Consider the following 60948-nt stretch of genomic DNA (forward strand, 5'->3'; position numbering starts at 1 on the left):
CTACATGTGAGTAACTTTATACAAGGGCACAAGTGGTTGAAGATCAGAGCCCATGTTTTCTGCAAGCAGCCACTTTCCTGCTTCTTTAGGATGGAGTGGCGTGGGTCAGGGGGTAGGAGTGTGGCAGGCAAATAAAAAGGGGAGACAGGAGAATTGCAATGTCCTTTTATGAATTCAGTCTGAATAGTGCTTGGGCCAAATTCTGTCCTCTGTTACTCCTGGGCAACTTCAATGGGTAGATTAGGGATACAGTTACAGCAATTCATGTAAAAATCACAGTGCTGAGACGTTAATCTCATTGTTATAGGTCCCTGTTTACATGCTGCAGCCGAAAGGGGAAAAATACCAGAGTGGGGTGTCATTGTGCGAGGCACTGTACAAACATATATAAGACAGTCACTGTGCTGAAGAGTTTAGCGTCTAAACAAAGGGTGGGAGAAAAGAAATGCTGTTAGCCCCTGTCTACGGACGGGACATGGCAGCACAAAGGGACTGATTTGCCTGAGATCATACAGGAAGTCAGTGACCCGGAACTGAACCTAGATCTTCAGTCCAGTGTTTTTACATGTCTGGACAGTACTGGGCAAATTGCCTCAGTGACATTCTGTGATGGATTGAATAAATCTTCATTACACCATTTTTATTGGGAAAGCTGTTAGTTTGCCAGCGACCTTATGTACTGACTCGTAAGACTTATAAAATAGTTTAGTTGACTATGGATCAAAGAGCTCCCATCCCAAGGCTGTTTGACTTAGAGAAAATCTAGCAAAACCAAGCTTATTGGCATGCATTTTTCATTCACTATGTGACTTGGCCATAACTTTTCTTTCCTCTGTCATTTTGTCCTAAGTCTATAGCATGTTATGACTGTTCCACATTACTGCACCAATGTCATTTTCTGACCATTTCATTTTCTGATTCTAAGGAAAGAAATTAGATTTGGTTTTGTTGCCAGAAGCTCAATCATTGGAGGAGATGGCATGTTGGCATTCACACACTTTGTTTTAGGCTTACAGTATACTCCCGATTATCTGAATAGCACAGGGGACACAGATTTTATTTGGGTAATTGGGAGTTTGGATTATTGAGAGGGCAGGATCCATTCATCAATGGGGTGGCTTCCTCTGCAGATAGGGTCTCCTCCTCGCAGTCTTGGCCAAGGGTCTCTGCTCTACCCTGCCAGGACTGCATCCCTACTACCACCACTGCACCTTGCAGAGATCTGGTATCACTGGCCCTGTGGGAGCCCTCTGCAGATATGTCACAGCCCTGCTCGCTCACTCCTGTAACAGTGGGGCTGCACAAGGATCCCTGAGGTGCTGCAAGAGCCATTGAGCAGCAGGGTGGCCTCCCCCATAGCCGTGGGTGAGGGCTCATCCTCCTTCTTCTCCTACCAGTCCTGGCCGGGAGGTCTCTGCTCTATTATCCAAACCTCCTCATTATCTGAACCTCTTCCCTTGTCCCCCAGCATGAGATACCTGCCCTCTGAAGTATGTATCTCATGCTGGAGGACAAGGGAAGAGGTTCAGATAATGTGGGGGTTCTGATAACAGGATTTTGGATAAATGGGAGTATATTGCATATGAAATCGTTTTTTGAGAGGAGTAACAATGTGGGCTCCGCATTTTCATTATAAACCTTCCTTTTCAGAGCTTTATCTCTTGATTGTAATAAATCAGTCTAGCACAAGAATAGATGATTTTTATTGATTGACACGATTTTTGAATTAGGAAAGTGTAAAGAAAATAACTTATTGGGGGTTTCATGTTATGCACATGAATAGCACAGAAACGGAGGAGCAGCCAGATTTCCAAAGGCATTTGAGCACCTAAAAATACAGCTAGGTACTCCTCATGATTTACAAAAGTGCCTGAGCAGGTTAGGCGCCTAACTCCCATTGACTTTCCTGAGGGCTTTCAAAATTAATTTTGCAGGTAATTAGTTCATTTGGAGCCATTATCAGACACTCATTTTGTGACATCAAATACAGTGACTCCATTATATAAGATGTCACTGACTGGCCAAAGGGATGACACCACAGAGCTTGGGTATATTGCTATCTACCTACTTACTGCTGCCCTCTGTTTTATTCCCTCCCATATAGTATTTTCATTTAAAAAGAAATTAAGTCAAGAATCCTGTAGAAATTAAAAGCAAGGGACAATGAATAAAAGTGACTGAAAGGTTGTAAGATATCACATGACTTTGTTACGTTGTGTCCACAGCACACTTCAGAATTTTAAGCATTTAGCATAAAAAGCTACATGAAGAAGTTACACACAAAAAATGTGTGACCTCAGTTTCTGTGGCATCATTTCATTGAAGAGCAGAGTGACAGCCTTGGAGGTGCAGCTTGTAGGCACGACCACAAAATATTGCAGTGTAGAGATCAGCAGCTAAATCTGTCTGTCAGTTTACACATATCCCTCCCTTTCTCTCTCTGCAAAATGAGGATGATGATAATACTTAGCACTTGTAGGGTGCTTCTCGTCCATAGATTACAAAGCCTTTTACAAGGGATGGCAAATAGCATTTGCCTGTTTTATAGAGATGAAAACTGGGACACAGAGAGGTTGGAAGGCCGGATCAGCACAGAAGAAGGAATTGGGCAGGACACCACGGGAATGGGCAGGCCCAGACTGAGTGGAGGCAGGGCCAACAGAGAAGAATTGTCGTCCTTCCTTTGGGCTCAGCAAACATTTCTGACAAAAGGTAATAGCTCCAGACTGTATTGCCTTTCCTGCTCCTTCTCCCCCTCCCTGCCCCAGGGAACCTCTTGGGCAATCAGCGACAGCCAGGCGTATCATTGATACTTTTGTTGAATTTGAGCCATATTTACAGGAAGTGGGATGGGCTTGCTGGAAGCATAGAGCTGTCACTGTGGTGCAGAGCCTCCATGTGGACAGCCCCAGCGTCCTGCGTATTCCTTGGGATCTAGGGATTTGTGGGTGAGCCTTACAGACTATGCCGGGGGGCCACCCCACCAATGGAACAATGAGCGAAGTCATCCTCATGGAGATTTCACCCTTGGAGCCACCTCCCAAGGCTAGAAGGGGGATGATACAACCTGTAGTGATTGAGTCTAATTCTCATGCTTATAGAATTTGTGATGAGCCAGGAAATGCACTTTAGGGCTCCTTTGTACCATTTTTCCTTATCAGATTTCAATCTGGTTCTTTGCCATCAGTGAGACCAAAAGAGCTCCCTCTAGTGTCTAATTCAGAGCCTGGCATATTCTACCTACTTCTATTATTATTTCACCAAGGAGCCTGCACTCATCACAGTGCTGAGCACTTACATCAGACAGACACCTGGAATGCTATAAAATATACCTTAATGTCCCATTTCCCCCCTATACAAATGCTGTGCATGCAACTTAAGACACATACCAAAAAGGTCCCCTCTACCAACATATGGCATGTGCACCAAGGATTCTCTCTGGAAGAGCCCACTGCCTCCATGTGCTGCCCCTACCCCGAGCACTGGCTCTGAAGATCCCATTGGCCAGGATCCACAGCCAATAGGGGCTGCAGGGGTGGTGCCTGTGGGCACGGGTAGTGTGCAAAGCACCTGGCTGCGCCTACGCCTAGGAGCTTGAGGGACATACCAGCCACTTCCCGGGTGCAGCCTGAGGTAACCACTGCCTGGAGCCTGCACTCCAAACCCTCTCCTGCACCCCAACTCCCTGCCCTACCCCTGAATCCCCTCCCACACCCCTCATCCCCAGCCCCACTCCAGAGCCTGCACCTCCAGCTGGAACCTTTACACACCCCTGCACCCCAGCCCCCTTCCCCAGCCCAGATCCTGCACCCCTCATTTCTGGCACAACCCCAGAGCCCATATCCCCAGCTGGAGCCCTCATCCCCTGCCCCAGCCCCAGCCCAGTGAAAATGAGTCAGTGAGTGAGGGTGTGCAACAGAGGGAGGACGGGATGGAGTGAGTGTAGGGATGGGGCCTCAGAGAAGACTCAGGGCAGTGGTGGGGAAAGGGTGTTCAGTTTTGTGCAGTTAGAAAGTTGGCAACCTTACCTGGTACCAATTTAAAGATCTACTAGTAAACATTAAAAACAAATCTCCCTTTCTCTCATTCCTTCTCCCATCTGTTTAGACTGTAAGGTCTTTGGCACAAGGACTTACTGTGTTTATACAGTGCCTAGAAAAATGGAGCCTCCATTTCTGTTAGGGTCTCTAGACACTACTGTAATACAGTAATAATAAATAACGTGCTAGCAGAGCATTATTTGGCATCAGAGTGTGAGTTTCTTAGACATGCATCAAGCTTATTTATAAAGAGATCAAAACCCATATACCATTTTTTCAGTATGTCTACACAAAAGAGAAAAATAATTGTTATTTTCAATTACAAACTAGACTAAGAGAACACCAAACATAGAGGTTACAGTCTCTTTGTTGATCCAACCCCTTTGTAATTCTTTGGACCGCAAAGGGCTGGAAAGCCCACAGATTTCCCTAGCTGGGCATTCTTCTGACATGGGGGGTTCACAAGTGACACAGGGCTGTTTAATTAGCTCCTATGCCACCCACACTATGGCTCCTGCCTTATGAGGCTTGGAGTTGTGCCTCAAGTGCTACAGCACTCTGGCTATTCTCAGCCGGCATAGAGGCCCCTGCAGGATACACACAACCAACATATTTTAAGAGAGTCCTGAGGTTGCTCTAAATTATGCTAGCGCCAGGACTGGTTTAGAACCACCTTCAGGGGGAGGGAGCCTCAAGTCAGTGGGCTCCCCGCCCCTTCAACTGTGCCCATAGATGCAGCTGAAATATAGGCCAGTGACTGAAATTACTTAGATTCATTCTCTTGTAAGCTATACACTGAGCAACGGACTAATGAGCCCAAACCACACGGAGCTTCATTCACCATGCTGAGGAGAACAAAAGGAAACAACAATGGTCTAGTTCATACCCCTACATGGAAACATCCAGATGGGGCCAGGAAACTCATTGATGTTCACCTCACAGAGAGTCCTCAGAAATCTTCCCTAGGAGTCCAGCACCCCAAACTGGAGATCCACAGAGATCTCAAGGATCTGCTGGGGAATTATGGGGTGTTTGTGCTTCAGTACCAGCTGTGGGCCCCAGGCAACCTGGCAGTTGCACTGCTACAGACTCAAATCTTAAGTGTCTCATGGGGTTAGTAGGTACCAGTGTGCTTCCCTCACCAAACCCATCCCATTTATCCCACCACAAGCCTCCTCATGCTTTATCTGGGGCCTTGGAAACAGCTGGTCCCCACCTTTTATGCAGGGAGGTGGAATTCCACTCCTGGGTCCTACAGGTGCAATCTGGCCTAGCATTATCTTCAATTACAAATTGTAACTGGATTATACAATCGTAGTCTACAAAGTGCCTGATGATTAAAATGGTCTGCTTCAGTCTTTTCTCCAGAGGAAACTATTGCCTCAGCTTTCTCATCTTCAATACATTTCACAGCAGCCTCACGAGAAATGAGCACAAACATACTCCCTCAGTGAGGAAATGCCCCGTATTGGAGATGTCTTTTAGCATCAGCAGGAAGCCAGGGCATGTTTGCATTTCTAGCAACCTCCAATCCCTAAAAAACTCCCTCTTCTCTGAGGATCTTTCTATTTAAAAGGGAAAGGCACATTCTAAATCACTAGGTAGGAGAAGGAGATAAAGGGATAAGTTTCAGCTGGTGTAAATCAGTATAGCTCAATAGCAGTAGTTGAATTTAGCCCTAAGCCCTCCACCTGGTATTAACTAGCTACAATGAGCTAAAACTACGTGTCCCTTGTTGCTGCTAGGGTTTTACATCAAGACAGCTGGCTATCTCACTATAATAAAAACACCCTCTTTTTACAATGAAGACATAATCTAATAGTTCCACAGTCAGGCTTTTAAGCCTCTACTAAACAAACAGCTCATTTACAAACAGCTCTTTTGGGAAAGGAAAAAGTCAGCCATGAGGCAAGGAATGACTCCTGTAAAAGAGCTACCTTGAAACAGGCTTGCAGGTTTCTTTCTCTCACAAGGTAAGAGTTGAATTCTCAAAGCAAGAGACGGGAAACCCAGGGAAGAACACACTTGTTATGCTTGTTTTCTTCTGGCTTTTTATGTCAATTTCTGTTGCTCTAGTTCTTAATTCCTCCCCATACCATTCAGAAGTGGAGCAGCTCAGTTAGTGTGACCAGATTCCTGATTTTATAGGGACAGTCCCGATTTTTGGGTCTTTTTCTTTTATAGGCTTCTATTACCTCCCCACCCTTGTCCCAATTTTTCACACTTCTTGTCTGATCACACTAAGCTCAGTAACCAGTTGGATTCACTCTATCTCTGGAATGGACTGCACCGTAATTTCAGTGTCCACCTCCAGATCAGACAGATGTTTGATAAAGAGCCAGAGAACAGTGAACACTCCTGAAGTAGAGTGATTTATGGAGAGCTTTTTCATCATGTCACCATCTTGGATTTTAAAACAAGAAGCAATGAAAGCTTTGAATGAGGTCACTTGAAATGCCCCCCCCTAAATAACAAACAATTAATGAAAGAACAGGAGTACTTGTGGCACCTTAGAGACTAATAAATTTATTTGAGCATAAACTTTCGTGGGCTACAGCCCACTTCTTCAGATGCATAGACTGGAACATATAGCAAGAAGATATTCATACATACAGAGAACATGAAAAGGTGGAAGTAACCATACCAACTGTAGGAGGCCAATCAATTGAGATAAGCTATCATCAGCAGGAGAAAAAAAATTTTTTGAAGTGTTAATCGAGATGACCCATAGAAGATGTGAGGATACTTAACATGGAGAAATAGATTCAATTAGTGTAACTAGGCCTGTTTCAAGGTAGCTCTTTTACAGGAGTCTATTTCCCCTGTTAAGTATCCTCACACCTTCTATGGGTTATCTCAATTACCACTTCAAACGTTTTTTTTCTCCTGCTGATGATAGCTCATCTCAATTGATTGGCCTCTTACAGTTGGTATGGCTACTTCCACCTTTTTATGTTCTCTGTATGTGTAAATATCTCCTGTCTGTGTGTTCACTTCTATGCATCTGATGAAGTGGGCTGTAGCCCATGAAAGCTTATGCTCAAATAAATTTGTTAGTCTCTAAGGTGCCACAAGTACTCCTGTTCTTTTTGTGGATACAGACTAACATGGCTGCTACTCTGAAACAATTAATGCTAGTCTGACCTCTCTCCAAACTCTCATTCCTGTATACTCTAATATGGAGGTGCTAATCTTGTGGTGAGGGAAAGGGAGAGATTAGCATTAATTAGGTCTTGTTTAACAAGGCTGTTTAAATAGCTAACCCTTTCCTTTCCTAGCTTGGTTATTACCCTGAGTATTGTGTCTTGGATGGGTGTATGGCTGACCTTTCCTTTTCATAACTTGTCCCTTTCAGGGTCAGGAGGAGGGGTTAGCACATTTTAAAGTTGTTTTTTTTTTATCGGATCTATAACTCCAGCCTTCCAGTTATGCTGAATAGAAAGTGCTGGCTCTGTAGGGAATACCCAACATAGTATCTGTCCCTTGAGTTTCAGATCCAGTGCAGAGTTATGATTTATGTTCTTGCCCTGCAGGAAGCCCAGTGGGACATATTCTATAAATCAAATACATTGAATAAAATCCATGGCTCCTGTCCCTGTTTCCCTTTGACCCATCTCTCTCTCTCCCTCTCTGTAAAAAAGTTAACCGTCTAATGTTTAACGTTTGAAGCAATATAAGAATAACTGCATGTCACTGCCACAACTGCTATGTGGGCTGTTTGGAGGAACTGCTGTTCAGCATTTGGTTGATCGGAGACTGTGCAAGAGGGCAGGAAAATAGTAATGGGTGGCAGCAGCCACTAACAAAGAAGAAAAATATGAGCAAAGATGGAGCAGTTGTGGATGTCCTTGTGCATGTGTGTATAGATGCCTATCAGAGTGCACAAGCGTGTGTGTGTGTGTGTGTGTGAGCATCATGAAACAACACTGTGATAAAATTCCCACTGTCGTAAGCAGAAAAGCACCAAACATGCTGGACCAGATTCTCTGCTGCATCTAGCTAACACTGGACATAGCAGAGTGGGGGCAGGGGGCTGGCAGGGAGCCAGTTTCTGCACCCTCATTCTGCCCTGGCCCTGGAGCAGTTTTGCATAGCCAGCTATATACCATGACACCTGGCAATGGTCACGTAGGTACCATGGGCTAGATGGGGCTTGCCAGAGTGCTTAGTGGTCCAACCGCTCACTCTGCCTGCACCTCCCAGACACACACCTCCACATCCTCAATACACACTGGGCCAGAGGAGGATAGTTATGGGAGCTGGCTCCGGGCCTGTCAGGGACTCCCCTTTGCTGGAAGTATTCCCATCTGGGGACTTAGGGGAGGTTTCTGCTCCCTCTGTGCCACCTGAGAATCTGGACCACTCCTGTATCTAACTATTTATTATTTTATTCTATTCAAAAGTTTGGTAGGTGTTTCCAGAAGACATAGTCTCTGCCCTGCCCTGAAGAACTTACAGTTTAAGGCATTGGTCCTGCAAGTTGGGGACCAACTGGCTAGGCAGCAGTTCTGCAGAAAAAGACCTGGGGATTACAGTGGATGAGAAGCTGGATGTCAGCAGTGTGCTCTTGTTGCCAAGAAGCCCAACGGCATGTTGGGCTTTATTAGTAGGAGCATTGCCAGCAGATCAAGGGAAGTGATTATTCCCCTCTATTCGGCACTGGTGAGGCCACACCTGGAGTACTGTGTCCAGTTTTGGTCCCCCTACTACAGAAAGGATGTGGACAAATTGGAGAGAGTCCAGTGAAAATGGAAACAAAAATTATTAGGGGGCTGGGACACATGAATTAGTAGGAGAGGCTGAGGGAACTGGGGTCTGCAGAAGAGAAGAGTGAGGGGGGATCTGATAGCAGCCTTCAACTACCTTAAGGGGGTTCCAAAGAGGATGGAGCTAGGCTGTTCTCAGTGGTGGCAGATGACAGAACAAGAAGCAATGGTCTCCAGTTGCAGGGTGGGAGGTCTAGGTTGGATATTAAGAAACGCTATTTCAATAGCAGGGTGGTGAAGCACTGGAATGGGGTTACCTAGGGAGGTGGTGGCATCTCCATCCTTAGAGGTTTTTAAGGCCTGGCTTGACAAAGCCCTGGCTCGGATGATTTAGTTGGTATTGATCCTGCTTTCAGCAGGGGATTGGACTAGATGACCTCCTGAGGGCTCTTCCAACCCTAATATTCTATGATTCTATGGTAAGCTGAACTGTCTGGGCCAAACCCTGAAAACTATTGACTTCAATGGTGCTCACAGCTGTGAACCAGCTTGCAGGATCAGGGCCTACATTGTAGATGTGACACAGCAAGCAAGAGTGACATGCAGCAAAGCTAGAGTGGGGTGAGGAAAGATGGAGGGTTACAGCAATACAGCAGGGTGGATATTCAGGACAGTTATGTGCACATCATGGGCTACTCTGTTTAGTTATTGCTAGATCTAGACAGAAGTAGAGGTGGAAATTAGTGACTATTATTGACTCATTTTTTTCATAGGAATCACATGTTTTCAGGAGGGAGATGAGTGAAGAGAAAGGTAGAGTTTTGACAAACCAGCAGGGGCAGGGCAGTGTGAAAAAGGCAATGAGACACTTATGGGAGAAACAGATGAACAAGGCATCAAGATTGTGTCACTGGCAGAGCTAATGGGGTAGAAGTTGATGCAATGGGAGACCTGGCAACAAATCCTCTGCTGGCGTAAACTACTAATACACCAGTCATGACAATTTACACCAGCTGAAGATCTGCCCGCAGATTGGGTAAATGGGAAGGAAGCAAGTGATGTAGGGTCTATAAGGCAAGAACATTAAGTTAAATGTGATGGGAGGATCAGGAACCAGGGGAGATAGTAAATGATGGGGATGTTGTGATCAGATTGATAGGCCAGAACAATAATTTTAGCAGCAGCTTTGTGGATAGGAGCAAAATTAGTAGGGGAAGTTTGTTACTATTCTTCATTTATTACCAGGGTGTCTGAGCTCTTACTCCCAGTAATAAAAATCTTCTATTTATGGAGAATAGGGCCAAGGAAAGAAAACAAAAAGACCATATGGACTAATCTCACTCTTTCCTGGACAATTTTGTGGATTACCTTCCCAATTCAAACTAATTAAGCATAAAAATGTGGCTATGATTATTATTAAGGGGTATTGCAGTAGCAACTAGAGGCCCCAGTCAGGGTCTGTGTCCCATTGTACTGACTGGCAAATACTACAGGCTGTGAATCCGACTAGTGTGATTACTTATAAGCCACTTGTAATCCATCTGCAGTACATGTCACGTGGCAGTTTCTTTATATAGGGTGAGGATGGAGGAAAGGGAGTCAGCAAATAAAGATTTCACTTTAAAATTTAGAAGCATTTACTTTCTTCCCACTGCTTTTCATCCATCTCCTTTCTTCCCTGGGTGTAATTTTCTTCTCTGCTAGACGTGGTGCAGAATATTAATGAAACAATACTTGGTTCAAGCCCAAAGGAAGCTTTTCATATTTACTGGGGAGGATGTGAAGGAAGGGGACTGATAATTTTGGCAGATCCAATAACCCTACTAACTAAGGGATGTTTTTATGTTTCTTGCAGCAGATAGCTGATTCCAGCCATTGTCTAGTGTTATCTGATAATGTCCCTGCTTAAAGAACAAAGATATCCTGCATCTTCTCCCTGTTTATACACTGAACAGGTGACTAGGCTATGCTGTTTATATGGTTTCAATAGGGTACCCAGTATTTTTAATTCCCTTCTGCTAATGGTACAGCAGAACCTAATTCAATTTGACAATTGCCTACATATCGGTATTATCTTTATGTGTTAGTAGGATTAGATGCTTAACTACCATGATGTTGCTCACATGAGCAAAGCTAAACTAATTTTCAAATATAAAATCAGGAAGGAATTTTCTGCAGGGCATATGGGAAAGAATGTCAGGGTTTCTACTGAATTTTCTTTATTAATATAATTATTATTAGCAGGGAATTTTTCACTAGGATAGAGGGGTGGAAGCATTTCCCACATGATCAATTTCCTGCCTTTATAAGGGGAGGGGTATTGAAGGAATTCTCTTCACTCTGTTGGCTTTGATAATAGATATTTTGCTTTCTCCTATTATAAACACAGCTGAAGTTCTAGTGCCCTCTGTTGTCCCACTTCATCAAAAATATGAGCAGGCTGGCTGCAAAGAAAATACACTGCATATATAGGAGAGTTACGTGAAACCCCCGAAACAAGTGTTGCTGCAACTTGCCCAAACTTTCAAAAAACCCTCGCCATTTCTGAAAGGCAGAACAGTACATGTGAAAACATAGTTCAAGTTTAATAGAAAGCCTGTATGAATTATTCTATATCCGTGTATTAGCTTCATAATCCCAGGAAGCAAGGTGGGGAGGTACATAGAGCAGTAGGTTAACATGGCTTGACAAAGCCCTGGCTGGGATGATTTAGTTGGCGGTCCTGCTTTGACTAGATGACCTCCTGAGTTCTCTTCCAATCCTAATCTTCTACAATTCTATGAGTTTTTCATCTATCCCCTCTTCGACCATCATTGGAAACCTTTACTTAATATGCAAAGGCCTGATCTTCACACACATCTTGCAATGGTACACCTCTACCCTGTTATAATACCACCCAATATAACACAAATTCGGATATAATGCGGTAAAGCGGCACTCCGGGGGGCTGGGCTGCACACTCCAGTGGATCAAATCTAGTTCGATATAACATGGTTTCACCTTAATGCGGTACGATTTTTGGCTCCTGAGGACAGCTTTATATCGAGGTAGAGGTGTATAACTATTTCAGTTAGGGGCAAGTTTTTTAGCAATATAGTTATTCAGAGAGTTTAAGGCCAGGAGGATCTGCTAGATCATCTAATCTCACCTCATGTATATTCCAGGCCATTAAATCTCACCTAGCTATCCTGGTTTAAAGCCCAACAAATTGTGTTTGACTACAGCATAACTTATGTACGTCACAAGTCTTACTCCATCTCCTGGGCAGCATAGCTCTCATGGTGGAACCACCAGCGTGGACACAGTTATACCGGTATAAAGGTGCTTTATAATACTTATTCCCCTTTCCATACAGATGTAGCTATACAGGAAAAAGTACCTTTATAGCAGTAGAAGTGTGTCTACACTTGGGGCAGAGGGTTGTACTGCTTTAACTATGAAACTAGTTAAGGTCATGCAACTTTTTTGTGTAGAGAATCCCTGAGGCTGAGTATTAAAAATGACCTGCAATGATTTTTTTTAAACATGGGCATGTGACTTTCTGTGCTTTTTTATAAAGGGACCTGGAGGGCAGGGCCGTCTCTAGTGTTTTTGCAGCCCCACATGGCCAAAAAAAAAAAGCCATGATCAGTGGCAGCTCTACCGCCGCCGCATCATTCTTCGGCGGCAAGTCCTTCCCTCTGAGAGGGACTAAGGGACCTGTCACCGAATTGCTGCCAAAGAGCCAGACGTGCCACCCCCTTCCATGGGCTGCCCCAAGCAATAGCTTGCTGCGCTGGTGCCTGGAGCCGGCCCTGCTGGAGGGTTGGTTACTGCTGCTTTATGTCTTTGAAATATCATGAATATAAAGGCTTCCTTTTTCCAAAACGTTAATTAGATATTGGAATTAAGTGGGTGCTAACAGAAATACATAACCATCTGACTGAAACTCCTTTCCCTTTCTAGTGCATAGCTTTCAGTCTCAGGGCTCTTGTGATGTCATCATTTCACTAGTGCTCCATTTATCATAGACTCTTCCAGCCTAGAAAGACCTGAATTTCTAATGTAAAAGACAGACAGACAAAAAAAAAAAAAAGCTCAGTCCTTCTTTATACATCCTAAAGAAGCCAAAAAACATCACAAGCCCAATATTTAAAGTAAAGAACTAACATTTTACTTTTATTTGATACCTCCCTCCTGGGTGTTTGCATAGAACTGACTAAATATTCAAATCTGATTGCAATGGAAATGATGTTGACGGTCTCACTCTAGTTCCCACAATGCACCTTAAAGCTTGTGGGACTAAGAAGCAGCTGAGTAAGTACACTAATATACGTATAAGGAGATATACCAGCTCTATGAGATAGGAAGTGACCCTGAAAGGTCATTGAGTCCAGCCCCCTACCTTCACTAGCAGAACCAAGTACTGATTTTGCCTAGGATCACTAAATGGCCCTCAAGGATTGAACTCACAATACTGGGTTTAGCAAGCCGATGCTCAAACCACTGGGCTGTCCCTCCCCCATAGGATGAGAGCCATTGATGGAAAGGACTATCCATATGCTGATCCCAGGGGGCATAATCATGTCCAGGCTGTAACATCTTTTCTTCTCTTTAAAAATAAAATTGTAAGAATCATTTGCACTTATACAGCACTTTGCAGGAGAGGACCTCATAGTGCTTTACATACATTAATGAAACGAGCCTCCCGGAGCTCCTGTGAGGTAGATAGAATAAGCTTCCCACATTTACAGATGGAGGATTAGAGGTACAGAAAGGTTAAGTGATTTGCCCAAGGTCACACAACAGATCAGTGTCAGAGCTCGAAATAGCACCCTGAGCTCTTTGCTCTCCCCTATGTTGCGATCATTAAAATATACTGACATCTCCAAAATACAACCACAGTTGTGATATACCACATTACTCTGTCAGGTGACCTAGCGATGACACTGATTCCACCAAATATACATTTGTCCTACTGTGATTCTTCCATTAGACTAATACTCTATCAAATTAAAAATAAAAACTATATTGACTATTAGAAGGAAAAAAGTAGCAGCTAGAGGCCCTAGCTCCTGAGATTGGGGCTCAGTTGTGCTAGGTACTGTACAAGCACACAATAAGGGTCAGTCACTGCCCATCAGCGTACATTCCAAATAGACATGCTAGACAAAGTAAATGGACAAAGGGCGTGTGTGTGTCCCAAGCATGGTTGGTGTTTGGACAGTGACCTGTGCCCCACCTGAAACCTGGCTGGTTCCAGAGGCAGCTCAGAAGCTCAAAGTCAGGTAGTCTTTCTACTGGTCTGGTGACATGGGAGTTTTTGGTAGTGGCAGAGACCCTCTCCCATTCGGTCTAGCACAGTGGGCTGCTGTTTTATCTGCTGGATGGAGAATGTGCAGCACTGTCCAGATAGGATTTCTGCTATGCAGCCAGTGGTAGGGTGCCTTTCACCTACTCCTGAACAGTGGCAAGTGTGGCATTTGCTGGACCTTAGTGATGAGTTTGTTGGCTGTTTCTGTGGTCAGATCTTAGGTGGAGGAATATTGGGCAGGACTGGAAACAAGGTAAGTTTTGTTATGGGAGGAAATATGCTTATCTCCATTTTAACAGTTGGGAGCAGTTGCATAGAGAGAATAAGTGACATGCCCAAGATCACACAGGACATCTGGCAGAGCTGGGAATTTGGCACCAAACAAAAGGACATTTGACCTACTCCATTGAGTCACATCTGAAAAGTAGGAGGGGGTGGAGTCACCACGTCCCTTTGTGCCTGTTCTTAAATTGACATTTTACATTTTATTTTTTTAGTGGGTGTCATGGGGCCTTGGCCCTTGCAGAGGAGTTAGGGACCAGCCTACCTTAGACAGTCTTCTCTAAGAGAGCACAAGACAACTCAGACACAACTGGATCCTGGAAGTAATTAAATCCTGAGGTGGCTGGTTGGCAGTTAATTAATCTGATAAACCATTACCAGTCCTCAGCTGAGGTGGTTCCTAGAAGCTCTAGAGGGAAGGAGCCTGTAGTGTGCTCTGCGTGCCCCCGCCCCCATATGCTATAAAAATTCTTCAGCCTGGCTGTGCCACAACAACTGTTTTTCTGCATGTAAAACCCAGAGTCGGCATTAGGGGGTAGCAAGCAGGGCAACTGCCTGTGGCTGGCCCCATGCCACAGGGGGCCCTGTTAAGCTAAGTTGCTTGGGCTGAGGCTTCAACCACACAGGGCTGGGGCTTTGGCTTTCTGCTCTGAGCCCCAGTGAGTCTAAAACCAGCCCTGCTTGGTGAACCCCTCACTGAGAACCTCTGCTCTGAGTGACAGGGAACTCCCAAACAGGGAAGGAAGGCTTGCCTGTCAGAAACTAGATGCTGCCCCACAGAAGAGCAGCAGCAGCTGACAGATCTATGCCCAGCCCTGGCTCCAGGGAAGGATTTTTTTAATGGTAAGAGACCCTATTCCAGGGAAAGGACCTGAGTTGAGAAAACCTTGCTGAAGGGGAACGGTGGACCTAGATGAGAATGGATAAAGTGAGATTGACTCAGTCTCCCAGCTAAGGTGCTATTGTGAAAGCTTGTTTTTCACTGGGCTTTTAGTTAATAAGATAGACCCTTCAGAAGGGGTATTGTTCCTTATGTAAAATATTTTAATTTATTGATGACATTAGGGGGAACTGAGGAAGCAAGCATCTATAGCATCACACTTGGCCGGGACTGCTATAGGACAGATACACCATGCGATGGGGGATGTTAAGGAACAAAGCTTTCTATCTTATCTTACTGCCTGGAGGGTCTCTGGCCCTTCTTTCCCCAGAGATTAAAATGTTCAACCAGAGAGCAAAGCTGGCAAGCTAGGAAGTTTAGCATAATAAAATGATACTGCTTAATACCTCAGGCCATATTTCTGAGCAGGTATTCATCCTCAGCCGGCGAGGCCAGGGTGCTGTCAGCTCACAGCACAATAGACAACAGAACTAGGACATGGCAAATGATACTTTTAAAGCCTCCAGCAGAATGGTAACTTGGTGGATGCTTTGCATTCAAATCAGGGAGTCATGTGCTATGTTCTTAGAGCAAGGCATAATGCAGGGCAGATCCTTAGTAATATCTTGGAAACCATTTCTCTTAACTAGTTTTTTCCCCAGCTAACTAAAGTTTTCTCCTCCTCAGAAGTCTGCTTTCAAAGCTGAGTTCTCTTCTCATGTTATTTCTGCTAACAGTGAAAAGGGTTTTGGTAACTCGAAGACATAATCTTTTAATTTATTGGAATTCAGGGAAAACATCAGCTGCTACACTTAGTGGTGTTGCTAAGTCAGTAGGTAGCCCTCTCCTTCCCAAATCAGTGCTTTGTACCTCACTATGGCAGCAGTGGTCTTTACTGCTAGAGGCACTACCTTTAGGATAAAACCTAAGGTTCTGAACACTTATGCTTATTAAAGATCTCCCTCCCAGCCCTCCCCCATCACTTTCTCCCCCAGAGTAATGGTTTTTTTTAATCCTGGAATCATTGCCAGATTCTAACTCATTAGATCCTGGTGACCTAAATCCACCTTGGGTACAGCATGCTTAGTTTTTTTTGCTTAAAATCACTGCACGTGGTTGCCTTGTACCATTAAACAGGTGCTCAGTTCCACCCAAGAAGTGGCTGCACTTTGTTACTGGGTGAAGGGATACTGGTACTTGTAAAACACTTTACTATAATGCTGACCTGAAATATTCTAATTATGATATTTAAGATGTTAAACTGTAGGACTGTACTAGACCAACCCTATCTTCCACAGTTGTATTACAGTTGAAGCCATAAACTGCACACAAAGCAGAAGTATGTTAATGATTACAAAATAAAGTCATACTTGTGTCCATTAACTGAAGAGATGCTATAAACGTTCAAGGACTGTTAGAAACTAAAGGGCGAGTATGGAAGACCAGAACTACAGAACATATTTTATATTCAGCATAGAATATGCAAGTGATTGTGTATTTTAGGCTGACTTCAACAGTTCAAATACTCTTGCATAAATCTTGCTGAAATTATCCACAATAGAGGTTTCTTCTTTAAAGAGTCTTTAATGCAGTATTAACACAATGTACACACTTAATTCTGTCTTCTTCCCCTCCATTTAAGAGCTGTCTTTCTTTACATGATCAAAGACTGCATATGGAGAACAGTACACAGAAAAGATTTCCTTAAGAAAACAAAAGGTAGGCCACAGGAAGGGCACAAACCAGCCCCAATCCAGACTTGCCCAATAAAGGAAATAGTTTATTAGTTTTGCAATATAAGTTCTGATTTTTATACTATCTCCTTTAAATGGCATTTTGCTCACCATAATTTTGCAATTAAATATTCAGCTGGTGTTAGACACATTCTTACAGCCAAACCGCAGTCAGGTAAAGCATTCTGATAGTTTGCATGCAGAGTAACTATATATATTTGTGTTGTATTTGACCAAGTACTCCTGTTGGCCCACAGTGGGAATTTTCTTTATCATGATGTTAGGCACCAGTTCCCTCTCTCCCTCATATGTTGTCCATACTTTTTTTTTTTGGGACTGCTCAAAATGGGAGTGGTTAATGAAAGATGTATTAGGAAAAATTTAAATTAACACTAACCCAACTTCTCGGAACAAAGTACAGATAAATATTGACTGATGAAACAAAATGATATTTTGTATACTTAACACTCATCCATCCCATCAATTTCCCCCAATCTTTAAAAAAAAAAAAAAAAAAAAAAAGTTATTTTAATGTAAGAACAGTTGTGTACTCTCTGAACATTCAGGCAGCTGCATTTTCAGGCTTCCTATTGACACGTTAAGTCACATGATCTTCACAGTTATGGACCATGGGGCTTTTCAATCATCTTCAGTCCAAGTCTCCCAACCATTAACAGACTGTTTAAAGGAAAACATTGTAAGTTCACTGAATTTAAAAACATGCAGAGCAAACTTCCAAATACTCCCCCATAAAACATAAGCAAGCAGAAAATTGAAATTATCTGTTTTTAAAAAGATACATGGAGTTTTATTTAAATATTTTATAATCTTAGAATACAGTAATTTAACCCCAATGTAATTAAATAGGACCGACTCGAGCATATGGAGTAAGATTAGAAACAGCATGTGGTGTAGTACCTGGCACCAGCAATTAAACCTGCAGGCATGACTTTTCCTGAGTTGTAAAATCTCATTCCCATAACTCCAGTCAGTGTTCCAGATGCAACTAAATGAAAGATCAGATGACCAGTGAGAATTATTTCAGAGGTACGTGCGCAAGAGAGACATGCTAACTCAGAGCGAGCAAAGAAAGGAGTAATAAATAAGATCATCAAGTGTGAAACGTGATTAATGTCATATAACAGAAAAATCAAGACTTTTTTTTTTTTAAAACCCACATTGTTCTGTCAGGGGTAATACTTTAGACTCAGGTTTTACACATTGCACATGCTGTATATCCCTAATAATAATAGGGATAGTGAATTGCAGAGGAATTTAAACAGCACATAGAACTCCCTCCCGGTCTCCTCTCTCCTCTAGGCTACTGGCAGCATCTGATGGGGGTTTCTCTTTCACTATTTGTGTTACCCCACCTTCATTAAACTTGCAGTATGTACTGCTTTTGGGCATCAGTTGGAGATGGGAGTGAAAGTCTTATGGAGCCCTGGAGCGCACATCAACAGTGCTATATGCAATATGAAGGTGAAAAGGAATACACAAGTCTTTCCCCATAACTTATTTCCATAGTTCTAAAGTCTGAGTGGGTGGAGTGCCACAACTTTAACTGTCATTAAATTAGTTTTTGTTAACTTCCTGTTTTTTTTGTTTGTTTGTTTTTTGGTTTTGTTTTTTTACAGAACAGCTTGGGTGTATAATTCCCAAGAGTCAGCGAGAAAGGAAGCTGCATCTGCCTGGGAACCAGAGGAATAAATTGCACTGTTGAAATTGCATCTATATTGACCCTTCTGAAGAGTGAGAGAGACTGTGATGTTCCTCAGTAAATCGGGTGCCTATACCATTTTCTCCCCATTTATAAATTATTAAAAAGTAAACAAAGAGCAACCCTCCAGGTTTAGCAGTGAAAACATAACCTGTCAGCTGGAGAGAACCTCTGTGAAGGAGCAGTTGCAGCAGCAGGGTGTCATCCCTGCATTACAGCAGATATGCCTATTGTGCTCCCTCCTCCCAGCCAGTATAAAGCACATGGCTCAATGTGAGATACCAGCACGTGTGACAACTATCAATTTAGCCCAGCCCAGGGACTGAACAAATGGCCTCTAGGCCATTTTTACAGCTTGTTCTGAAGAGGTATGCCCTCAAGCTGAGAGTTGTCACAGAGGGACATCCTCTGTGGATCAGATACAGAGGGTTACGCTTAACACTGCCTGCCTCCATTGGGTTACACAAACAAAATGTGAGACAAGTGCTACAATATGAAACACGTATTTTGGTGATTCACACCATATTACAGATTGTAGTTTTTAAAACCAAAAAACCCTGACCAAAAGTTTTCTCACTATGTGAATTGCATGCAACCATACACCCCCACCTTCCAGCAGCAGCAGAATTTGAACTCCTCGACCTTCTGGTCCCTTAACTTAGGAGCTTATTATTTGAGCTACAGGAGCACTTTCTTTCTAGACCAGCCACTGGAGGAGGACTTGACACACACTTCTAAGCAAGTTCAGTGTTCTATTGCTGACTAGTAACAATGTATGATCAGAACCCCCAGCTCTGGGAAAAGAATGTGGTTTACAGCTGTTAAGACAAGATAACCCAAAACCGTTTAAGTCTCTCTGAAAGACAGTATGGTGCAGTGGAGAAGATTAGGGTTTATCATCTTAGACCTGGGGTCTGGACCTGCAGTGAACAGCATCAACTATTAACTTATTTTAAAAAGAAAGAGGGCTGGGGGGAAAAGGGTGGTTTTAACAGCTCTGTCCTAACTGTCTTGTAGGTAAGGGTTCGTGGGTGTAGTCAATAGTAGGGATAGTGAATTGCAGAGGAATTTAAAGAGCACGTAGAAGAGGTGAAAGTTGAACTCCCTCCCGGTCTCCTCTTTCCTCTAGGCTACTGGCAGCATTTGATAGGGGTTTCTCTTTCACTATTTCTGGAAATGATGACCATTCATACCCACAGGAGATTTTTCTTCAAACTGAGATTTGGCAAGTTTGGCTTGGCATGTTTTCCATTAAGGCTAAAATGTTAGACAATGCTCTACAGACAAACACACCTGATGTACAGTATAACTGATATTCTAGGAATCAGTACATGAAAATACCAATGTGGCTAAAAGCCAGCGTCTGGAGTGATTTAGATTTATTGCAAAAGGAGAACAAAGAAAAGTGAGACAGTCTAGCAGGGAGGGAGTTGGGGAGACACACCAAAGGGAATAATTTTTAAAAACTCTCATTCTCTCTATCAATTCATTTTTCATGAAACCATCATGAAAAATTCAAATAGTGCTCTAAGTTTATATTTTATGCATTGCTTTTTGCCATTTCAGTGAGTTTTACATAATAAAGGTTTTAAATGCCCTGTTAAAACTGAACTTTGGAGCACAATCTTAACTATGGTGCACACTACTGCTGCACCATAATATACACCCTTGAAGTGTTATTAACATAACAGTAAGTTTTTTTTTTTTACATAAATATTTTCAAGTATACTCACTCAGAGAAAGCCACACATTTTTTGGATTCTGAGACAACTGATAAGCACCCAGTCCAGCTAAGCTCCCGAAAAGAAGACCAGCAGCCAGAGATGGGACACTACCTTGAATAAATCAAACATACTGCACTTATTAGAAGATCAGACAAACATGGTCCATAAACCAAGCAGTCAAACAAAACAATCATATCTGTTCACTGTTATAAGGTAGACTAGAATTCAGATCAAATGTGAGAGGATGTTAATATTCCAATAGGCTGGCTTTTATAAAGGAAGTCATTATACAGATCCTAACAAAGTACCAAATAACTCTAGATTAGTTGCAGGTAACATTACAGCATTTAGTTCTTTAACATGCAAATAAGTCATTGATAAATTACAAACACAAAAAGAGTCACTAGAATAAAAGCATCAGACATGACCTTTTATGGGTAAAAGAACTTGTTCCCCCGCCCTCCCCGCCCATAAAATGTTTCCAGAAGCTCTTGAGAGGTACTAGCATGAAATAAAGGGATTAACTAAGTTGAGTGGTACAGATCGCACATAGTAATGGCCCGAGATTAGAAAAAGGAAGTTTAAACTAGCCAGGCAAGACAATTAGACAATTTACCAAGAAGGGCTAGAAGGCACCAACAATAGAAGTATTCAAGGTTAAACACACATAAGGCCCAAACCCAAAGCCACTGGAGACAATGGAAAAAACTCATGGACTTGAGTGGGCTTTAGATCTGGTTCTTAGTGGAAAAGATAACCCTGCACTATTGACAGAAGATGGATGCTATTTCCAGTCCTATCCTCAGTGATTTGTAGACAACCTGTAAATGGAACAGACAGAATGCTATCTCCTTTAATAAGTGCTGAATGCCCTCATCAACCATGCTAAGAGGAGCATTCCACACCTAATGCTAATGGTGATAGCATTCTGTCTGTTCCATTTGCAGGTCACCATTAAAAATTATCTGAAATCGTCAGGCCAGTATGATAAAAGTCTTTACTCCAAGTGTACCAGAATGATGAGCATTCAGTGCTGTAGGAAGCTGATCATTCTTTAGTCATCAATACATCAGCTGCACTATTGGTTCAGATCCCACATTTGGGATAAAGCAGGGGATGGAGACAGAAGGTGCAGGATATACTCATCTGTGTAAGGAAAAGACATGAACATTAGCAAGTGGCTACTCTATTCCCATCCAGCTCAGCAGCCTCAGCAGCGTAACTACAGTTTCTCCTGCAAATGTAGCATAACTGATTTTCCACAGAACGGCTACTGCATACCTGAATTTTGCCTCAATGATCTACAGTATTGACATGCCCATGCCCATGCCCACAACTACTCTCACATAGTACCTGCTTCCCCCTGCCCCATTCCATGACACAACTGGGCAGGGAGTTGGAGATGGGGAGTGGGTTAGGTGGCATGATGCCAAGATTTCCCTGGCATGCCTGCAGATTGGTGTTGGAGCACCCCATTGAATATAACATAGGCAAGATATGTTTCAGTACTTGTGATGAAGCCAGACAAAACCTTAAGTTACTACATACACATTTGGACATTCTGAATATATGAAGTCAGGCGGGGTGCCGTGTATAAGAGATGAAGAAAGAGAATGCTCCCTAGATTTGCACAACAGTAATAGATTTGACATATGAATGTAATATTGCAAGATCATAAGGATCTCCACACAGGAATATACAGTAAAGGTAATTTACACAGAACATTTTTTTAAAAAGAAAAAAAATGGTTATAGAGCCCACTCTGTCAACGGTGACATCATTATAGAAGGCATAATTTTTTTGCAAGGATATCAGAACAGTCAGTGATCTGACTGGTTGAACATTTTCAGGTTTAAGTTAGAAATAGATGGCTATAGAATAAAGTGAATATAATGATGGACAGGGCTATTTATTCAGCTACACTCCCTTTATTTTTAACATACTGTCCTGTACTTTTATTGGCACAGACAGGTCTCAGTTATTAGCAGTCTCTCATTCCCCTGTCAAGTCACTTCACTTGCTTTTACTCCTCCCCTCCAAAAAGAGATTTCTTCTTTCCTCTCAGACTGGGAGTCAGGAGACCTGGGTTCCATTCCTGGCTTTGGCACTGAATTACCACACGACCTCAGACATGTCACTTACATTTTGGGTCTCAGTTTCCCCATCTGGAAACAGAGGACAATAATGCTCTGAGAAATACTGATCAAAAGGTCAGTGTAAGTTCCAAATGTTGTTTATTACCTCCATCCTGACCAGTCAGGATGAAACAAGCTAGTGGAAGCACATTAACAAGCTCTCTGGGAGTGCCAATTTATTCATGTTTGTGGGCAAATTCCTACTGAATTCAGGTAACGCAAACTCCTCAGTCCACATTAAACATGAGTCTATCCTAAAAATTGAATGAGGGTTTCCACATGAATTGAGGCCTCTCATTGCAAGCATTTTAGAGCTGATGGTCCATAGTTCTGTATGAAGGAATGAAAACCAAGAAAAGCAGAACGGGAAGCAGCAGATCAAGGAATAAAGTTCCAAATGCAAGTATATTCAATGCAGCTCAGCAAAGAAATGTTGCTAAATAATTGTGACACAGCACAAACAAGTCACATTACTTACAGAAAGGTTAAAATGGAAAGCTGAGCTCTCTAAATACTTGCAGTTACTCTTCTAAATGTACCATTTGTAGAAGTGATAAGGGGACCATCTGTAGTGTACAAGATGGTGCTAGTATCAATTATAAAAAACAAAATTAAAAACTACTAACAGTTAACCTTTTTATATGTTCTCTGAAAATATATAATTAGGTCATTGATATTCAATACATCAGCAATAAAGCCTTTCTGAAGTAAGCTTACTGCAATTCATCCAAAGAACATAAAGGCCACCAGTAGACGACTGGTATGTCTGATTGTGAGCTTATCACGAAAGAATACCAACTCAAGTAATACAGCTGTCCACTCCCAATTACAGTGAAAGATTTGCACAAACCTTAAACTGTCAAAGTTAAGAACATTTAGATAGTCTGTTTTTATAAGAAGTTACACTGTGCAGAAAACTTGATATTTTGCTTTTTATAGGCAGGGCTGGTTCCATTTTCCAACATCTGATCCAACATCAGAAAGTTTGAGGATTTATCAATACTATACCTGCTTTTGCGTAGCCAATTATTCCACCTGATGTAACCAATGCTGCATAGCCAAAGCCTATCCAGTCCAAACCCATTCTGGGAACACAACAAGGAAATCAGAGTTATATTAATTCTTTTCATTCCCTCTTTCCTTTACACAGTTTTTATACAATTTATATTTATTTTTAACTTACCTTTGTGAGCATTAAAGTATTAGCTTGATAACACTTGAAAGGGAAGTCCTCTATGTATAATGACTAAAGGTTGGGCAACAGTAATGCAAACCTCCCTATACGGCTCTGTTTTTAGAAAATTATTGGCAATCATTGAGAAGCATGAACAAACATACACCACAAACTTAAAATCCTAAGAACATGAAAGCATATATCATATTATCAGTGTATCTGCAAGTGTAAAGGAGAAACATGTCATATGAACGAACAGTTCCGGACTAAGTGAAAGGATATCACACACATTAAGTATAGAATATAAAAATAGATTTTAAATGGGTTTGATGAACATTGAACCTAAAGCCCAAGGAGAAGCAATGTGTTAGAAAGGTGGTTCAGTGTCTAATGGTTTGAGACAGATGCACTGAAGCTGCTCCTTAACAGAGGCCATTGGTAATGTTTCCATGTCAAACATCTTAAGCAATTCCCTATAATGACAACGTAAGGGGTAAAAAACCTCATCATCCTGCAATAGCTCTAGCCCAGAACTTCCCTGAAAAGCCAGAGACTGGGCCATGTTGCCATGATCAGATCTGGATTTGAACTTTTTCCAGGCTCAGGGATGTCTGGATCTAGGTTTGGGTTCAGCCCAGTACACACACAGGCGCCACCCACAAATCTGGCTCCAAACCTCCCTCCAGTCTGGGGAAACTCAGAGGTGGGCGCCAGTTCAGGCTCAGTTTTGTAAGATGGGTTGGCAGACTCCTGCGATCACCCCAGAGGGATGCAGAGTGAAGCAAATTCAGAACAGTCCTGCCGTGGCCGGGCGATGAACCAGGCGTGACCAGAGGGGAACGTCACCATCTCCACACTCTGGAGTCCTCAGCCGCAACACACAAGAAACCTCACTCCTGAATACTGGCACCTCCTCCCCCTCCAAACACCCCCTCGTAGCACAGCCTTGCTCAACACCCACCCCACTGCCCCCATACGGAGCCTCGCTCAGCCCCCCGCACAGCTCGGCTCAGCGCCAAGCGAGAGGTACGAAGCCAGGTACTTGCTCCCTCTCTTCCCCGCACCCAGGGAGGCCGGGAGCCCCAGGGCCGGGCGTGTGCCCTGCAGACCCGCGGCCACAAGGCGCCCTGTCCCCCGCTGCACTGACCTGCCGTCCCGGCCCGGAGCCGCGCTGCAGCGGAAACCCAGGCACCGGGGCGTCCCGACCTTCCACCCCCGAACTTCCCGGGGCAGGGCAGCCAATCAGGGCCGCGCCCGGCGCAGCAGGGAGGGGAGGAGAAGGGCAGCTAAGCAGCCCATAGCTCCGGGGTTGCCGTCCCTCCAGCAGCTGAGCGCCGCACTGGCCTCCATGTAGCTCCCCCGCGGGAGGCGAGGTCGACCCCGGGCACGTCTGTGTCTAGCGGGGCGATTGCCTCTTATGCCCAGGCTCCTGTCCCCCAGCCTCCCTGGGACAGCTCAGAGACGGGGTAGCCCTGACCCCTCATTCAGGGGCAGCGAGTTGTACAGGTCCCGGCTCCAGCAATGTTGGGGGCTGGGTCTCTCCCCCAGCCCCACTTGCTACCCCGCTTGCCCCCCCCGCCCGAGTGTCCCTTCCCCCACACACCTCCCTGGGGTCCCTCTCCCCTGCAGCGCACGCTGACGCTGCTCTCTGGCCCCTGGCATGAACTGCCGCCACAGGGTCTTAGTGCTCCCCAGTCAGCCTGCCCTGCCCTTCTCCTCAGACTCTCCTTTTCCAGCAGCACCCTCCACCAGCATAGGGCCCCCCGCCCTGCCACAGTCACTGCTCATGCCCTGCACTGGACAAGGGGCAGCCTATCCCCCACCCCATGAGGGCAGCAGCAGGGAGGATACCCACATGTGATGGCATCCCCCAGCATCCACCACAGGGAGGCAAGGGAGCTTCCTGGACCTGAGAGGGGCCCTAGGAACATATGCAGTGACAGTGCTGTGGGTGAGTGTGGTGTGGTGGGGTGGTGAGGAGGGCCTCCCCCAGAGCTCACTGCTGCCAGCATGGAGAGGCTGGGGAGGGGAGTCCTCTCTCTGGCCCAACCCAGGCAGCCTTCTACACCCAAAGTTACCCCAGCCCTGCCCCTCCCCCAGACCCTGCACCCTCACCCTTGCACCCTCTGCCCCAGCCCTGAGCCCTCCAGCATCATCAACCCCTCATCCCAGCACACCCACAACCCCAACCCTGCACCCCCCCTCCCCAACCTCTTCCATCCCAAACTCCATCTCAGAGCTTGCACCCCACCACCCCATCTCACACACTTCCTGCCCCAAATCCCTCCCAGAGCCTGCACCCCTCACCCTCTGCTGCACCCCAACCTGCTGAGCCAGCAACCAAACTCCATTCCAGACCCTGCACCCCTGCCGCAGCCCATGGCCTGCAACCAGACCTCCCTCCACCCAAATTCCCTCCCAGAGCCATAGGGAGGTGGGGGCAGAGTTTGGGGGGCAGGTTCTGGCACCACAAAATTCTACACCCTGCCACCCCTGCCCTCATTCTCGCACAGCCTAAGCACCACTGTCACGGAGTCCCGGGCAATGCTCTGGAACTGCTCCACAAAAGCCAGTCAGGACTTTGGGGAGCCTCCTCTTCCCATGGAGCAGACTATCTTCAGGGCAAGAAGCCTCACACCTTAACCTCCTGGTCTGACCTGGAGCATTCAGCATATGCCCTCCATGTGCTTCCCACAGTGAGTCCGCCAGGTGGGGTCCTGGGAGGTCAGAGGGACCTGCATGCACCCCAGCTTTGCAGACATGACTCTCAGCCAGCCAGTAAAACAGAGATTTATTAGATACAGGAATACGGTCTAAAACAGAGCTTGTAGGTACAGAGAATGGGATCCCTCAGCTGGATCCATTCTGGGGCCCAGAGAGCCAGACAATCTGGTCTGCCCTCAACTTCCCGCCCCCAGCTAGCTCCAAACTGAAACCTCCTCCAGCCTCCTTCTGGCCTTTGTCCTTCCTGGGCCAGGAGGTCACCTGATCTCTTGTTCACTTTAGCCATCCCCTTGCAAGGGGGAAGGGCCCTGGCCATTTGTTGCTAGGAGACAGATTGTTGGCCATTTATGCACACTGGAGACTTAAGAAATGCATGGGGGAAACTGAGGCACATACAGTATTCCGAGGATCATTAAGAACAGTCCCACTTTGTCACACCACTGCTGTCAAGCACAGGATTCCCAGCAACCAGCGCTTGAGCCCTTAGAAATAAGACTCCCAGCAGCAGCATGCAGCTTGAGGTCTTCAAACCACAATTTGAGGACTTCAATAACTCAGACATAGGTTAGGGGTTTGTTATAGAAGTGGATGGGTGAGATTCTGTGGCCTGCATTGTGCAGGAGGTCAGACTAGATGATCATAATGGTCCCTTCTGACCTTAAAGTCTATGAGTCTATGTGCGGATGGAGTAAGCATATCATTAATTAGGGCTGCTTATTTAGATATCTGAGTGTGTGTGTCTCGTATTTTGTTAACAGCTACCCTTTAAACCACACCAGCAAGTTACACATTACATGTCTAGTCTCCTGGCATGTCCCTGCTCCGGTTACAAGTTAACATCTAATTCCTACAGAGATGAAAGGGGAAAAAAAAAGTTGCCTCTCTCATTTGTATTTTTTACAGCACTGTTTCATTGTTCCTTTAGTCAGTCAGTTGCTCAGTTTCCCCTGTTGTCTCCTGAGACTACTTCTCCGTGGCAGGGATCTCCCTTAATAGTGTGACAAGGGGCAACTGTGACTAGGGAAAAGAGCAACAGCGTCCTGTGGCACCTTTAAGACTAACAGATGTATTGGACAAAGTGGGTATTCACCCACGAAAGCTTATGCTCCAATACATCCGTTAGTCGTAAAGGTGCCACAGGACTCTCTGTTGCTTTTTACAGATCCAAACTAACACAGCTATCCATCTGATACTGTGACTAGGGGTTATTCCTGGTAGGGCAGCTCCATTACAACCATGCTACCAAGAAGCCAGGGATGGGGAGGAATGGCCAGGGCAGACAGCTTACATGGAGGCACAGAGTCTCCTGTGATCCTTGGAATCTACAGATCCCTGGAGATCCAGCTGTTTTGAAGACCTGCGAAGAACAGGGATACCAACTCTCCTCATCCTTCCAAGAGGACATTGTGAGAGAAACTGTTCAAGGGGAACCTCATACATTTCCTTCTTCACCAGCTCCCACAAGTTTTACAAAGAAAGAGAGACAGCATACATCAAGAATCTTTCTGACTGGGTATGTCTATTTTTTACATGTTTTAGCTCCGTCACAAACCAACCAGCCACAATGGGTGCAGTTGTGATAAACAGATCATGAGCCATTGTGCCTGGTGCTTCTGATCTCTTCTCAGCATGTCTGTCTTATCAGAGGCTTCTCTCTTGGATTTGCCCAGTAAGACAGCAAAAGGTCTTCACTATAGGTTTCATATAGACTGTACGTATTGTGATAAGAACATGCTATCAATGTACAGTGTGGGACATATGTTTCAGCTAAGAAGTGTTGTTTACCTTGCAGAGCTTTTTTTTTTTAAATTAACACACAAATATTTTCAGCCCCCACACTGGTTATTGCTGAATTACACTTGCTAAAAATATCTGACAGGAGCACCTGGAAGAAAATGGTTGGTCTGTCACTGCATACACCTCTCAAAAAACAAACAAAAAAAGCTTAATAGATTTTGTTTTTTGTTGTTGTTTTTTAAACATCACCTCTGACCTAAAAAAACCCATGAAAAACATTTCTTTTCAGCCCAAAAGGAGTTTGAGAATGTTATCAGTAACTATTTAATAGTAAAAAAATAAAAAGAGAGACTGCAGTTGACAATAGGAGATGCATTTCAGACTTAACTAGGATAACTGCTACTGTAATAACTGAATCCTGACTTACGGAAATTTTGTCCAATATCCAACTTTGAGCCTATAGTTAGCATAAAATGATTTTTAGTTTATATACTCCTCTACAATTAGAGTGGTAAAAGCTAGACATGGGCCCAAGAAGAAACACCAGATCCAAACCTCACCCACAAATTCTTAGGAAATTCAGATCCAGACAATAAGTTGATTACTGGGATCATATCTAGTAAACAGTATTATTCCATTGCAGCTCAGTTCTTATCAAAGTGTAACATATACATTTCAGATGTTTTTGATTAGTAGTTTTTTCCAGTATGTTTCTTCTGTCTAGAAATTAGCTGAAAGTCCAGTTACAGAGGATCCTTCTGGCCCTCATCAAATACATTCACAACTGTAGTAAATGCAATAGCTTCTTCCATTATAGTAAGTATTCAACACTGGCCAAATGGACACATTTGGTGAAGGAAGTGTTTTGCACTAACGTTTCCTGCCAACACCTTGTGTACTGTGAGGTAAAATATATCCCCACAGTCATACAAAGAATATAGAAATTTTTTTCTTACAAACAACTAAGATTTAAACAAAACCACCTGAACAAGTGCTTAAACTAGCTTCTCAGTTTCTTCAATTCAATGGTACTACAAGGTTCAAAGAACCTTAGAGGTGTTGAATAGGAATTCAGAGTGCACACCACATTTCAGGTTTCAAACGAAAAAGGTGAGCAGTCCCAAACCAACACTGTACAGCACTGACTAATATTAGAGTCAGAAACTAATTTTTTAACTAATAGTTTAACTAATATTAGAGTCAGAAACAGAAGCAGGTTATAGTCAGCATGAGTATACTTGCACCTGGGGCCACAGAATTGGCTGTGGAGACATTTATGGAAGGTGGCTAACATCATGTACACCTCTACTCCGATATAACACGGGTTTGCATATAACACAGTAAAGCTCTGACACATTGCACTGAGCAGCGTTAAGGGTACTGCACCAGGCTGGGGCCCAGGGGTTTGATAAGGGCGGAGGGTCTTGGGGGCAGTCAGGGGCTTCCCCCACAAGCGTCTGGGGGACAGGAGCTGTGGGAGGGCACTTTTGGGGACCCCGCAGTCCCAGAGTGGCCCAGGGGATTAGCGGGGGGGGGGGTTGGGAGCCGCCCGTTCTGCTTCCCTCGCTCTGGCCCCTGCCGCGTCGCTCAGGGGAGGGGGCTTGGGGGAAGGGATCCCCTCGCACTCACGGCAGAAGCGGAGCAGCCTGGCCCCAGCTCGCTCCACTCCACCAGCTCCCAGCCACAGTGCTCTACTTCCTGCTGCAGGTGAGTGCAGGGGGCATCCTTTCCCCAACCTCCCTGCACTCACCTGCAGCGGGAAGCGGAGTGGAGCGGGATGGGGCCGTGTCGCTCCACTTCCTGCTGTTGGTGAGTGGGGAGAGTGTCCTTTCCCCAACCTCCCCCATCACCCCGGCGGAAGCGGGCAGCCCGTCCCAGCTCGTCCACTCCACCAGCTCCCAGCATGGCGCTCCGCTTCTCCCTTGCGGTGAGCGGACCTTTCCCTTGCAGCCCCCCAATGACACGCTTTCCTTGCCCCAGCCCCAGCTGAGTGGGCTGGGCTTATCGCTTCGCTTCCCCTGCAGTGCGTGCCTAGGGTTGGGAGGGCATCCTCGTCCCCCCCTCCTCGCACTCCTGACGTTGGGAGTGGCGCGCGACTGGAGCTGGCGCGAATGGATGGACTGGGGGCTGGCCTGCTCATTTCCCGCCACTGCCTTGAGTGCCTGTCAGGGGGGGTGGTGAGATAGAGGTCGTGTAGTCGGGACAGGGGTGGGTAGGGTCCGGGGCGTGATTACAGATGGGGGTCTCCGGAGGGGTGGTCAGGGAACAGGAGGTGGGGGCAAAGCCAGTTTTGAATAATGCGGTCTCACCTATAACGTGGTGTGTTTTTTGTCCCCAAGGACTGCGTTATTTCAGGGTAGAGGTGTCATTCTTTAGGTCTACATCCTGCAAAGATTTACATGCGAGCAATTCCACTGAAGCATCAGGGTCTACTCTGTGCAGAAAGCAAGTGCAAAGTCTTGGCTGATTGGTATTAGCCAAGAAATGCTTAAGTTTTGATCCACATTCTTAAAATGTATATGCTTTATTTTTTGGATAGAGTTAATTGACTATTTGCATATATTGCTTAAATGTGTAGTGTTTGTGAAAATCATCCTACTAATCTAACATCTACACTCTAACCTACTGTCTACATGTATAAATGGCATCATGCACCTCGCCATAGACATATAATAGAAAATAATACATTGGAAATACTACAGAATACATTCTAAAGACCAGTTAAACTCGTCATCTGCACTTAAAAGTCTAGCATCAGTTAAAGTTGATTGGGTATATCTCATCAATATACTCAAAATGGATCAGGCTTATTTTAGTAGGTAGAAGCTGTGTATAAACCAGAAGCTCTCTAAAAACTATTTAGGCCTTAACTGTAATCCAAGAATTGGTGTCACATTTATAATAAGTTTGATTTAAACCGGGTCGGCCACTTTCAGAAGTGGCTTGGCCAAGTCTTTCATGTATTACTTAATTTAAGGTTTACTCCCAGCTAATGTTTAACATTCTGAAGGCTGCTTTCTGTAAGTTCTTATATATAACTAAACTATTGTTGTATGTAAAGTAAATAAGGTTTTTAAAATGTTTAAGAAGCTTCATTTAAAATTAAATTAAAATGCAGAGCCCCCCAGACCAGTGGCTAGGACTCCGGCAGTGTGAGTGCCACTGAAAATCAGCTCTTATGCCATAGGTTGCCTACCTCTGCTTTAGACTGTCCCTGTGAAGCTAAGCTAAATCAATATAACCAGGTTTAAAAATCAAATTAAGATAGACAGGGTTTAGTTCAACTAAATAAGGGAAAAAATTACAAAAGATTAACATAGATACCTACTCCAAGAGCACACAGCCACCATAAAGTGAATGATCCTAGCAGAGTCCAGAAGATGTTTGTTTTGTTTTTGTGTCAGAGGACCCTTTAGTGCTCAGCCAGAATTGGCTGTTGTGCTAAAATACTTTACAGGTTTTATTTTGTCTCTCCCCCACCCCACCAAGACACACTGCTTTCCTTTTCCAGTATGGCCCCAATTCATTTTGTTGAGTTTTCCTATCCTTTCAATACTAATCTGGTCCTCTATATTCAAGTTAATCAAATTTTTATATAGAGTAGAACAGGGGTTCTCAACCTTTTTCTTTCTGAGGCCCCCACCAACATGCTATAAAAACTTCACAGCCCAGCTGTGCCACAATAACGGGTTTTCTGCATATAAAAGCCAGGGCCAGTGTTAGGGGGAAGCAAGCAGGACAATTGCCAGGGCCCCACGCCACAGGGGCCCCGCAAAGCTACATTGCTCAAGCTTTGGCTTCAGGTGGTGGGACTCAGAGTCCCAGGCTTCAGTCCCATGCGACAGGACTTCAGCTTTCTGCCCTGGACCCCAGCAAGACTAACACTGGCCTGCTTGGTGGTGCCCCTGAAACCTGCTCGTGGCCCACAGGGATCCCTGGTTGAGAACCGCTGGAGTAGAGAACATTTCTGCTTTAGAGCCTATTGTCAGCCATGATTCTTATTTTGACTACAGAACATTCTCTGCTCACTTTCCTTTGAAGATAGGTGGAATTATGCCCAGTATAAATACTTAGCACAATGGTATAATGGTTCATCAGGGAGTCAACTTTATGTACATAATAAATACTACTCTTTCTGTTTTACACAATAAATCTCAGAGCACAGACTTGATAAACATTTTTAGGGGGGAGAAATGGAGAAGGACAGAAATGAATATAAGCTTTTCCAACTTAACTAATTTATATTAGATTTCTTTGGACATAAACATTTAAAATATATAGAACCTCTTAAAGTTGTTCTAGCCCACTTAACACTGGCATTTCAACAGCTGGAGAGTAAATGTAAATACTTGTAAAATGCCTGCATAAAGGTTATCAAAGTGTTTGTTTCAATCAAGTAAACCAACTCCTGGAAAAAGAGGACATAAACAGAATTGAATTTATGGACACAGACAGGTCTTTTTAAAATTAAAGACTTGAAATATGAGAAGTCAAAAAATATACTGTTTGCTTTTACACCCTCTTTTCATTGCTGTCTCAAGGGTTAATCACAAGTTTTCTTTTTGTGAATATATGAAGGATATTTTTGGTAGTTTTATTTTTCTGACATCATGGAGTATATATTAAGATTGTCTAAAAATAACCCTTAAAGTGATAAATGCAGGCATATATTTTTTACTAAAAAAATCCAGCCTAGTAAGTATATTTAAAACACAGTTTACTCTGAATTATATAAAAAACTGGCCCCCTCCAAAATTAAGTCCTCCTAGATACAAGTGCCCAAACACTGTGGAAGATCTTTATGGGCTGTCAGTCCTCTTGCAAACAATTGAACATTGTAGAAATGGTTAACTGCAGACATTTTCATTGTATATTTCACTGAAACCTATTTCCAAGTTTTAATGATTAAAACCAGAAAATCCAAGTATATTAACACAGAACTGCGGCAATTTTTGTAGTTTTAAACTGAATTTCAGAACTGCTTAAAGATAATTTTTATAATAAACTTGATATCATTAAAATCTATATTAGATATACTACATTATGTGTTTACTTCTGAATGGTATATTTCAAGAGAAGTTAGTACCATCAGATTTGCCACCTTCCAAAATTCTGAATGGTCATTTATCAATGTAGAAAACTTTTCTACTCTCAAAATTAAGATAGTTTCAGAGATACGTGCCCTGCTGAGAAGACAAAAAAATGCCTTGAGTACAAGTGAGAGGTGTAAAAAAATAGTTACAGTGATACCAAAATTTACTAATATCAGCTTATTATTTGAATGGTAGAGAAGTTACATTCATTTTGAGTTCTGTAGTTTCGTTTTCTTCTTTTGCTGTGCACCTTCTGATTTTTTTTTCTTGGGCATCACTTGCCTATCTTCCTTTGCTGATGTATCACTACTATCAGTCCAACAAACTTTCTTTTTCCTAGTTATCAATGGCTGTTCATCTTCATTTACTGAAACAAAGGAGAAAGTTATTTATCACGAGTGTTTAAGTTCAATATTTGGAATCTCTGCTAGCATGAAGTACAAATTTATTTCCACCCATTTTAAAAAGAAATTGAAACAGTATGAGCTCTATAATATATTTTAGCAGAAGAGATGAGAGTGCCATGGTATGCAGTGTCCAAACATCAAGCGGACAAGTAAATGTATTTTAGATGGTCATGCATGACTGCCAAGTAAAAAAAAATACTGGGCTAGATTTTCTAAGTTAGGCCCATGCAATGGGTAAATACATCTGCCCATACCTACTTAATGCATACTTACCTGACATGCAAGTGACCTATTAGGTACGCAAAACTGCATACGTTTAATTTTGAAAATCTGACCCAACAGGTTTAAGGAGTCATGCACAGCATACTGCCAGTCAAAAACAGTATCCTAAAAGCCTGAGCATTTTATTTACTTAAATATTACCACACTAATTCTTACTTAAAGGTGCATAGAGAAGACTGCAGAGAATTAAGATTTTGGTCACACTAGCTGTGACCATCTGAGCACCCCAATGCCAGATGGCCATGGCCTCCCTGGTATATAACAGTAAATCTCAGCTGGCCTGAAAAGTTCAATGAACTTCACACACTTGTTATAATATTCATTTAAAAGGTTTCCTGTAATATATCATTGAAAAACCAATAACCCGCTGGTCATTAATATCACTCTGAAATGTGTGTAATAATGCTGTATGTGAAATTATGGATATTCCAATATTATGGAGTCTGTAAAACAGACAAAAGAGAAAGGCCAACACCTCTTTGGCTCAACTGCAGATTGAACCAGGTGTGACAAGAGACAAGGACAATAAGCCATTCCTTTGCATCGGATATTGCAGGAATATCATCTGCACTGTAAATCTCAGGAGACTGCAAAATTAACATGGCATCTGGTCCCTGGCGGAGACAGAACGTTGAGCCTCCAGGAAGGCTTCTTGGCTTTGAAGACAAAGATAAACTTTGAAGATATAAGGAGCTGCTACAGGACTTTGGGATATTAATCACCTGAGACAACAAAGCAGTCAGCGCTTTGTATCTGTGAAAGGTGGGTCCTCCTGTTACAACAGGTTGCAGAATGCTGACAATATGATGTAAAAAACTACGGTATGTTAGGCAAAAGCTGTATCTTGCTAGAATTAAGTTGTCGAGACTAGAAAGCATGTTCTTTTTGTTTTGTTTGTAGCCCTTTCATATCTCTTTCACTTTTGCTTGAAATCATTTAAATCTAGGTTCGTTGTTAATAAAATTATTCTTCATTTTACTACAAACCATCTGTGCTGTGTATTATGGGGGAGTGTGATCACCCCAGCTGAGCTGACAAGCTGTTTTGTGTACTGGCTTTTTGGATGCAGCGAACTTGGTGTTATCTCTTTGAGTGTCCAATAAGAGGGATTGGACACTGCAGGGAAGATGGTTTTGGGGAGACTTGGGATTGGAAGGACTGTTGAGTCATCCTACAAGGAGCAACTGGACTAGTGAAAGCCAGGGTGAGACCATTATGCTATGTGCATGCTGCTGGTGTCAGAGCTCTGAACCAAAGCTGCACTCCAGAGGCACCCAGGGTTACAGGGAAGGCAGTGACAGAACCCATTAGTGGTCTGGGTGAAGACCCAAAGTGTCAGACTGGCATGTTTCAATAATACAGTCAGTAAGTAAGGTCATGTGTATTTGAGAAAATTGTATATTTTTAGCTGGAAAACTTAATCCTTCAAGTGCAGTTCCATTTGAAAAGGGATTCTGCAAAATGCCATTTTATGGTTGCTTATTTATTGAGTCTCCAGTAGTTGTGGCATTACTGCTCCAGACTGAGACAGTATTATGCCAGAAAGTTTGCACCATCTATCAGTATGATATCCTAAATAAGAAGTGCTCTCACCTCCCTTAGTTTTGAGAGCCCCACATTCAGCCACAAAACGTGCAATAAAAACTCCCACCTGCTCTCGTATTTTCTATTTTCTCACTATATTAAAAGCACTTAAATAGGAATTATTTTCAACATAAAATAATCACGATCGACCTCTGTTACCATAAGAAGAGGTTGTAGCATTGTCCGGGTTCTCTCTGGTTTCTGAAGTTCTGTCTAGCCATACCGCTAGACATGTAAGCCTGGCTTTGGTATTGACTTCACATAGCAAAGATGGTCTATCCTGGATCTGAGGAAAATATAGAAACATTCATTAAAAGGTTATTTCAATATAGTTTAAGTCACTTAACCAGTACATCTACTTTTAAGGCCGTATATCACCATGCCACAACTGTTAACTGTGGTTTTGTAATGCTGTCAGAGCCATAGCTGCCTTAAGGGTACATCCTGAGGGGCAAGATGGGTGTGTTTTTTAATCACGTTGGTTCAACTGAGAGAGCTCAACACAACTGAAACCATTAGTTGGCTGGCTGTAGCCTGGGTGAATCCTGACTACAACAAAGGTAGCTAGTCTGCAACTTAATGGGGCTCAGTGGTGTTAAGCTAACTTGATTGATATATATCCCCCCCCGTTTATTTCCTCAAATACAGTGTTACAACTGGTTACAAATAACGTGGTTCGGTTTATGTACACACAGCAGTTTTTCTGCAATCACAATCATATTTGTGTATCTACATCTACCATATTGCTTAACTGTGTCTGTATCAGTGTGCTTTGGGAAAATCTGGGCAAACATTCCATTATACCTCATCAAAACAAAGTGTGTCCTGAGGGGACACAGACTAGCAATAGCAGCCCACGAAGCATTGCACTTTGGAATATCCTACCACACAGAGAGCTGGGAGAGGAAGAAGCAGGCACACCAGTTACATAAACACGTTTAGGACAGCTGCAGTTTGGGGGGAAAGCATGCTGAACCAGTAACAGTAAAACAACCACGTGCCAGCCTAGGTCTTTGGCTGAAGCCAAACAAACACTGTTAGCTGCCAGGATTGCTGAGCTTTAACAATATTGTTTAAATCTTGGAATGTGAACTTCTTGGATCAGGGACTGTCTTTATGTCATTTCCACAGTGCCTAACACAATGAGGCCCTCTTTGAGGTGCTTCTGTAATAACAACAATAAAAAAAATGAGGACACAACCTTCAGTTAGAGCCAACCAAGGAAGTAATTGGCTACAAACGTGGTTAAAAATTATAGTGAGGACTAGGCCTATCACATTTCAATGAAGAATGAATAATTTATAAATCTTGGCTAACTATAGTTACTAAAACTGTTCACCTTTTGCATCATGGAAAAAGGCACTGGGATAAAAATGCAAAAGATACATTCTGAAGTGATTTTTTTTTCTGCTTTGTTAAAAAATAAAATGTTTGGGATAAAAGTGCTCAATATAAAATTGAAATGCCTAGTGTATCACCCTCTTTGATTTTTTTTCACTCAAGACAGTATTTTTCCCCTCTTGAACACAAATAAATAATACATTTTGTGTTTTTAAACAGTGGTGTTAGTCACCAACATTACAAACATTATAGTAACCACCAAAACATAAGAGATTGATTAGGAAGCTGTAAGTGTGACCACTTAGATATCAGGGAGAGCATAACCTTGCACAAGATGGAGGAGTGAAGTTACTTGAGAATTTCAAAGATTTTTTTTTTTAAATCACCACTAAAAATTAAAAGTTTTTAAAGTTATAGTAAGAGGCATTGATAGCCAAAAGATCTAAGTGCATATATATAAAACATTTCTGATAAACATGGTGTGGAGGAAGTTCAGGATTTCTAGATTGCAAACAGGTTTACTCAATATTTTAAAAAAATTTGTAAATGCATGTGTGACATTGCACCCCATATTCTTCACACTGATATTATTATGATATGATTATGACATCATCATGATTTTATGCAAGATAAGTCGTGAGGTATCATTGGAAAGGTTACAGTTTGCTGAATATGATTATCCTATTTGTATGCATGTATCGTTTTTGGTATCTGAAGTTATGAATATTGACTATGTATCTGTTTCATATGTAGCTATTCCTGGGCAATGCCTACTAGGCAAAATGCTCTCGGTTTAGATGGCTGGCTGGGAAGGGCCCATTCAAGTTAATGAGCCACTAGGAAGAAACAATAGGCTTTAGGGGAAGCTTATCTCCATCTGGGGAGCTTTCCTGAGGACGCTACAGACAGCATCCGAGTAATGGCTGCTATGACAGGGACATGTGACCAGATCACCTGGTGCTGGTTTCCACCTTGGGATATCAGCATTTTTCCACTGACTGGCCTGGGAACCAAATTGTGAAACAAAGGCTTCCCACCATATGCAAAAGCTATATAAAGCAGGGAGTCACATCATCTTGGTTCTTCAATGACTCCCAACCCAAGACGACTCCTGAAAACACCTAAGGCCTCATCTACACTACGCGTTTAAATCGATTTAATGGCCGTTAAATCGATTTAACGCTGTACCCGTCCACACTACAACGCCCTTTACATCTATATAAAGGGCTCTTTAAATCGATTTCTGTACTCCACCCCGATGAGAGGAGTAGCGCTAAATTCGATATTAACAATTCGGATTACGCGTATTAGTGGACGAAATCGACGTCTATGGCTCTCAGGCGAGATCCCCAAGTGGCAACACTACCGCCTGGACAGCCATCTGAACGGATGCACGGGCAGGTAAAACCAGGAAAAGCCCCGCGAACTTTAGAACTACATCTTCCTGCTGCCCAGGTGGGACTCTGATCAGCACGGTGGCGCAAGAGCAGTCTCAAAATCCAAAAGAGCTCCAAGCAGACTGTACAGGAATACTACATCTGATCCCTGTATGGGAACAATCTGTTGTACTCAGACTCCGTTCACATGACACACAATGCCAAAGCTTGAAAAAAAATCTCCAAGGATACACACCGCGTAGTACAAGAGCAGCCACCAGAGACCCAAACACCTACATCTGAGGCCGAGGGGGTACGAGAACGCCAGCTACATCCCACAAGTCCAACAAGCAGCCTCTAAGACAAAGTAGTTGCCAATTTTGCTTGAGCTCCAACTGCTACTTCAAACACAGTGCTGGCGTGTCAGAAACACTCCTCAGTTCTCCCCCCACCACCACGGAAAGAAAAGGAAAGAAATCATTCCTGACGCTTCAACTGTCACCCTTTACTGAATGCTGCGGTAGGAAACGCCTGCGCAGCAGTGAGGACGAGCAATATCCACTCCTCTCAGCCCTCCCGGTGTAGACGGTAACTATATGAGAATCCGTCGTCGCCAGTCACACGTATGTCATTCCCTGCCCTGAGTGAGGCGGCCGGGGCCCTGGTAAAAATGGAATTGACTCCATTACTCCCAGTACACTGCCATAAACGGCTTAACCGTCTCATCAATAAGTAAACGGAACTGGGCGTAAACTTACATCACCCCCTCCCTTCCTCTTAAAGACAAAGATCGGACGCCCTGACTGTTCAAGCCCGGAGACATACCCTCACCAATCTCCCTGTTCTCTTTTCCTTGCATCTATCAACTTCATGACGCAATACGTGGCGAAGGAAGGACCACTGGGGGCCACTGTACCAAGAATGGGAGAGGGAACACGGGTGCGGTTGATTCAGGGGACACCCAACCATGAACTAACTGGACACGGGAGCGCGTCCCTGCCTCTGATAACCCGTTCTCTAATTACACTTAGCCTCTTATCTACACGCGAGACGACTCTATTTTAGAATACTCAATAAGGGGAGGAATTGAGTAGTCCCAAGTACTCAATCCCAATTCGTGCTTACCTCAAAAAATTCAGGCCAGGGCACTTGATGATACATGCAGACAGTACGAGAGAGGAGAATATACTCGGCACGTTCATTGCCAGTTTACTCCGGCGTAGACGAGTACAAAAACGACCGGGATCTAACACGTAATCCTGCTATCATGCAAAGCAATCGTGAATCGCTGTACGCTGGAGCTACGCCTCTCTCTGTCCGCGGCATCCAGTACACCACTACGGATGCGGCAAAAAAAAAAACCGAAATGGGCTCCATGGTTGCCAGCACGGCGCCTAATGCGCATCTGCCAGGCAACTCTCAGGGAAAAACGGGTACAAAGGATTTCCGCTGATGTTTTTCCCAGAGAAGAATGAACTGACCGACATTACCCACAGATCCCACGCGACATTAAGATTCCAACCTCTGAATTCCACAGGGGGGCGGGCGGAGACTGCTGGGACATATGCTACGGAATGCTACCCACAATGCAAACCTTCAAAATCGACGTAGCCTCGGAGCATGGACGCACAATGCCGAATTACTGTGCCTAGTGTGGCCGCATGAAATCGAATTTATAATATCAGTTTTATAAAACCGATTTTAGCAAATTCGATTTTATCCCGTAGTGTAGACGTGGCCTAAGAAACAAAGACTGAGTTGGGGGAAGTGCTGGACCCAGGATAAAGGGATTTTTAGCCTGTGAATGGAACATCTGGGAATTCCAAGCTATAAACAAGTGCAACTTGCCTCCTAAGAATCTGCAGCCTGCGTGTATCATCACTTAGGGTAAGAATTTGCTATTTATATCCAATCTCGTTAGTATATTAAGCTTAGTTTGCGTTTTTGTTTATTTGCTAGGTAATCTGCTTTGATCTATTTGCTATCCCTTATAATCACTTAAAATCTATCAAACTTTTTTGCTATATCTAAAACCAGTGTGTGGGAGTCATAACTTGGGGCATAAAGCTGTTGTATATTCCTCTCCACATTGAGGGAGGGGAGCAAATTTCATGAGCTTATACTGTACAGTTCCCTGCATAGCGCAAGACGGTATAATTTTGGACCGCTTGCCTGAGTATCTGGGAGGTTCCCTAGCTGGAGCCTTCCCATGCAGGGCTGATCATAGCATCTGCATGTAATTGCAGCTGGGTATGTCCCTACCCATGTGTGTTCTGGTGAAAGTGCAGAGCTTGTCACAGCAATACAGTGTAAAGGGAACCCAGGCTGGTGGGTCAGGGGAGCTCTGTGATACCCCAGTTCCAGGAGGTACCCCAGGGTGAACCTGTCAAAGCATGCTTTTTAAAACCTAATGTTAAGCTGCAAATTAGTTCTCCAGAATTTTTCCATGAGTTGTTAATATACTAACCTTACTGAGTTCAAGACTCCACAATTTAATGTATCCATCACTGGATGCAGTAACAATAACCTGTAGTCCTTCCTTTTCAAAACTGTAGATGTCTTTTATTCTAGAACAAAATATAATACCATGACAGGTGGCTTCAAACAATAAGGACAAATGGTAAGAAGTTGTTAGAATTTAAAAATGAAGAGAGAACATTCTACACATCATCTAGAGAGCCACAAATTATGGATGCTTTATGTGAATATTTTTGATTTAGGCACGTAAGATACAGCTCATGCACAGGACTAATCTGTTTTATATTCTGCCATTTGGAGCAAGATGTGCCTTTGAAAAATGCATGTGAGGACTGTTAGGACCCTGATTCAGAAAAGCATGTAAGTGCTTAATTTTAAGCACATGCTGAACACCCACTGATTTCAACAGCACTTTAGCACATGATTAAGTGCTTTGCTGAATTGGCACCTAAATTAAGACAGAGTACTTGGTATTTCTTTAATGATAAAGGGGAACATGTAAGATTCTCTTTCTACTGGTCTGGATGGAGTCCAACTGTGCTATTTTACATGGGTGTCCATTTGGATACCACTGCAAGATTATAAATTGGTAACAGCTTGTTAGTCAATGCTTATGTGGATTCATTAAAGAAATAAGAGACTCTTTATGCCATTTTTTTCTATTTTTATTCATAGATTCTAAGGCCAGAAGGGACCATTGTGATCTAATCTGACCGCTTATATAACAAAGGCCATAACTTTTCCCAAAATAATTCCTAGAGAACATCTTTTAGTAAAATATCCAATCTAAAAATTAGCATTGATGGACAACTGTTTGAGTTAGTTATCTGGTGCTGAACAAGACTCACAACTGCTTTGAGGGGAAGACTAGGAAAAGGTGCAGACACTACCAAAGCAACTAAGTTCTGGTACGTTTGTCAAAATACCTGCATAGACATTGTGGTTCGGGTTGAAGATCGGGTTCTCAAACTTGAGGGTTGAGGTGGACTTGAGACCCTGAGCTGCTATGCCAGAGCCACCTCTCTACACAGCTATGTTTAGTGTGCTAGTGGAAGCCCCACTAGCATAGGTCTGTGGACCTGAACTGCAGGACTTGCTCCCACATGCAGCGTAGACATTACACACTGTGTTTTAGACCAGAAGCACATTCTTCCAATGAGATTTGTTCCACCTGTTCTTCTGCTGTCTCCATCCTTTCTTGGCAATTTATACTTCAAACACACCTCCCTCTCCTTCCTTACATACTTTGACCATCAGTGAAATATTGAACAATACAGGTTATTAAATTATCATCATTGGGCAGCTGAGGTAAGACCATATAGATGAACAGAGCAGTTCACACCTCTCCGAGCTGTAATTTCCAGTTCTCTGCAGATGCAGCCAAACATTTCTGCACCGGTTTATATTTGTTTTGCTTGTTTTCAAGGTTCTCTCCTCAACCACAAGAGCTTGAAATTTTAATTAAAAACAAAAACAGAAAAGAGTACGTTGAGATTCTGGGAACAAGATAAAAAATGGTAAGTACCATTTGGCACCCTGGTGCCAAGGACAGATTAGAAATGAAACCTGAAATCCTTAAAAAGTAGCTCCTCAAGAACTGATTTGAGGCACGCTGGTGGGGCAAAATAGGTCATTATGCAATTCTTGTGCCTGTGCTGTAACTATTTTATGGATAAAAAAATCATAATCTGGAGGTATAAATCCGTATGTCTTTAGAATACGTCCACGAAAGATGTGAGCTCATGCTCTTGTTGAAAAATATTGACATGACAATTTAAAATCACATACACACAACATACTGTATTTAACATATATAAAAATATCATCATATATATCCAGTGGGGAGATATTAAAATAAATCTCACACAGGGATTCTTTCATGTTTCATATAACAATAGGTGTACACTCACACTCAGTGAGAATATACAAATCTGTATTGAATTTTCAACTCAGTACATCAGAAACAAGGCAGTTTACTTTCTATTTTAAAAATAAAAATAAACTGTATTAAGCCAAGATGTTCTCAATGTTGCCACTAACCAGGCAGTAGCGTGTATTCAGCACTGCCATAAATTTTAAAACAATTTAACAGGACAAATATTAAATACCTGTTTTCATGAGCTTTAAATTCACAAAGGCACTTTTGTGAGTCACAATCGTACAGTCTTATAACTTCATCATCTCCGGCAATAGCAAGTACAGAATCCTTGAAGATGAAGAGAAGAAAATGCAGATGAAGGTAAAGTAATTCAAACAATTTAGCTTCCCACCCCCTTCTTTTATGTACTTACTGTTATAAATCTAACTGAAGAAATTCTCTTCTCAGTTGTGATGGTACCACTGACAGATGCTGTTTCAAGTTTGTAGACATCCACTTTATTAGTTATGACCACCACATACTTCTCTCCACTGGGGGACCATTTAACTATGTGTGCATCTGAACAATTTTAAATAAAAAAACAAACCAGAAAGACCATAAGTTTTGCCTTAATAATAATTTAAAAACTCAATCTCATTCCTGACATCTTCACTCTGGAATCTTTAACATGCAATGTATATGACCCCAATCCTGCAAATATTTATGCCAATGCTTAATTTATTATCAGGAGTAGTCCTATTGATTTCAATGATACTCATAGTAGTAAATGTAAGCATGTGTGTTTTCAGGATAGAGGATTGTATTACCACCCGGAAGGGGAAATCATAACAAATCTTCACATCTCCTGGAATAAATCTAGTAGTAGCAAAACAGATTTTTAAAGACATTGTTAGGTTCCAAAATTTAGATTTTGTAAAAACAAGCGTTTACAAAATCCTACCAAAAATCAATGTTCCAAAGAAGTAAAACCAGAAACTTCCAGTAAAGAGTTATATTTTAAAACAAACACTTTTCTGTAGTCTTTGCAACCCAAATTCATGTTAGTGCATAAGAATCTAAAAGTAAAAATCTTTAGAAACGGTCTAGTCTATTTTCAATGCCCAAGCTGAAATAAAAGCAGAAAGTAAATACAAATACTACTACTACTACCAGAATAAATAGCAAACTATTTTTTTAAAATTTTCAGGTTTGATAATCTAAAGTGTTATAATTAAAAGTAGTACAGAATTTTAAAAAAATGATTTTTATTCTTCAAATACACATTGTTAGGCTGAAATAAGATTTCTGCCATAGTATTACTATAGCCTGTTCAGGCAATGTCTGTATGGAGGATCTGCGCTTTTGATATTGAGTAGAAGGCAGAGCGGAGGGAATCACCATAATTAAAAAGTCGAACATTTGCAAACCAAACGCTACTCCAGGTAAAAGGTACTTTTTAAACAAACATGCACATACACAAAAGGAACTCAATCTGATTTTAGTTTTAATAAATATTTCGCAGATTAGATTGACACACTCACTTTGCTTCAGATTTTTGATGAAGGCAGATCGTCCTTCTACAAGATTCCATGTTCTGTAAAATACCAAAAAGGGGCTCAATATTCATCACTTAAAATAGCATAGAGAAATTAAAGTACCATTTACTAACCAGTTACAGGTATTTTTAGTAAAAGTCATGGACAGGTACTATATACCCCTGACTAAATCTTGGGTGCTCTGGAGGGAGGGCTTCAGGGGCACCGCAGGTGCTCTAGGACCTCCACGGGTGTAGGTGTGGGGAGGGGCAGCACGTGGCCGGGGACTCTGCTGGTGCTGAGGGAGGAGGGGTGGGCACACAGCCCAGGACCGCCGCTGGTGCTTCAGGGAGGGCGGGGGGAGGAGTGGCAGCGCAGCCTGGGACTGCCACTGGTGCATAACAGGGGGATGGGGGTGGCAACATGTGCCCAAGACTGCCACTGTTCTTTAAAAGAAATACTTTAAAATGCTGTTGCTATTTTAAAAAATCTAATAGTCTGCACTCCATCTAGAGCAGGCCATCCAGTCCTCCTCCCAACACCAATCTCTTAGCTTTGTATTCTTCCCTGAAAGGTTGGCACTTGTTCATCTGCAACTGACATCAGTCTTGAGGCTAACAGAAGACATCAATCTAGCAGTTTGATAAAGGTGGACTTCCTTACTCCTTTGTGTTAAAAGGCCAGTTTTGTATACTACAGAGTCAACAGGATGAATATTTCAATGGAGCTAAGAGGAAATTTCAAAGTGCTAGGTATAGCTACACTATGGACACTTCACCAGTATAGCTACATCACCATAACTATGCCAGCATGACCCCCTAGTATTGATGCAGACTAGACTGAAGGAACACCTCCTCCCTGAATGATGGTTACGTCATGTCGACGGAAGCCCTCTACCATCAACAATGCTGCATCTACTCTGGGGATTAGGTTGGCATAACTACGTCAGTCAGAGGTGTGTGGGTGTTTTTTTTGTTTTTGTTTTTGTTTTTTACATCCCTAACTGACATAGCTATGATGACCTAATTTAAGTGTAGTCTAAGGCACAGATGTACTCTGTCTAGATTCTAGAGTGACCCTTATCCCAATCATCATCTCTGCCTAGTATAAAACCAAGTGAAATTAAAAGGTACATTTGGATAGAACAGGAATCCTGCAAGTGTGAAAACATATACTGTTACATAGGTTAACTGATAGCAGCATCACAGATGCTTCCCTGATCCTTGCTTCACAGTCTAGCCCCAATATATAATCCTTGCTTATAATTCAATAAGAAAACTTAGTAAATTTCACTAAGTAAGATTTTCAGCCAGTTTTGACTCACCTTAGTGTTTTGTCTGTTCCTACTGACAAAGCTAATTTTCCAGAAGGGTGAATAGAAAGAGATGTCACATGCCCCCTAATGAAGTCAACAACAACAAAAAGTTAATCATGTATTTTCTTTGTCACATAAATAGCCAAAAATATCTAAAAAGAAGCAGTTCAGAAGACTCACCTATGTGCTTTAATGGATTTCAGACATTCCCATCTCTTTGTGTCCCAAATACAAATTAATCCATCTTCTGCTCCACTCAACAAGTGTGCATTCCCATAGAACTCCAGGCAGGTTATCGTGCCTACAGAACAAGATCAGCGCTATTAATCTACATTATGACATCTTGAATAAAAATACTACACAAAAAATAGTTTTATATAAAACATCAAGATATTCACTTAAAGACATGCTAATATTTTAAAACTTAATTGCATAACTTCCAATGAAGTCACACATATGAAATTCTATTTTGAAGTGCAAAATGAAAGTTACTTAAATTGTTTTCATTTTGCATCACACCTATAACAGATACCTTTTTACATAATACCTATCTAGGAATTACAACATTGTAAGTACACCTCATACATTATTTGCAAGAATAATGCATGCACCAAACATGCAGCAATGCCTCTCTATCTGTGAAAGAACAGCCTGCCTTTAACATCCAAACATGCCAGCCTTTTGTTCTGCTTGTTAGAAGAAACCTGGCTTACTTGCTATATATTTCTTCATGAAAATAAGTTTAACAACCATATTTAAATCACTGATGCCCCTCTATTATCCTTGTCTGTAGTAGCATACAATTTTCAATTCTGTCTGATCCCTCACTCTCTAAAGTAAGTCACGTATTTATTTATATGCATTTGATAACTCCTTAATCCATATAAAATGTATCTCAACTGAGGCCCCATTAAAAATTGACAGTTCTCTGTTACAGAAACACACTCATTAGTAAATCATGTAATTAATACCTCTAAAAAGAAAAGTTCCCTTACCATTATGATGCAGCAATGCCCCATGTTCTATCTTCTTTTTCATATCATATATTTGGATTGTTTCATCTCTGCTACCAGTGACTACATATCTGTTATTCACAGCTACTGCTGATAATGAGGCAGTGTGAGCATGATGGGTAAAGTCAGGAATAGGCATCCAATTCTGAAAACAAAATATAAAATGAATGAACCTTTTTTGAAACACGCCCAGTGCGATATGTTCTAACTTGTATATGATTAGATTATCAATATCATAGTATAAGCCTAATTTTTCAAATAGCAAAAACTAGCCATGCTCATTTTGCCAAACATACAAAAACATTATGTTCTATTGCAAATCTAATGGGACCCTGTGAAGGAAGTTTCCTAGTGGTCGCTCTATGATTAGAATGACACCATCAACCTAACAACTCTCCGGTCTCCAGAGCTTCGCTTGTGACTGGTGATGGGGGTGGATTGGTCCTGTGTGGAAAGAGGTTCTATGGCTTCCGGAAGAAAAAGACAAGTTGAGGCTCTTAGGAAAATCCAAGCCAGTCCTGCCCTTTCTCCTTCAGCACTTTGACAATGACTGCCTAGGAAGGAGTACTGCGGAAAGGAATCTAGGGGTTATTTAGTGGATCACAAAAATTATTAAAGGTCTATAAAACATGACCTGTGAGGAAAGATTGGAAAAACTGGGTTTGTTTAGTTTGAAGAAAACACGACTCGGGGGGAGGTGGGGGTGATAACAGTTTTCAAGTACATAAAAGGTTGTTACAAGGAGGAGGTGAAAAACTGTTTTCCTTAACCTCTGAGGCCAGGACAAGAAGCAATGGGCTTAAATTGTGGCAAGGGAGATTTAGGCTGGACATTAAAAAAAATGGTTGTGGGATCTTTGTCAATGGAGGTTTTTAAGACCAGGTTAGACAAACACCTGTTGGGAATCGGCTAGTTACTTTGTCCTGCCTTGTGTCCAGAGGACTGGACAAGCTGACCTACTGAGGGCCCTTCCAGACTACACTTCTACAATTCTATATTCTTGACATCCCCCTCTCCACCCTTACTATGCAGCTTTGATGCTTCCCTGGGTAGCTGACGCAGAGGTGGTAAACTGTGGAACTAATGTGCTATTAGCTGCAACCACACAGTTTATTCTACAGGTATGTTTTATGCTTTCCACCCCCCTGTAGGTAGGGTGTAAACCAGGGGTCGACAACCTCTGGCACACAGCTCGCCAGGGTAAGCAGCCTGGCAGATTGGGCCAGTTTATTTACCTGCTCTGTCCACAGGTTCAGCCGATCGTGGCTCCCACTGGCCACTCCAAGCCAATGGGGGCTGCGGGAACCAGCGCGGGCTGAGGCACATGCCAGAGGTTGCCGGCTCCTGGTGTAAATGCTTCAGATCACAGAGAATTTAGTGTTCTATGTCTGGGCAATGCCCAGCAAAACAGGGCCCCATTCTGGGTTGGTTTTTAGGTATTAAAGACCACAATAAACGTACTAAATAATAATCATAAAAAGCGTGGCACTCTGTGCCCCTCTAGAGGTGGCTGGGCCAAAGACAGTGTAGCTATACCCCCTGCAGCCGGGCAACTCGGCTGCAAAGGCGCCTGCTTTCAGAGCTCCGCAGGGGACAAGGCCCCCAGGCATGTGATTGGGTCCGGGGGCAGGGAGGGCTGACATGGAGCTGTGGACGTGCAGCGAGGTCAGTGCTGGCTGCCCGTCGTGAGCAGCAGGCAGGACTCCCGGCATCCCCTGCTGCAAGCCGGGCCCCGGCGCCGATCAGATCAGCTGCGAGCAGCCACGCCCGACTCACAGCTCGCGCCGCTCCCCGCACCAGCCACGAGCGCCCAGCAGGGGGAACCATCGGCGTCGCGCGCGCGGAGCCACCCCGCTTAAAGCCCGCGTTGAGGCGGGCAGCGTCGGGCGCGCGCACCTCCGCGGTAAGTTACTGGGACACGAGTAGCTGCCATCCCAGCGCCGTTACCTCCCCCGGCCGCACTGCGAACCCGAAAAGAATCTGCTCGTAACAGCCGCCGACTAGCTCCATCTGCCCGGCGCGACCGCGCTTCTCCTTCCCCCCACACTCGGAGGCGACGCGTGGGGTCCTTCCCTCTACCCGTCGCACAGGCTGGCCAGGCCCTGCCTGAGCCGGAATTGACAAGGCCCGGACACCTCCGAGCCTGCGGCCCACACCTCGGATTTCCTAGCCGGGGTGTATCCCTGGGAGTCTCCGAGTCGGATAGGAGTGCGCGGGCTGTGGGCGCGGTAGGACTCTGGAGTTGGAGAAACAGGCGTTGCTAGGGCAGCCTCCGCGTGAGGTCCCGGGCGGGGGCGGAAGCAGGACCCGTCCTGCTCCTTATGGCGACGTCGTGGATGGGAGACGTTAGTGCCGGGACCGGGCCGGGGGGGAGTGAGGGCCTCGCGAGCAGGGGGAGGCGGGGAGGCTTCTCTCGCTCCCCAGGGTTATGGCCCCAGCTCCCGGGGCGGTGTCTGTCCGTCCACTTCCCCCGGGCCTTTCCCGGGGCCGCCGCCCCTCCCCCGTCGGGCGTCTCCCCCCGGGCAGCTCCGCCGCACCCCCGGGAGGCCAGGGGAGAGTCACTGGGGGAATCCGCCCATGGGACCGTCGGGAGTTGCGTAGCTGACCTCGGGGTCAGACGGCCGCCCTGGGTCAGCGGGTGAAAACTCCCCCCCACCACCACAATTGCTGACCCTTTAAACACTCCTGCCCGGGGGGCTCTCTGCACCTTTGCCAGGCAACACAAATACCGTCACACGCAAACCACAGGCAGCCCTCCTCTCCTCCCCCCCATCAATTATAACCAGCCCCACTGAGCCTGGCCCAAGCACCCACCCTTATACAGCCCGAGAGTGCCCCCTCTGTTTTACTTTATGTAGTGATATACTGTTTCGAGGTCTTAACCATGCCTCTGAATATTTGATTCACTCTCCATGGTTTTTCCATTTTACTATAAAGTCTGAAAAAAGAATTGGAATTAAGGATATGTATGCACCATTAGTCTCATAATGGTCCTGTTTTTAGCTTACTTTTAAAAATCTTTCCTTCATGCTCCTGCCTGAAAAAGTTAGGCCTGGTCTACACTAAAAAAGTTTTACTGATAGGACTGTCAGCTGGTGAAATTTTCTACCTGTACAGTTATAAGCCATATTTCGGATACAGTTAGACATGTATAAAGGTGCTTTATGCTGGTATAGCTTATTTTGCTTCCCAACCCAGAATAAGTTATACTGGTCTAAGCATTTTGATACAAATATAATTAAATTCATCCTAGGGTATTTTTGTCATTTTAACTATATGAGTATAATTAAAGAGACACAACTTTCAGGTGTAGACAAGCCCTTACATGCATGCTTAGGTTAAATGTGAGTAGTACCATTGAGTACCCCTATTGGAGTCAAATATTTGAAGTTAAGCATGCAAGTCTTTCCAGGATTGGGACCTTAATAACTGAATGGTAAATTACCTATGTAGCTAATGTTAGTATGAAAAAGTAATGTACCCTATCAATGTGCAAACCTCTAACTTTTTTTTAAATTTGTTTGAATTGCAGTGAACAGATCAGATGACAACTATCAAGCTCAGAGAATAAAATACCAAAAATATTGTTTCGTATAGAAGACCATGATAACTGTGATCAAGATATTATTGCATCACTTTTTTTTCTGATACAATTTTTCTGCGGTCAAATAGCTTTTTTAAATTGTGCTGCAGCTTGCATTAAATGTGCACACAGAGTGGTAAGTCCAAAAACAAACAGCATAAGTGGTCAAAAGTAAATTGGACAGTTTTTAATCTACAGGCCTAGTATTAGAATTTTATATTTTTATACAAAAGTGGGATTCTGTTGGCTCTGTCTCTTTAAATAGCAGAACTATAGTAAAACATTGCTGATGCACATTTTGCTAATCTGTGCACTTCTTAATTTGTGCAAAATGACATCTGTCTCTATCAGGAAAGAGTTAATAGTAGAGTGCTGTTGTAAAGTCTCCCATATTGTTAAAAAATTAATTGCTGAAATTCAAAGTGAATTGCTGATCCTGAAAAGATTAAAGCAGTGGTCTCCAACCTTTTTATGCTCAAGATTGCTTTTTGAATTTAAGCACAACCCAGGATCTACCCCTTCCCTGAGGCCCTGCCCTGCTGACTCTATCCCCGTTCTCCCCCAGCCTCACTCACTTTAACTGGGCTGAGGAAGGGGGTTGGGGTTCGGGAGGGGATGTGGGCTCTGGGCTGGGGCCGAGGGGTTCGTAGTGTGGGAGCAGGTACTGGGCTGAGCCTGGGGCAGGGGATTGGGGTACAGGAGAGAGTGAGGGGGTGCAAACTCTGGGAGGGAGTTTGGGTGCAGAAGGGGGTATGGCGTGCTGGCTCCAGGAGGGTGTTGGGGTGGGGCCTCCTGCAGGGCGGCACTTACCACGGGCAGCTCTCGGTTTGTGGTGCAGCGAGGCTAAGGCAAGTGTCCTGCCTGCCCAAGCCCCACGCTGCTCCCAGAAGGGGCCAACATGCCCCTGCGCCCCCTGGGGGATTGGGGCAGGGGGCATGTAGTTCCGTGCACTGCCCCTCTCTGCCAGCACCAACCCCTCAGCTTCCATTGGCCACAGTTCCCTGTTCCCAGCCAATGGGAGTTGCGGTGGTGGTGCTTGCAGGCAGGAGCATTGCGCCAAGACCCCTGCCACCACCCCCAAAGGGGCCATGGGGCTGTGCTAGCTGCTTCCAGGAGCGGCGTGGGGCTGAGGCAGGCAAGGAGCAAACCTAGCAACAGCCCCACTGCACCAGGAGAGATCATGATCGTCTGTGGGAGTTCCCAGGACTGACCAGTCGATTGCTGTTAAAGTTATGTGTGTGTTTAAGGGCTTGTCTAAACATGAAAATTAATTTGCATTAAGACAGGTTGTGAATTTAAAGCCCAATTGCTGTTGCTCAATAACTCCATATGTAGACAAGCTTAAGTCTTTGCAGTACCGGGGTTTTAACAGTTTTCAAACTGTGTTACTATTATGATTTACTAAATTTGCAATAGTTCCCATAGTCATTAGAATGAAAGATGTACTATGTATTTTGCTACATAGACCCCACTTTGGGGTAATATGTTACAGAAATCTGTTACGTGGAATCATATGGGGTGAAATTTCATCAGGCAACCGTTTATTAATATGTACCAAGTACTGAATGTAAAAACAATTTGCAATAGAGTTATAGTTTTAAAAAATGGTTGTGAGGGAAAGTGCTGTGTGCAATGACTTGCTCTTATCCCCAACATTCTTTGACTAGCAAGATGATTTACGAGAAAATACATAGTGTAGCTATTTCAGATTTTCCTTAAAAATTGTATAGAGCAAATGAGTGAGCTAAAGGGAAAAGGCATTGAAACTAAGCAAATGACTGCACAAAGCTGTAGCCCTAGCACGGGTCTTTGGCCGCTATTATAAAACAAATAATAATGAGAGGCTAAATTCAGAGGTGCTAAATAGCTATGTAAGTTACAAGTCAGTAAGAGGGTGAAATTTGCATAACAAACTGGCAGAAGGGGATAGCTAGGAAAGATACAGGAGAGCAAAATTCTCCTTTGCTTTACGTTATACTGTCTTGTTGCTTTTACCGCTACAGCTGCCTCTTCCCTATGTACCACTCTGCATTCTCTTATTGATTTGTAACTTACACCACCAACCAAGGCATCTTTGAATTTCTTCCAAAGAGAGGAAGAACCAAGGAAACATCAAAGGCCCATAAAAATGAGCAAGCTATCTTTTTAAGCTTTTGAATGATCATCTTTCTTCATTTCTAAGCTGACCTTATATCCCCCACCAACTAAACACATATTTAAAATAATTGTGTGTGTGTGTGTGTGTGTGTGTATGTAAAACCTTGAGGCTGTGCTGGAATAAGAACAAAAACTCGCAACTGTCCTCTAGAATAGAGAAGTTTGTGGAAGTAGAGCTGAAAGATAATTACTGGTCTTGGTGAATAGAAAGGCTATATGTGGTCATTCCAGGTTATCCCCAAGTCAGGCTGTGTCACGATATGATGCAATGATGATTTGATCCACAAGTGATCAGTGGTTACTAATAGCAGTGGTCTGCATAAGTGTATTAAGTTTAGGCTTTTGCAATGGAAGTCTAAGCTCTGGAACCTTTCAGAATTCCCCAAGTTAAATTTCTTAAATCAGATTTAAAAGAAGGTGAACAAGTTCTCAGCTGTGCAGCAACAATTTTTTTAAGTTTAAGCTGAATTACTTTTCATAAAAGCTTTTCTCCTCCTCCCCTTTTTCTTTAGAGGATCAGAATAAATTGTGAAGCAGTGCAGCATTCCTTGTGAAGAAAACTTCTGAACAGTGGCAAACCAGGTAAGATCATCTGGTGAGAACAAGTCCAGGTCCACAGTGCTTAGGAGGGATACTAAACCATATCCAGAATTCTTCGCGAATATAAAACTAAAATAATTTCTCTGAGTAGGTGAATTCTAGCCCTGTACTTCCTTCAGGTAATGTGCTAATTAATTATGCTCCCCTGCTCTGGAAACCTAATTATATCAACTGAAGCAGGTTGTGGGACCTGACATGAAGCATTGGACTTCCCATTGTTTAAAAGTGAGTTCTCATGGAGGGGCTTGCCTGTAACACTCTCTGAGCAGGATATAATGCAAGCACTCACACAGACATTAATGTTCTACTTCTAGTAAGTAAAATATATTGAGAAATACCAAATGTATTAAATCTTGGAGCCCTAAGGATGAGAATCCTCATTCTTAAGATTCTAAGGTGAGGAATGTGACCTGCATTAACTCTACGACCATCTCCCTCCTTCTCTTCTTTGTAGTTTCCCTACCTCCTTCCTCTTTTTTTGAGTGAGGCATGTTTTCTGCCTGTTTCTTCTTTGCCCTGCATCTGGGCATGAGTTCCCCTGGGCTCCAAATTAGTCTGTCTGTCCCTTGTCTGCTTTCCCTTTGCATCCCATCTACCAACCTCCTCTTGGTTCTTGGCCTGAGCGAGTGACTGACAACTAGCTATGAGGAGAGTTTCTCACAGCAGCAGGAAGGGAAGAGCTCCCAGCAAAAGGGAGGCAGGGCCAGTTGAGCCTCATTCTAGGCAAGAGTGATGACCTAGCTGTGCCTTTCAGTCACCCAAAAAAAATGCTACTAGAGTGCTCTAGCACAGTGTGTCTCAACCTTTTTGATGCCAGCTACCAGCTTGCTGCCTGCCTAAACAGTGTCAGGAAGACTTCAGGGACTAGTTGTGGTCCGCAGACCGGTCATTGAGAAACACTGCTCTAGCAAATCCTAAACAACATTTAGGGGCAGTCTGGTCCTTAAAGTGATTAACATTTAGGATTGGCCAACATCTAAGGGATAACTGCTTTATTTTACCTTTTTTTTTTTAATTCCAAGAGGACGCTTTCAATCCTTTAGCCAGATTGACAAGTCAGGGGAATATGGCTGTTCATACAATCCTTTGGCTCTGTTATTTTTGCCAGGCGTTTTCCCCAGAGGCTGCTTTCCCTCATGGGAGGCGGAGGGAGAGATGGGACCCCAGGCTTCTTTCAAGGGCAAGGTGAATATGGGGAAATCACCTGTGGTGATGGGGAGTGGGTGGGAGGAATTTAAATGAGACTAAGTACTATAAAGCTTTTTTTCATCCCAGCAGGATACAATGGGAAAGAACAAAAGAGAGTCCCTACAAACCTATAGCTGGTGGAGAGGACCACAGAAAAAGCGAAAGAAAAAGAACAAAATAAAAGCAGGAAGAACAGACTATGTTAGTGTTGTTAATCTTCCAATCAGGTAAAAAGCTCTTGAAACAGACCAGAACAACTAGCCCCTGTCCATAACAATCCATCTAAATCAATAGTGAGCAGTGAATGAATACTTTTGAGATTCTTAAATGGAGGTTCTTATGTAAGTGCCAAGTATTGTTTATGCTAGTATAATTTGTAATGAGATATCATTACACCACTCTGCTGTTAAATCTTTGCTGAAACTTAAGGGACACCAGTGTATATTTTTGGGTTATCTTTTTACTTAGTACTTTGAGATCCATAAATATACATTTATTCATTTGTTGCTTGTATTTTTATCGCTCCTCTTCTTTCCTCTTACTAAGAGATAGTAAAATCCAATCAGGTTTTTTTTTTGGTTTGGTTGAGGTTTTTTTTTTTTGAGGTGGATTGACTTGGACATCTGCTCTCTCTCAAAGCAGAAATAAAGCCTGTTTAGCTAGAGAAGTAGACTGGGCTTATTATCTTCGAGAATATTGTGCCACAGTGGTTGTGCTACAAGACTTGGACTGATCCTGCAAACATGAGCACTGCCAAGTGCAATGATCACTACAGTGTGTAGTGCTATAGAAGATCAGTGTTTGCAGGATTAGTCCCATAGTTATTTGTTATATGTAATAACTAATTAATAGCTTTCTGACCAGTCTCTTAAGATTTCAATATCCTTGCAATCTAACTATTTATTTTCAATCCTTTTTAGACCAGATTTCTCAATAGTTGTAGGAGAGCTAACTCCTGAAGTGGATGATTTTCAGCTCTATGACTACTTTGTGAAAAGGTACCCTACATGCATTGACTGCAAAATAGCCACAGACCTACTGGGATACTCCAGGTAACTTTTACACAATCAAAATGCTGCTTATAAAAGGACTGTAGACAGTTGTTATTTGTAAACCACTTAGTCAGACTTAACTCTGTATCATGTTTCTGTGGGGTTTTTGGGGTTTCCCCCCAAGTCAAAGAGAAAGTAGAACCGAGGTTAGAGTCTAAAAACAAAGCGGTATTAGAGGAAAATCCCTTGCTCTATTTCAAGTCTTTGTCTGGATAGGACATGCAATAGGCTAAATTGTGATTTCACTGTGCATGTATTTGCATGCCATAAAATTTACCTGGGGAGGCAAAGGAGATGTACATTGAATTAATGGGGCTCTGCTCATGCCCAGCAGTGCACCTGTGCATAATCAGGAGCTGTACTGAGGGCTAAATATTATCCCCATTTGATGGATAGGAAAATAGACAAGGGGCCACATAAACTAAAGTCAGTGGAGTTGAACCTGCTTATACGAGCAGCAAAAAGGGCCCACAGAGAGTTTGTGACTTGCCCAAGGCCACCCAATGAATCAGTGACAGGGCTGGGACTATAAATCTCTGTTGCTGGTTCCCTATTAAGATCACAGTACACTTTGCAGGCAAGAAATCCAAAATACTGAGAGTGTGAACTTTTCTTCTTAAATGGCTAAGTACTGTAAATTGATAGCTCTTGGTTAACACTAATTGAATATGTGGGTAAATCAGTGGCCATATACTCCATTAATATGGAATCTGCTTAGATACACAGGTAACCATGTTGTTTTTAATTATTCTTTTGTTGAGAACTGCCATTAAAAGAAACGTGCTTTATTAATCTAACTGCAATCAGCTGTCAGTATTTGCTCTTTGATACAACTTTGAGCTCTGAGAGATAGCATTTAGCTTGGGTGTTTAAAAACAAAACAAAAAAGTTAAAGCAAATATGTACTGTAAGCCATAGTAGCTACAATGCTAAATAAGGGTTTTGTCTGTAGAAGAAAACACTAAACTTATTAACTCTGTTATAATTGGTGTGTGTACTGGAATTACTAAAATAGCTACCTTTTGGAATTTGCAGGGGGTATGGCTTTGTCAGATTTGGTGAACAAGGTGATCAGATGAGAGCACTGCAAGACTGCCAAAATGCACCAGGTCTAGGTGGAAAACGAATCCGACTGAGTATAGGAATTTCTAAAAGGTAACGAATTAGTCTTGTAGTGATACAGGAATTAACAGTAGCTTCACCTTGTCAAAGCATATCTCATCTACTGTAATGGTGGTGTCATCCCATAGTTCATGACATAAAGGATCTAGTTTTGCATTTCTTTTAGTTAGTGCTTCTCCATCTGCTTTTCCTGTCTGGTAACCATGAAGTACCTAGACCCTGGGCAGAATCCTGGGGTAAACTTTTTTTCAAAAGTACCTAAGTGAGCACGTGCTTAACTTTACTACTATGAGTAGTTCCATTTGAAGTCAATGTGGCTATTCATAATAGCAAAGTTAAGCACATCATAAGTGATTTCAGGATCAGGGCCTTACAGAGTAAATAAAAAAAAAATTTCCAATGAAAATCGCACAGGGTTTATTTTACAGTGATCTGGTGAAGTGAAGGAGCACTCTTAAGCAGGGAGAACACAAAACATCTATAGTACAGAAGCCAAAACTAGATCCGAAATGCGATATACAGAAAATACACCAACTTCCATTAATGTTCTTTGCTCTCCAAGGATTCCTGACTTTGAAGCTCTTAACATGCAAGTGAGGACTGTGAACCACTCTGAAAAGGTTCCTTGTTCTGCCTCCTAAACTCTTAGTTAGTTATACACTTTTTGAGGCAATCCCTGCTTTTACCAGTTAGGTTTGGGTAGGTTGGTATCAAATTGACATACTCTCTCATCAGTACATGGGTGAAATAGCATGTAACAAAGAGGAAGAAACCTCCTAAACATACTTAAATTACTTTGCCTTATATTCCTGTTAGTCAGTGGAAATATCCAAAAGTGAAGCTCCCTTTTCTTCTAGGTATACCCAGACCTTAAAAATATTACCTCTTTCCCTTTAAAGGAGAGAAATCTTCTATTTTAAGTTGGCACTACCCAAAGCTGGTCTGAGCTAGATACCATTGTATTCAAACTGTTAGGTTATGAACTAAATGTCTATGTCTTGTAGTTTATCTTTCTTGGTTAAGGGGTGGACCATACAACTGGCTTTTCTGTGTCTGTGTAGAGAACTATCAAAGTAAATGGGGGCTGTACAAGTACAGGAGTCTGCCTGGACAGGGCCACATTTAGCATTAAAAATGGAAAATCTGATGTGTCTCTGGAATGTCCAATTAGTCCATCTGACTTCATTGTATAGTCTATAATGATGAGTGAGTATCAGATGAATCTAAAATGGGGAGTTTGACAATTTTTTCTTCAAAAAAAATTAGAAAACTACTATTTTACATTTCTTCCTTCATGTTCTATTAGTAAATGAATCAGGCTCCTTTTTAGAGTTTGTGCTTTTGCTGCTTATTCCTCACTTCTCTGACTTCATAAATTGTTGTGGCAATGATTGTTATAAACAGGATTATAACTTCAGATGGGAAATAAACTCTGGCAGCTGCTGAATGCCAAACCAGTCTCTATGCAAAACAAATTCAGGTGGACTGTGTGTGTTGGAGGGAGATGTGTGTGTTTTTTTGGGATTTTTTTTTTTTAAAGAAAAAAAGTATCACATGCTCCTTAAAATATAATCTGGGATCTCTTGGGATTTTTTGTTTAGTTTCTCCCTCTCTTCCCCTGCCCCCCCCCCCCAACAAAGATTTAGTAATTAGCCACACAAAACAAAGGGCTAAATACAAAAGAATGTAGTTTTAAAGCAGCTGTACTTGATAGCTGTCTAAGTACTAATTAACCAATCTATAGCAGAGCACAAGGCTCTAGCTGCAGAAACTGTGTTTATGCTGACACTGAAACTTGCTTTAAAGTAAATGGATAGAAGTAGTAGTAGTTTCATGGATCTGGATTTTATCCAGGATAGTAATTACTATTGGTATTGGCAGAGGTGAGACCATTTATTTCAGTATAAACACAGATGAAAAGTACTGTGCAGTGATTTCCTCACCCTTTAATTTCTGGCAACTTTCAGAGAAATGTTCACCTTCATAATTTGATGACTTACTGAATTGTTTAATTTTAAACTAAAATCAGTTTTACATCCAGTTCTTAAATTCTAATTATACACTTTAAAATGTTTTTTAGAATGAAAGCAGAATTCCAGCGGTATCAGTCCTATAACTACAATGATTATTGTCAAGATTATCAGAACTACTACTCACAGTGGGGTTATGATGCTTATGCTGATTACAACTATAGCTATCCTTCCTATGACAACATGCAAGCTGTTGGAGATTCTGCTATAAGAAACTCAATTGTGACTCCAGCTGTATTTGAGGTATTGATGTTACTGAATTTACACTGAAGACAAGTTCTTGCCAAAATCTTAAATTTACATAATGAACTTAATTTATAACAGAGCTGTATGTCATTTCCCCCTTTAGTTTTAACATGGAAACCATGTGTAAAGCCTATGACAATGTGTAAAATAAGGACTAAATTGCAGATTGAAAATCCAAGCCTTTAGATGATACACTTCTCTAGTATTAAACTTCTATAATCCTCTAAATGTGTACGATTTGTTCTTGTATTTTTTTGCCAAATGTGAGTGACATTATCTGTATGTAATTTTTTATCCTAATAAGTCTGTCCATAATGCACATAGTTTAATTCTGTAGTTGTTCTAAGCCATACTAAACTATAAAATTTGCCTTTCTCCTGAATGTCTGTCTGTCTGTCTGTCTTTTGTTGTTGTTGGTTTTTTTTAGAAAGGGAATGGATTGAGGTTGAAAAACCCCATTTTACAGCTTATGTAAATTAAACTCTGTTTAATGAAGATTCATGAATACATTGAAAATCCTTTTTTCGGATAATGGAATGTAAAAATTTCTGAAGAACCTGGAATTAATAATGATTACACTTCTATAAAACTAACGCAAACATTCTTGTTTGTTTCAGGAGACCCCAATTGTGGCTGAAAGCAATGATGAACTAATAACTGAAGGTAATGCTAATGCTATCATACTTCAATTGTTTGGTCCTAATAATGTCTGGCTTTATAAAATTTCTATACAGAACTGCTGACAAAGTAGTGCGAGGTCATGGAAAAAGTCTATACAAATATTCCATTTTCATTTCCAAATGAGCTATTCTAAATACTGGCATAGAGGTCAGCAAGTTGGGACTGTAACATAATTTACATTGTGTGTAAAATTAGGAGTTTTCAGACTTGGCATTCTTTAAGACAAATGACATTCTCCTAACTTGCTCTTACATGAAGATAAAATAGTCTTTTTGTCCCACTCTGCTAATTTTCCTTGATGTGCTATTTTCCATCTCATAATTTCTCCAGCTCTTTACAGTCTTGACTCTGCTTTAAATATCTCAGTAGAAAACTGGTTTCTTAAATCTTTTACAGCATGTTAAGCAGTATTGCTTTTTAGCATATGATTCTGTTAAATAGCAAAAGAGATGTTACATTTTGTACAGAACTCTTTCCCCCTTGTCCAAACAAAGTGGGATGCCCTATCATTTATCTAACCATAATGGCATGCTAACTTATGCCAGAGGGCTCTTTCCCTGCTTGAATTGCTATTTATCATGATTGTCTGTCTGTCTGAACCTGACTGGATGTCAAAGTTAGACTTTGAACCTAACTCCTTCAGCAACTTTTCATCCTTGTGTCTGAGAAATAAGTGTGTATTGGGTACTGGGATATTAGGAAAGCATATACTGGCTTGCATTTTCTCCCCTTTTTAAATGTAGGGGCAGTGATATTTCAAATCTGTAGCAATGGATGTAAAATTTAGGTTAATGCCTTCAAGTCTGTGCAAGTTTGTTTTATTAGAATTGAATTTTTCACAAAGTAGTAATGTAGTATCTGTACTTTAACCCTAAGCATTAATGTAATTTAATGTTATGTTTGGGGTTTATTTTAAAGTCCAGTTTGCAGAGCGTTTGTGTAGTTGGTTTTCTGAGGTGGAACATTTGGTGTAATAAGAATAATCACATGTCACATATGAAGCTCTTGCCATTACTCTTTTGTGTTCCTGTGTAAGTCTCTTGTGCTGGGTCCAACTTTTTTTATTTACTGGGTTTATTTTTGCAGATCCACAGCTCCATCTGGATATTGATGAAATGAACAGAGAATTTATGGAGAGAAGTGAAGAACTCTATGACTCACTCATGAATTGTCATTGGCAGCCTCTGGATACGGTCACCTCTGAAATACCTACTGCTTTCTAAAAGTGTCTCTTTCATGAATATATAGCATGACCGTTATGACCAAGGTGCTAACGTTACATTTCTTCTACATTACTCTAGACCCTAAGTTTTAAAGCACAAGGATGGGTTGCTGTCAAAAGCTTAGCAAAACAACCTTTGTAATTTTTGTTCATCACTCTACTCATGAAGCATCTTGAAATCATGTAAATATTCTAGAAATGTAAAGAGTTGACTAGAATCTCAAGATAGACTTGCTTGTGTAAATAAAAACTTGTTTCTGCAAACCTGTCAGTGGGGAATTTCACTTCTTCACATGTAAGTAGTTGATACACATTCTCTCTTGGGCTTGCAAAATCCAAATGGTCTCCTTTTTTCCATAACTTTCTAATTTTTACTTTGGAACTGACACCATGCTATAGAATGGCTATAGCTAGAGTGAACACTACATCTAGTACCAAATAAATATAGATGTGAAGATATTCTGAAGATAGTGTTGGCTCAATTAACTAGCAACCATCAGTCTTAGGGATTCCCGCACTTGGGAATGGAGCATTCATTCCCATGGCTCTCCTGCAGCCTCCTGACACTGAAGAATTGCAGCTGGTCAGCCACTTGCTCCATTACTGTTTCAGTTTTTTAATAAACTGATTTAAACTA

The 60948-nt window shown here is 42.6% G+C and overlaps 3 protein-coding genes across 10 annotated transcripts; 1 reads left to right on the forward strand and 2 right to left on the reverse strand.

Annotated features, from left to right (window-relative positions):
• Positions 1-16765: 16765 nt before the first annotated feature.
• On the reverse strand, positions 16766-25354 carry LOC116815756 (transmembrane protein 14C). 4 transcript variants are annotated; one of them, XM_032764376.2, is made up of 5 exons: positions 25291-25354; positions 23522-23598; positions 20388-20489; positions 17853-17940; positions 16766-17612 (listed from the first exon to the last, which is right to left on the reverse strand). In XM_032764376.2, the coding sequence occupies exons 1-5, from the start codon at positions 25347-25349 to the stop codon at positions 17555-17557; spliced, it is 384 nt and encodes a 127-aa protein (XP_032620267.1). In that variant the 5' UTR covers positions 25350-25354; the 3' UTR covers positions 16766-17554. The 4 variants fall into 4 exon arrangements, with proteins under 4 accessions (XP_032620267.1, XP_032620268.1, XP_032620270.1 ...); XM_032764377.2 differs by lacking the exon at positions 25291-25354 and adding an exon at positions 24835-24942; XM_032764379.2 differs by lacking the exon at positions 25291-25354 and adding an exon at positions 24752-24810.
• Positions 25355-32232: 6878 nt separating this feature from the next.
• On the reverse strand, positions 32233-48511 carry PAK1IP1 (PAK1 interacting protein 1). Of its 2 annotated transcripts, none has more exons than XM_032764369.2 (10): positions 48327-48511; positions 46413-46575; positions 45598-45718; positions 45427-45501; positions 44109-44161; positions 43001-43146; positions 42818-42915; positions 40699-40798; positions 35674-35800; positions 32233-33608 (listed from the first exon to the last, which is right to left on the reverse strand). In XM_032764369.2, exons 2-10 carry the CDS (start codon positions 46567-46569, stop codon positions 33448-33450), a joined length of 1038 nt encoding a protein of 345 aa, XP_032620260.1. In that variant the 5' UTR covers positions 46570-46575; positions 48327-48511; the 3' UTR covers positions 32233-33447. The 2 variants fall into 2 exon arrangements, with proteins under 2 accessions (XP_032620260.1, XP_032620259.1); XM_032764368.2 differs by having other exon boundaries at positions 48378-48502.
• A 182-nt stretch (positions 48512-48693) lies between these two features.
• On the forward strand, positions 48694-60575 carry LOC116815754 (tRNA selenocysteine 1-associated protein 1-like). Of its 4 annotated transcripts, none has more exons than XM_032764370.2 (10): positions 48694-48775; positions 49963-50149; positions 52683-52752; positions 53879-53955; positions 54046-54185; positions 54879-55010; positions 56046-56165; positions 58213-58405; positions 59026-59071; positions 60176-60575. In XM_032764370.2, the coding sequence occupies exons 4-10, from the start codon at positions 53926-53928 to the stop codon at positions 60310-60312; spliced, it is 798 nt and encodes a 265-aa protein (XP_032620261.1). In that variant the 5' UTR covers positions 48694-48775; positions 49963-50149; positions 52683-52752; positions 53879-53925; the 3' UTR covers positions 60313-60575. The 4 variants fall into 4 exon arrangements, with proteins under 4 accessions (XP_032620261.1, XP_032620264.1, XP_032620266.1 ...); XM_032764373.2 differs by having other exon boundaries at positions 48701-48775; positions 54049-54185; positions 60176-60397; XM_032764375.2 differs by lacking the exon at positions 53879-53955 and having other exon boundaries at positions 48701-48775; positions 54049-54185.
• Positions 60576-60948: the final 373 nt, after the last annotated feature.

This window comes from Chelonoidis abingdonii, chromosome 2 (assembly GCF_003597395.2).
Source record: "Chelonoidis abingdonii isolate Lonesome George chromosome 2, CheloAbing_2.0, whole genome shotgun sequence".
Lineage (NCBI taxonomy): Eukaryota > Metazoa > Chordata > Testudines > Testudinidae > Chelonoidis > Chelonoidis abingdonii.

Excerpts from the sequence above, each read along its gene's own strand:
- LOC116815756 (XM_032764376.2), bottom strand. The coding sequence starts at position 25,349 with ATGCCAGGGGCCAGAGAGCAGCGTCAGCGTGCGCTGCAGGGGAGAGGG. Across the intron at positions 20,490-23,521 it reads AATTGGCTACGCAAAAGCAG|GTAGTGTCCCATCTCTGGCT; the intron begins GTATAGTATTGA and ends GATTTATTCAAG. Across the intron at positions 17,941-20,387 it reads AAATGTGTGGCTTTCTCTGA|TTGCATCTGGAACACTGACT; the intron begins GTGAGTATACTT and ends TCTTTCATTTAG.
- PAK1IP1 (XM_032764368.2), bottom strand. The coding sequence starts at position 48,440 with ATGGAGCTAGTCGGCGGCTGTTACGAGCAGATTCTTTTCGGGTTCGCA. Across the intron at positions 44,162-45,426 it reads GGAACAGACAAAACACTAAG|AACATGGAATCTTGTAGAAG; the intron begins GTGAGTCAAAAC and ends GGTATTTTACAG. Across the intron at positions 42,916-43,000 it reads CTTCAGTTAGATTTATAACA|GATTCTGTACTTGCTATTGC; the intron begins GTAAGTACATAA and ends TTCATCTTCAAG.
- LOC116815754 (XM_032764370.2), top strand. The coding sequence starts at position 53,926 with ATGGGACCCCAGGCTTCTTTCAAGGGCAAG. Across the intron at positions 54,186-54,878 it reads GTTGTTAATCTTCCAATCAG|ACCAGATTTCTCAATAGTTG; the intron begins GTAAAAAGCTCT and ends AATCCTTTTTAG. Across the intron at positions 58,406-59,025 it reads TGACTCCAGCTGTATTTGAG|GAGACCCCAATTGTGGCTGA; the intron begins GTATTGATGTTA and ends TGTTTGTTTCAG.